This window comes from Mytilus edulis, chromosome 14, assembly GCF_963676685.1.
Source record: "Mytilus edulis chromosome 14, xbMytEdul2.2, whole genome shotgun sequence".
Classification (NCBI taxonomy): domain Eukaryota; kingdom Metazoa; phylum Mollusca; class Bivalvia; order Mytilida; family Mytilidae; genus Mytilus; species Mytilus edulis.
Genome location: NC_092357.1, coordinates 32,750,582 through 32,822,670, shown reverse-complemented (window position 1 = coordinate 32,822,670; position 72,089 = coordinate 32,750,582). Strand labels below are relative to the sequence as shown.

The 72,089-nt window shown below is 32.7% G+C and overlaps 3 protein-coding genes and 1 long non-coding RNA gene across 5 annotated transcripts; 2 read left to right on the top strand and 2 right to left on the bottom strand.

Moving 5' to 3' along the window:
• Window positions 1-30,362: 30,362 nt before the first annotated feature.
• On the bottom strand, window positions 30,363-36,680 carry LOC139502632 (CCN family member 3-like). Its single transcript, XM_071292160.1, has 7 exons — window positions 36,577-36,680; window positions 35,960-36,076; window positions 35,057-35,164; window positions 34,140-34,254; window positions 32,319-32,443; window positions 31,380-31,491; window positions 30,363-30,565 (listed from the first exon to the last, which is right to left on the bottom strand). The coding sequence occupies exons 1-7, from the start codon at window positions 36,632-36,634 to the stop codon at window positions 30,484-30,486; spliced, it is 717 nt and encodes a 238-aa protein (XP_071148261.1). The 5' UTR covers window positions 36,635-36,680; the 3' UTR covers window positions 30,363-30,483.
• A 5,901-nt stretch (window positions 36,681-42,581) lies between these two features.
• Window positions 42,582-44,536, top strand: LOC139503089 (heterogeneous nuclear ribonucleoprotein A3 homolog 2-like). The gene is made up of 3 exons (XM_071292767.1): window positions 42,582-42,684; window positions 43,254-43,735; window positions 44,427-44,536. The coding sequence occupies exons 2-3, from the start codon at window positions 43,255-43,257 to the stop codon at window positions 44,483-44,485; spliced, it is 540 nt and encodes a 179-aa protein (XP_071148868.1). The 5' UTR covers window positions 42,582-42,684; window position 43,254; the 3' UTR covers window positions 44,486-44,536.
• Window positions 44,537-48,123: 3,587 nt separating this feature from the next.
• Window positions 48,124-49,343, top strand: LOC139502557 (uncharacterized). The gene is made up of 2 exons (XR_011658882.1): window positions 48,124-48,324; window positions 48,752-49,343. It is a non-coding gene; the product is annotated as an uncharacterized lncRNA (long non-coding RNA).
• A 5,135-nt stretch (window positions 49,344-54,478) lies between these two features.
• On the bottom strand, window positions 54,479-71,040 carry LOC139503816 (tubulin polyglutamylase complex subunit 1-like). Of its 2 annotated transcripts, XM_071293748.1 has the most exons (10): window positions 70,926-71,040; window positions 64,372-64,462; window positions 63,985-64,115; window positions 61,014-61,077; window positions 60,211-60,326; window positions 58,869-59,004; window positions 58,251-58,308; window positions 57,336-57,419; window positions 56,709-56,744; window positions 54,479-54,623 (listed from the first exon to the last, which is right to left on the bottom strand). In XM_071293748.1, exons 1-10 carry the CDS (start codon window positions 70,990-70,992, stop codon window positions 54,606-54,608), a joined length of 801 nt encoding a protein of 266 aa, XP_071149849.1. In that variant the 5' UTR covers window positions 70,993-71,040; the 3' UTR covers window positions 54,479-54,605. The 2 variants fall into 2 exon arrangements, with proteins under 2 accessions (XP_071149849.1, XP_071149850.1); XM_071293749.1 differs by lacking the exon at window positions 56,709-56,744.
• Between the last annotated feature and the right edge of the window lie 1,049 nt (window positions 71,041-72,089).

Below are 72,089 nucleotides of genomic sequence, written 5' to 3'. Positions count from 1 at the left end.
AGGCGAGTGGATGGGCACAGAATTGTCAATGGTCACACAATCCATACAGACAAAGCACTCTTGGAACCGTCGGCGAAAACATTGCAGTAACTAAACGTAAATACCTCAGAGATAATACTGATATACATTTCTTTTGCTAATACATATATCCACTCTCCAATCAATCATCTACAAATCAACCAAATTAAATCAAAAGTAGTAAATTTACCACGTGTATTACCATTTGTTAGCAGCATGTTGTGTAAGTTATCATATCGGTCAAATATTCTTTTTTAAATTACACAAAAAGAAACGTAAAATATAGTTTCATCTGAAATTCTCGTAAATGGTTTAAATGAACGTGTTGTACTGTTCCCTAGTTCCTTAACTACTATCAAAGAACAAATCATTGCGTTTTATAATCAAACATAATCATTGACTATAATAATGAATATATGAAAACCTACGAATTAAATTATACATTTCGACAATAAGTGAACCGCCAGGTTGTAGGTATCCCTATTGGTACAGATTGTGCCTATTACATAAAAGAATTGTTATGCACTGTTGTGAAACACTCGTTATGGTTAAAACTCTATTAAGAACCATCAGAATTCCATTTAATTGGTAAATTCAACAACATTTACACCGTTTTATGTTGTGTTAAATTATCATGAATTCACTAAAATTACTCCTAACATTTATCCAAAAGAGTTATTGCACCAAATTATAGTACGTCACATCCTGTTACAAACGAAAAGTGTCGGAAAAAAATTGACAGTTCTCACACTATACTATTAAACTGATTTTGACAATACTTGACAGTATCAATGGAAATAACCAGTATTAGAAAGGAAACAATAATATTCAGTTAATTCAAACAAATCAATGTACGTCACATCCGATTGCATACAAGGAAGGATCGAAAAAAATATTCCCTTGAATTTGACAGTTGTAGGAAATTTATCATACATTCATTGCAGTTAAAAACAAATCTGAGTAGTAAACATACATCATGGGTGTTACAAAACACCATATTTTTTGTTATGTTTTTCTATAGAATATTTTGAAAAAACTTGAGCTTACATGGTTAGTAAAGCTTGTACACAGAAAGAAAAAGAGTAAACATATTGCTAATTGCAATGAACAATTCTATTATTTTTTTTATAAATACTTGACAGGATAACTCTTTACTCATGTCAAATATTTTTATATTTGGAAAAAGATGAATTCTGCACAATTATTTTGAAAAGTGCAAACTTAATAAAAACTAATAATCACTGTGTATCATCGCCACCGGAAATTGGGTACTAACGAAGCGGAAAGAAATAGAAAAAAAAGTAAACAAGTGAAGAATTCATTCAATTTAAAGCTTTTCCACTCATTTGATGAGGGTGCCGCTTAAGAATTGATTTTCTGATATACAATTCTTTAGATTATTAGGCCGATAAGTACAAAATTAATACAAAATTTTGTGTACTCCAAAACTTGCCACTTAGTACCGGAAAATTTTGAGGTCGATCGTCCTCTGTCGCCCCATTCTCACGATATTGAACTGTTTTTCATTATTTTTCCAGACACGTTTTTAGATTATTTTAGTGTGGCATCATATTTACTGAAATTTGTTGTCAAAAAGATGTTTTTTAAAGAATACGGACAAAAACATTGTTTGTTTATTGTACGGCGAATTGCAGGCCGTTGTACGGCGAATTGCAAAATAACAACTTTTGTCTGAACGGCGTCTTGCAATCTATTATAATTTTAAGAGGAAATTAATCACTGTTTAGATAATATCGAGTGACGATCTTTTGTTGATATCAAAGCTTTACAGGCTTACAAATATACAAAATGACTTACTTATCAAACATTATTAAATATATGCCGTAAATTCTGTTCATAAGTCATCGTTGCGTCCCGCTATTTGACTTTGTACAAAAAGGTTTTTTTCAACCATATTATCCTAAATACATTCATCTATCGTTATACTACTAACGACTGTTGTCTTATTTGTTGTTAGGGTGAAATTTTGTAAATTCAATAAAATAAACCGCCCATTCATCTTTTGTTGGTGCTATTTTTTTTTTTTTAAATAAAACCAGGCAGCGGAGATGTGGTATGATAGAAAATAAGATAACTATCCATCAGGATCAAATAAAGTGTATGTAAGCAATTGTATGCTATCGTACGGCCTTCAACAACGAAAACTCGTACCTTATAGTCGGCTTTAAAAAGCACCGACCGAAAAATGTGGAAGGATTCAACAAGAAAACTAACGGCCTAACGTATAACAAAACAATTTATGAAAAACAACAAATATGATTAAGATGAACCAACGCCAACATGCATCGAACCACAGGATCGAGAATTTGGACAGACACATAAAGTATGTGCTGGGTTAAATACACTGTTTGATTATTTAGTTTCTGAAATGATTCATTTGTAAAAGTAAGGAGAAATAAATCGTGAATTGCATTTCGAATTAATTTTCTTGTCAGTTTCTTTTTGAAAATATATACATGTAATGTGTATACATCTTAAATACTGTCAAGCGAATGATATTTCTATCTAATGCATTTTCTCTAATGCATAATTATACGGGGGCGGGGGGCGCAATAAGGGGTCCGTTAACATGTTAACAACACCTCGATTTTGGCAAAAACAGTTAACAACAAATTTTAAATACTGATAACAGTTAACAGCAACTTTAATTTACCCTTTTTTCCAAACGAACCCAAAAGCAATGAAAAGGGAAAGTCATTAGTGCATATCTTCAATGTATTCAAAAGTTTGAAAACCACTGTACAAAGTCGCAGAAATGCCAAGATTTTTTTTTTATATAATTGATTTTTTTCTTCATGAATTTACAAGTATCAACATATATTTATCTTGTGGCACAATAAGCAATCAAGTGAAATAAATAAGCATAATAAGCATTCTATGAACTAACACTTAGAAATCTATGGATTAAGTATAGTAATAACATTTTCATTAATATAGTAATAGTAGTGCAAGAAATATATGAGCATACATATGGTATGGTATATCAGTAAACAAATAATTTCAAATGCTCATATACATACATGTTTATATTTAATTAATGACCTTAGCCCAGGGGTTCCAGTACAAGTTGTGTTCTTCCACACTTAAGTATTTTGAAGAAATATGTTTCTCTAAAATTAAGTTTTCTTTTATGTAATTTTGAAGACCTTTTATATTAGGTTTTATATCTTGCATCTTATATAATTTCGGATATTGCAAGTCACAGACTTTTCAAGCCAGTTCGCATTGGAAAAGATGAAAAAGAGAAAAGATCTTTTCTAAATCTTTCCTTTGCCAATAAAGGTCTCGATGGCGTCAACCTAGGCAATATCCTTCATCATAAATTAGTTCAATCGAAAATACCTCCTTATTTCAAAGACCAGTCTGTACCAATAATTTCTTATACCTATATCAAACCTATTGCAACTAAAATTTTCAATTACAAACGCGTTTTGCAGAATCTCGATATTGACGACTTCAAGTCTAAACCTCCTGATTGCACTTGTGCTAGTTCCCAATTCATATATAATCCTGCTGGCCACGTTATTACCGGTGACCTTAACATTGTTTATAACACTTCTCTACGAAATGTGTTATCGAAAGGTCCGAAATATCGTGAGCCTAAATCCATCAATTGGAAATACAACTTTAAAATTTTGATGGACTCAGTCGAGGATTATGCCAGGCAATGGGCTAAACGTGAAAAGGAAGACGTAGACACTCTATCCGAATGGATTAAGGCAGTGAGGTCGTTAATACAAATCAGAATCAAGAAACTGAATGGGTCCATCAATGCCCATGCCACGTCAATCTTTAAAGACCCAAATGTTGCTAAACACTTATCCGACCTCCATGATAAATATGTTGTTGTCCCCGCAGACAAAGCCCCAAATAACATCGTTTTTGTCTGTAAAAGTCACTACATTAATTGCTTGATAAACGAATTAGGTATAGACAATTCACTTGGAAACTCAACATATACCCTCACGACACTTACCAAAGAGGAAATCCTGGATAATCATAGGTCTGTTCTTTGTTCCTTTGGTATTTCAACCAAAGATGAAGAACTGGATCTTCCATCACTGTATTGGATACCTAAACTACATAAGTGTCCTTACAAACAACGGTATATTGCTAGGTCTTCCAAGTGCTCCACGAAACCTCTTTCTAAATTATTAACATCTATTTTATCAGCAATCAAAGACGGGCTTCAAAGTTATTGTGAAACTGCCTATTCTAGAGGTGGCGTGAATCAGATGTGGATACTTAAAAATTCCAAAGATCTTTTAGAGTACATACAATCTAACTCTCTTTCATCTTGTAACAGTATTAAAACATTTGACTTTTCTACTCTTTATACAAGTATTCCACATTCCAAACTAAAAGACAAATTGAAAGAGTTGGTATTACTTTGCTTCATAAAAAAGAATGGCCAACGTAGATACAAGTATCTTGTCTTAGGAAGGGATAAATCATACTTTGTAAAGAATCACTCTGATTCAAACAAAATATTCTCTGAAACCGATATTATCAAGATGCTTGATTTCTTGATTGACAACATATTTGTAACGTTCGGAGGACGTGTTTTTCAACAGACTGTCGGCATCCCAATGGGAACAAACTGTGCCCCTCTACTTGCCGACTTGTTTCTTTATTATTATGAGGCTGACTTCATGCAGGAACTTCTTAGGAAGAAAGATAAGAAGTTAGCAATATCCTTTAACTCCACTTTCCGCTATATAGATGACGTTCTTTCACTAAACAATTCAAAATTTGGTGACTATGTGGAACGCATCTATCCCATCGAATTGGAGATAAAGGATACTAAAGATACAGTTAAGTCGGCTTCATATCTTGACTTACATCTAGAAATTGACAATGAGGGTCGATTGAAAACTAAACTTTACGACAAAAGAGATGATTTCAGCTTTCCAATTGTGAACTTTCCATTTCTAAGTAGCAACATTCCAGCAGCACCTGCATACGGGGTATATATCTCCCAATTGATACGATATTCCCGTGCTTGCATTTCCTATCATGATTTTCTTGATAGAGGGTTACTGATCACAAGGAAGCTATTAAACCAAGAGTTCCAAATGGTGAAGTTGAAATCATCCCTTCGTAAATTTTACGGACGCCATCACGAGTTGGTTGACCGTTATGAAATAACCGTTTCACAAATGATATCGGATATGTTCCTTACGTCGTAACTACAATCCCCTTCCCTTTCATGAATGTGACCTACCGAATTAGACTATTTACCGGATTTGTAATCACATAAACAACACGACGGGTGCCACATGTGGAGCAGGATCTGCTTACCCTTCCGGAGCACCTGAGATCATCCCTAGTTTTTGGTGGGGTTCGTGTTGTTTATTCTTTAGTTTTCTATGTTGTGTCATGTATACTATTGTTTTTCTGTTTGTCTTTTTCATTTTTAGCCATGGCGTTGTCAGTTTGTTTTAGATTTATGAGTTTGACTGTCCCTTTGGTATCTTTCGTCCCTCTTTTATTACCACTGGGTTGATGTCTCTGCTGGTGGACATTTTGTCCCCGAGGACATCATCCGCCCAGTAGCAAAACTACAATTGCATGAACTTACGAAGATCAAACAGGAAACTGGCTCGGACGTCGCCCAGTATAAAAAGGTCCGAAACAGACGTCACCATGGACACGGTGTCGTCTGATATGGCAGGTGTCCCCTCATCACCAGACATGACAAATATCTCAAACACGACTCATTCAGATCATCGTCCTAGTGACAATAGCAATATTACACATATACAGCCATGTTCAGTTCTCCTTAAAGACATTTTGGTTTTTGATGACACAGTACAACACTGTCGCATTTCAAAATGTGAGACCAAAGGCTGCAAAACATGTGCTATTTTAATTACAGATGCTGAATTCACTAGCAATTTGACCAAGAAGTCATACTTTACCAGAAGCTACGATGATCTGAATTGTAAATCGATAAATGTCGTCTACGGATTAGAGTGCAACCTTTGCGGCTTGGTATACGTCGGTGAAACGAAAGGAAGGCTAAACAAACGTATGTGCGGTCATAGATCAGACATTAACCTCAATGCTAACGACATTCTATACCAGCATTTCAATCAGCCCGATCATTCCATCGTTTCTATGACAGTTCGCATTATCGAAAAGATATACCATAGCTCTAACAATCCTAATCTTTCAACGACTCTCCGTAGACAAAAAGAAGACTACTGGATTAGACAATTGGGAACTGCAACACCGTATGGTTGCAATGACAAAATTGATGGTATAGGTATTCTATCTAGTCCTTCGTGTAACTCGGTGAATGTGATGAATATTTTCAACTCGACTCCTCGACGTAGACGCAGTCATGGTCATCGTCATTATACATCACCTTCTCTGCATGATGTCTCTATTAATGACTTGCTGTCATTCATATAAAAGCCGTTAGGTATTCATCACATTCGCACGAAACTTTATTCATTACCCCTTTCAAAACTTAATTCTCTGTTCAATTTATGTTTGGAATCCACTGTTACAAACCCTCATTCAAACCAATACAAACTTCAAGCTATAATTTCGGATATTGCAAGTCACAGACTTTTCAAGCCAGTTCGTATTGGAAAAGATGAAAAAGAGAAAAGATCTTTTCTAAATCTTTCCTTTGCCAATAAAGGTCTCGATGGCGTCAACCTAGGCAATATCCTTCATCATAAATTAGTTCAATCGAAAATACCTCCTTATTTCAAAGACCAGTCTGTACCAATAATTTCTTATACCTATATCAAACCTATTGCAACTAAAATTTTCAATTACAAACGCGTTTTGCAGAATCTCGATATTGACGACTTCAAGTCTAAACCTCCTGATTGCACTTGTGCTAGTTCCCAATTCATATATAATCCTGCTGGCCACGTTATTACCGGTGACCTTAACATTGTTTATAACACTTCTCTACGAAATGTGTTATCGAAAGGTCCGAAATATCGTGAGCCTAAATCCATCAATTGGAAATACAACTTTAAAATTTTGATGGACTCAGTCGAGGATTATGCCAGGCAATGGGCTAAACGTGAAAAGGAAGACGTAGACACTCTATCCGAATGGATTAAGGCAGTGAGGTCGTTAATACAAATCAGAATCAAGAAACTGAATGGGTCCATCAATGCCCATGCCACGTCAATCTTTAAAGACCCAAATGTTGCTAAACACTTATCCGACCTCCATGATAAATATGTTGTTGTCCCCGCAGACAAAGCCCCAAATAACATCGTTTTTGTCTGTAAAAGTCACTACATTAATTGCTTGATAAACGAATTAGGTATAGACAATTCACTTGGAAACTCAACATATACCCTCACGACACTTACCAAAGAGGAAATCCTGGATAATCATAGGTCTGTTCTTTGTTCCTTTGGTATTTCAACCAAAGATGAAGAACTGGATCTTCCATCACTGTATTGGATACCTAAACTACATAAGTGTCCTTACAAACAACGGTATATTGCTGGGTCTTCCAAGTGCTCCACGAAACCTCTTTCTAAATTATTAACATCTATTTTATCAGCAATCAAAGACGGGCTTCAAAGTTATTGTGAAACTGCCTATTCTAGAGGTGGCGTGAATCAGATGTGGATACTTAAAAATTCCAAAGATCTTTTAGAGTACATACAATCTAACTCTCTTTCATCTTGTAACAGTATTAAAACATTTGACTTTTCTACTCTTTATACAAGTATTCCACATTCCAAACTAAAAGACAAATTGAAAGAGTTGGTATTACTTTGCTTCATAAAAAAGAATGGCCAACGTAGATACAAGTATCTTGTCTTAGGGAGGGATAAATCATACTTTGTAAAGAATCACTCTGATTCAAACAAAAAATTCTCTGAAACCGATATTATCAAGATGCTTGATTTCTTGATTGACAACATATTTGTAACGTTCGGAGGACGTGTTTTTCAACAGACTGTCGGCATCCCAATGGGAACAAACTGTGCCCCTCTACTTGCCGACTTGTTTCTTTATTATTATGAGGCTGACTTCATGCAGGAACTTCTTAGGAAGAAAGATAAGAAGTTAGCAATATCCTTTAACTCCACTTTCCGCTATATAGATGACGTTCTTTCACTAAACAATTCAAAATTTGGTGACTATGTGGAACGCATCTATCCCATCGAATTGGAGATAAAGGATACTACAGATACAGTTAAGTCGGCTTCATATCTTGACTTACATCTAGAAATTGACAATGAGGGTCGATTGAAAACTAAACTTTACGACAAAAGAGATGATTTCAGCTTTCCAATTGTGAACTTTCCATTTCTAAGTAGCAACATTCCAGCAGCACCTGCATACGGGGTATATATCTCCCAATTGATACGATATTCCCGTGCTTGCATTTCCTATCATGATTTTCTTGATAGAGGGTTACTGATCACAAGGAAGCTATTAAACCAAGAGTTCCAAATGGTGAAGTTGAAATCATCCCTTCGTAAATTTTACGGACGCCATCACGAGTTGGTTGACCGTTATGAAATAACCGTTTCACAAATGATATCGGATATGTTCCTTACGTCGTAACTACAATCCCCTTCCCTTTCATGAATGTGACCTACCGAATTAGACTATTTACCGGATTTGTAATCACATAAACAACACGACGGGTGCCACATGTGGAGCAGGATCTGCTTACCCTTCCGGAGCACCTGAGATCATCCCTAGTTTTTGGTGGGGTTCGTGTTGTTTATTCTTTAGTTTTCTATGTTGTGTCATGTATACTATTGTTTTTCTGTTTGTCTTTTTCATTTTTAGCCATGGCGTTGTCAGTTTGTTTTAGATTTATGAGTTTGACTGTCCCTTTGGTATCTTTCGTCCCTCTTTTATGTCTGTAAATAAAGTACTTCGTCAGTAAGATAACTTTATTTTTAATAAAATTCAGTTTATAATTTTCATAAAGGCCAAAAATGACAATTTTCAAATTAAGTGGAATTTCGATAAGAACCTTATCGAAAATCCATGAATTTAGATTGTGCCAAATGTCGGCTACAATATGACAACCCCAAAGTAAATGTTCTATAGTTTCAGGCTCTTCTTGCAAAATGTACACAAATTACAATTAACAAGCTTCATTTTAAAAAGTAAAGCATTTGTCCCTAAAATATAATGAATAATTCTATATTGAAACCAACATAACCTAGTGTTTTTTGAGACCTTGGTAACACACAAGTGTATTTTTTTCCAATTTTCTACAACTTTGTTAAGAATACCTTTCCATTTTTTTCTGCTACAAAATCTGTAGGTAAAAATGCCAAGATTTATAAGGAAATTTTTATAAAGCTGACAAATTTTCAGAATACACACGCAAGTACCATATTTTTTTTATTGACACATGGACAGACAATTGAACGGATTGAAAAGCAGACGGAGTGATTGACTCCAAGAAAAATTACTTTATCATGAATAATCGAAAATGCTTCAAACAGCAAAAGGAAGGCTTCTACTGGTTATGTGTATTGTTGAGTAAATTTTTTATGTCAATCAGTCGTAACAAACTTGGGTTATCGTCATGACGTAGGAAAGTGTAACAAACAGATAGAATGAGTGAATACTATAGGGCGCGAACATTATTTATTTTTATGGCGGGGGCTCTCATAAATTACGGTAACATCTCAGGGTATTCATACGACTCTTTGCTTACATGATTTTATTAAAAGGAATTACGAACGTTTACTGATTTATATTTTAAATCATCAAAACCAGTGTATAAATCAGAAAGTAACATGTAAGGTGTCACAAGTTGAAGCACTCTTTCATCTCCAAGTCCCAATTATGAACTCTGAGGTGATATACAAAAATCCTTGGTCCATCTTTACATTTCCGAAGTCTTAGACTAGCAAATTTGACATCAATTTGAGAACCAAGTCCTCATTTTTCGGCCTCTTTTACCAGGCCACACTGTTCAGTTATTTTACGGATTGCAAATTGAAAAGGTACTTCATTTTTCACCATTCCATTCAGATACTCTGGGTCAATGCAACTTATCAAACATTCCATATACATCTGAATTATTTTCATCATAGGACTGACCAGGGTTTTAGCTGGGTAAGAATTGGCCCTTCCTTTTAAAGTTTTGGATACATTACAAATAGAAGCCAGAAATAACTACATTGGTTAGACGTATAGGGGGCCTTGAGATATCCCAAAACATGTTTAACACTGCCGCATTTGTTGCACCTGTCCCAACTTGAGTCCGTAACCTCTGCTATATAGTCTTGTTTTTATTTAATTTTTAAATTTTGGTTCATTTATATGTTTCAGGAAACAAACATTGAACTTCTACCCCCTTTTTGTAGTTAAATGATTGCTCACTTAGGAGACAGCTTCATGTATACCAATACACAGTTACAAGTTTAGTTTCGTATTATGGCCATGGTGAATTTTCTAAATATGAAAGTTTTTGTACAATTAAATTGATTTTTAGATAGTTGAAGTATAATATAGCCTTCCTAGTGGATTTATATGAACATTTAGTTTGTTTTTAGCATGTTTTATACGCCATTTTTCAGTTTGACTGTCCATATTTTCCTATCCGTACCGCCATAGATTTAGAAATTTTGTATTGTTTTTCAACAAAGATTTGACGCTGGATCTTTTTAATTTAATTTTATGGAAAAACCAGCAGAAATGTATATGCTTTTTTTTACCTCTTGATAGATATATATGTCTATGGTTTCAGGAAAGGTATCACTTTAATTGATTGAAATGTTTCTTTGGACCAAATTTTTGAGACCTTTGTGTGACATGTTCAACCCCCTATTTTGCAATACTTTTTTATTAAATAAATGCTGAGTGTTGCCATGGATACAAAAAAAAAGATATTATATTTCACCATTATAACTATTGGAAATCAAATCTATGGACGAATCTCTTTCCATAAATATACACATGCATAACTCAGATATTAAGCATTATGTGTTAGGAAGGAAGGGAAAGAGGGTGTTTATAAATTATGAGTGTCAATTTTAAATTGTTTTCCTATTTGTGTATTGCCACTCCACCCTAGTGCACATTTTCTCTCTCGGCGTTGGGTTGTTTTCTTCTATTTGGTCGGGCTTCTGATTCTTTAACATTTTCCTCATGACAGTTACATATATGCTGTTTATGTCATTCCTTTGCGGAAGCAACGTAAAGAAAGAGATGGACAGCAAATTTTAATGTGATTCTTGTAAATAACAGTTAAGATCAGTTTACAGAGAAAATGATGTCAAAAATAGTGAACACTTTAAGTATTAAGAAACAGCTAACAGGAATCCCAATTTCAAATAAACAGTTAACAACATTGCAAATTTTAACAGAACAGATTACAGACAGTGGGTCGAAAAAAACAGTTAACAGTTTAAATTTATCTCAAATAACAGTTTTAAACAAAACCTTGAAAAGGACAAAAACAGTTTAACATAAAAAGGTACACCCCCGCCCCCCCTCCCACACCTTAGATATTTGAACTTAATACCTTATTTTCTTTGAAAGGACGGTAAACGAATATTCTAAAATTAGCAATTTGCCATACAGTTGAAAACAAGTTGCCATACAGTAAATTTGTCAACACGAGCAAGTTGCCGTACCCTAGACTTTATTTTTTATGGTCTAAATTCTTTAAAATACATCTTTTTGACAACAAATTTCAGTAAATATGATGCCACACTATAAAAATCTAAAAACGTGTCTAGAAAAATAATGAAAAACAGTTCAATATCTTGAGAATGGGGCGATATAGGACGATCGACCTCGAAATTTTCCGGTACTAAGTGGCAAGTTTTGGAGTATAACACAAAATCTTGTATTAATTTTGTACTTATCGGTCTAATAATTTAAAGAATTATATATTCGAAAACCATTTCTTAAGCGGCACTCTCATCAAATGAGTGGAAATGCTTTAAATTGAATGAATTCTTGTTTACTTTTTTTTCTATTTCTCTCCGCTTCGTTAGTACCCAATTTCCGGTGGCGATGATACACAGTGATAATGCTTATAAGGGAAATTAATAGTGGTATTACACCTACACAAAAAAAATGGGACGATTTTTCTTTCCTTGGTGTAAATTTTATTTTTCTAGAAGGATATGTTTCTTTACGTTCTTATTATATCCCAACTCGTCTGTGTTCACGTTCAGAACGCTGATCATATGTTTGAACTAACACAATTTACCAGAATAAACATGGAACACTGAACACAAAGATTCACCATTAAGGTGATTCAATAGTTTATCTAATAAAAAAAAGTAACACCATGCATTTTTGTTTTCAATTCGACAGGCGGCATTGTCGAAGGCATTAATTATCTGGCATCGGCGAAAAAGCAGTCGAACTATGAAACCGAATGTGAAGTCAAGGACGGTTGTGGTCATTATACACAGGTAGTTTAGATGAAAAAAATTAATGAGATCATATCTTTCGTTTTCAAAAGAGAAAACTTTATTAAAAGCTTTTTTTGAATGAGTGTTACTTATTTGAAGAAAAAAACCCAGGAACTATTTGGAACGTTAATTTGGTGATAATGTTTTAAAGATTTTACGAAAATAAAGTGTTCAATCAGCTTTGTATTTCAACAAGTAATTGAAAATGAATTATAGTCATTTCGTACCTCCCATTTCGTACCTCATGGAAAATTTATATGTAGGCCAGTTCGTACCTCGTGAAGATTTTTATGTTTTTAATTTCTTGGTTAAACTGTATAATTGCTTATAGAAGACTTCTATGTATACTATTTCGTACTTCATGGAAGATTCATATAAATACCATTTTGTACCTCATGAAAGATTTGTATGTATACCATTGTGTACCTCATACAGGATTTGTATGTATACCATGCATATCGTACATCATGGAAGATTTATATGGGCGATAGATCACGAGAAATGCCTAAAATGAGCACCTATGGGATATTTTAAAGGAATAAAATCAGTATTTTTGTTTGATCTGTAAGATTGTGAAACCTTAGGCTAAAATAAACAAGGAACTACAAATAATTAAAAAATTGCGAAAATATGAAATCATCGAAGGCCACTTTTTGTAAAGTATCAATATCCTTCAATTCGCCGTTTCAGAATCTAAGGCATCTTGGGTAATATTTGCAAAAGTGTACACCAAAACGTCGTGATTGGTTATAAATGTCATAAACACTGGAAATTCAACCAATGACGTGACGTTATTTTCATTTTGGGTACGAATAATGAAATTACCCATTACTCCTTAGATTCTGAAAACGCGAATTTTTCGGAGTCAGCATAGTGGATGTGGAGAGTAATATGTCTTCATGTGGACTTTTATCTTGGCAACCAGCATGCTAACATTCCGACTCAATGTGTCACTTTTGTGCAGGGCAGGGTTAATATTCATATCACATAAACATGTTCACGTCCTGAATATGAATTTGATAAGCCGCTTGTTTTTCAGCAGTTATCCGTTATCATCATCAAGATATGAAATCTTGTATTTATATTTTGTATGTTTGCACAGATGATATGGGAAAACACAGAAAAAGTAGGATGTGGCCTTCAGAAGTGTGACAGTATTTCTGGCTTGGACTCTGATTTTAATGGGTATGAGTACCTTGTCTGTAACTATTACCCAGCGTAAGTTTCTAAGAATATACAATTAAATAGAGTTTATATATGAACTAATAGATTATAGAAGTAGAGAATTGGTCTAGTACTTTGCGTGATTCTGCAAATTTCAATACAAATTAGCAACTATGTGAAGGACCAAGGTTGTTCATTTTTGGAACAAACCAAAACATTGTTAGCAGGTTTTTTAATATATATTGTACTATTTCAAATTACTTGGTTGCTGTCTCATTGGCTTATATTTTCCATATTTACGAATATTTAAATCTCATCAATCCATTTTAAAGTTACAAATGAAGAAAAAAAGCATAACAGAGTACAAAAACAAAAATATTTGAACAATATCAACAGGCTATAGGATAATGAGTTCTCATAATTTCTCAAACAAGTATCTAAGTATGATGTTATGTTTAATTTTCAAAAACTAAATTAGTTTTAGGACACAAGTTCGTGTAATATGCCCAATCATAATTCTTATCTTTGTAAATAACATTGTTATTTTCGTCCTTGAATAAAATATCCTATTTATGTGGATTCAGAATAAAACGATGACTTTTTTTACTGTAGCTCAATGTCTGTACCACGTGATTTGTATCAGTTACTGTTGATTCTTAATTATTCGTTGGATACCAATTTTCATGGGTTCCATGGGTCCAGGTGAACCACGAATTCAAATATTCAACGAATACATTTATTCAATAGGCTTTGTATACAGATATTGGCGTAATCACTAAATTAAATATCCACGAATATGCAAATTTTCAGTAATCCACAAAAATTCATATCCTCGAAAATAAATGAATCCACAGTATTCGACATATTATGACCTTTACTAACACAGAAGGGCAATATCTGCTCCACGTGATTTTTATCAGTTTGTATAACCAGTACTCTTCAGTTTATGCCATTATTTTTACCTTTAGGGTAACACAAAAAATCAAGAAAACCAAACGGGAAGTCTGTTAGCCTGGAATCCAGCTATGTTTAAGTACCTTGTTCTATATAATGGGTTCTTGGTATGTACAATTACCTTAATATATGAAATATGAAACATACAAAACTATATCTTAACAGCACCAGCTTAGAATTTTGTGGACAAGTATAACTATTTTAATTGCACTTCATTGTTTGTCGGTATATCTGTGAAGCTTTCTGGACCAAGTGTTTGGTTTTTTTTTTGTTTTTTTTTTTTGTTAATTGTTAAGTTAAACAGCACCCCAGGGCACATCATCTATACAAATAAGAAACACATTAAAATCATTTTTATCTCACAACAGTACTCATTTATCAGAATTTTAGCCTTAAAGACATTATGACATATTGCACTATTAAGTTTTCGTTTACAGTACGCACATTTTATACAGAATTTGAAAACAAGACTTTGATTATCATACCATATTGTCATACCATATTTTCATGAAATGTCTAAAACCTGTTTGAAACTATTCTGACAAAAAACTGAAAGCATTTCAGATTACTATAAATGTCATCTTTAGCAGTTAATCATGCCAAAATTCAAGATTAAATAAAGTATCCAATCCTATCTCTGTCTCCAGTCCACATCTTACTGTATATCTATTTGTCTATGAAAAGTCACAATTTGTGTCTCAAATGGTCAGTTAAGACATCTTGTCACAACAGCTACTCTCTAACCATATATCTAACATAATTTAGCTAATATATGAACTAGAAGGGTTTAAACAAAGCTATATTTGATAAATTTGTATGTATGAAGATACTAGTTTGATATTGAATTCTTTCTGATGATTTTTTTTATGTATCTTTGTATTTCTAGCTTTTTTTTATGTCGCAGTAACACAAAAAGCACACTTAGGTGTTACGGCTGGACGAAAACACCCCACCAATAATATTTAGGAAGGAACTATGAGTTTCAATCAGCACTTGCTAACCAATTTAAATTACAAATATTCATATACATAAGTACATGTATTATGAATTTATTTAACTATTCCTACTGTAACTATGAATTTATACTGAGTTATGATGGTATGATACCAAACCCCTAACGGGAAGGATTGTGCCTGATGTTCATATGATGAACTCATAATCTTTCAGTCAGTTTAATTGAAGTCTAGAGCTGGCATGTCAGTTAACTGCTAGTAGTCTGTTGTTATTTATGTATTATTGTTATTTTGTTTATTTTCTTTGGTTACATCTTCTGACATCAGACTCGGACTTCTCTTGAAATGAATTTTAATGTGCGTATTGTTATGCGTTTACTTTTCTGCATTATCAAGAGGTATAGGGGGAGGGTTGAGATCTCATAAACATGTTTAACCCCGCCGTATTTTTTCCAAGTCAGGAGCCTCTGGCCTTTGTTAGTCTTGTATTATTTTAATTTTAGTTTCTTGTGTACAATTTGGAAATTAGCATGGCGTGTTAATTATCACTGAACTAGTATATATTTGTTTAGGGGCCAGCTGAATTTCTCGCTACATTGAAGACCTGTTGGTGACCTTCTGCTGTTGTTTTTTTCTATGGTCGGGTTGTTGTCTCTTTGGCACATTCCCCATTTCCATTCTCAATTTTATTATCCTAGTTAAGGCCCAGGATATTTCTTAATCTTCATGAAATATTCATTAAACTTCATATTTCAGTTATTTTCATTAAAATCTCTAAAATAAACAAGATTTGGTGAATTTTTGTATGTTCTCTTTTTTTTCCCCCATTATAGGTTGCATTTCAATATTAAAAATGAAATTTTCCATAGCAACTCCTTTTTCGGCTAAAACTGTATCACTTTTACTTTGAAGTTTTGAAAAAAAATATATATCTTAGAATGGAAAGTTCATATGCACTACTGACATAAAATTAAAATCACAAAAATACTGAACTCCGAGGAAAATTCAAAACGGAAAGTCCGTAATCAAATGGCACAATAAAAGCATAAAACACATCAAACGAATGGACAACAACTGTCATATTCCTTACTTGGTACAGGCATTTTCAAAGGTAGAAAATGGTGGATTGAACCTTGTTTTATAGCGCCAAACCTCTCACTTGTACAATAGTCGCATCAAATTGAATGATATCGATAATGATGCGTGAACAAAACAATTTAGATTTAGATTTGTCAGTTATGCATATGTATATTTTCTGGTAACATTCCCAGGTAATGTCTTGACGAGACGAAATTACAGATCATATCTGGGAACAAGCACGTGAATAAAATAATTTATCTATGAATTTTATATATCTCCCCAAAAGAGGCGTGGTTAGAGTAACAGCTGTATTTACAAAGTATAACCCAAATATATTTCCTGGCGATTTTCAATATAATTTTATAAGAAGAAAAACGAGGACAACACATTTGATAAGATTACAGGTTTTTGCTAAATACTCATCATATGACATGATTTGTGTTTTCTACTCGCTATCGTAAACCAGTTTGGTACGAGGATTCACAATTAACATTTGGTCACATGACAGTACTCCCACTCGTGTTTAAACCAGTTTGATAAGAAGATTCACATTTAACATATCAGAGGCGGATTTAGGGGGGGCAGGGGGCCCGGGCTCTCCCTTTTTGGGAAAAAATTTGGTTGCTTATATAGGGAATCACGGAAGCGTGACTGGAGCGGGTCTCCTCTTAGGTCAGTCAGTTGGCCCCCACTGATGAAAATTCCTGGATCCGCCACTGTATATGGTCACATAACAGTACTCCCACTCGTGTTTAAAACATTTTGATACGTGGATTCGCATTTAGCATTTGGTCACATGACAGTACTCCCACTCGTGATTAAAACCATTTGATACGAGGTTTCACATTTAACATTTGGTCACATGACAGTACTCCCACTCGTGTTTAAAACATTTTGATACGAGGATTCGCATTTCATATTTGGTCACATGACAGTCATGACAGTACTCCCACTCGTGTTGAAAACAGTTTGATAAGAGGATTCGCATTTAACATTTGGTCACATAACAGTCATGACAGTACTCCCACTCGTGTTTAAAACAGTTTGATACGAATATTCACATTTAACATCTGGTCACATGACAATACCCTAACTCGTGTTTAAAACATTTTGATACGAAGATTCACATTTTACATTTGGTCACATGACAATACTCCCACTCCCAATCGTTTACTCCTTTATAACAGTAAGGCCTCCCTTCACCTTTAGGATCTCTACAGTAATTATTCGGGTGATCGGCTGGATCTGATGGAAGGTCATATGTACTGACTGAATCCCAACGCCTACAAGTGGTCCCGAGAGCACTGCAGCTGACTTTACCTCTATAGGTAGAACTATTGTTGTAACAATCATCTACTACAAAAGAAAATCATGTTATACATAACAGTGTATATGTTGTGTACAAGATGTAAGATTGTACAAATTATAATTTGTACAGGGATTTTTTACAAGTTATAAGTTTCTTGACACATACCTTCTTGTACTAGGTGATAACGGTTTATCTTCTTAAATATCCCAGTTTAATGTTTTAAATTCCAAGTTATATACTTCAACCTAACACTTAGTGCTATTCTCATTATCCTCAAACTGGAAATGAGGATATCTAAATGGTTTGTTAGTCTTGTATTATTTTAATTTTAGTTTCTTGTGTACAATTTGGAAATTAGTATGGCGTTCATTATCACTGGACTAGTATATATTTGTTTAGGGGCCAGCTGAAGGACGCCTCCGTGTGCGGGAATTTCTCGCTACATTGAAGACCTGTTGGTGACCCTCTGCTGTTGTTTTTTATTTGGTCGGGTTGTTGTCTCTTTGACACATTCCCCATTTCCATTCTCAATTTTATGAATTATAATTTTATTTTTTCTCCTTATCCCGTATTGATATCCGAAAACAGTGAGAGAAAAATACAACATTTGCAACTTACCAAAGATTTCAAAGATATGAAAATGAATGCAAAAAAGCAAACATTTGAGATATGTTAACAAAATGAAACAAACCACCACATGAAATACTGAAATCTGACCAGGTTCCATCCGCTTGACAAATGCTGCTAGGGCAATGATCTGTCGACTCATCTGCAGTAAATGATTTACAGCTGTATAAAGCTCCCAAAAGTCCATATGACATGTTATATTTGACAGTCAATCCAACGGGTATGTTTTCAACCCGTTGACACGTGTCGCCTGAAAATCAGAAAAAAAGTATACGTAAATTCACAAAAATACTGGACCCCGAGGATAATCCAAACAAAAAGTCCTTAATCAAATGGCAAACTTAAAAGCTCAGACACTTCAAATGAATAAATATCAACTGACATATTCCGACTCGATACAGGTATTTTCTCATGTAGAAACTGGTGGATTAAACCTGGATTTATAGCTTGCTAAACCTCTCACTTGTAAGGCAGTCGCATCGAATTCTATTATATTGACAACGATGTGTGAACAAAACAAACAGACATAATAGGTAAAAAATGTCACAAGTAGGAGTACAGCAGTCGACATTGTGTTGTCATCTTAATCACAATAAATACAAGAATTGCTAGTCATGTTATACAAGTTTATTTTTATTGTTTTTCATTTATCTGTTGGAAGCGAAAATTCCTAGAAAATAATAGCAAAACGAAAACAACAAAGATAAACAACAATTTAAAAAAAACTATTCCCGAGCAAATACGTCTATCAACACCGGTGTCAACGTGATGATCGTAACTGCAATTACGATCATCCCAATATGGCGGACACAAATATAGGGATATTTCAGAAGGCTGATTTCTCCACTTTAACAGCTTATTTTCATATTTGTTTAATATCAAGAAAAATCTTTATAAGCATTGCCATTGAATGTGTTTTTCATAAATTATAGAAAAACAACCAGAAGAACGAAAATCGAGATTCAAAAAATCACGATGATGATCGTAACTTCGTCTGTAGATGATCGGAACTTTGACTTGTTTTTATAAAAAGATGATCGTAACTCAAAATTTATAAATGATTTTTTTCACTCAATGAACACCCTATTTAGCAGTCACGATAAACAAAATTTGATTTTAAAATTAAACATAGAATAAATGAAAACCGCTATTCTAAAAAGAAATGACATAAGAGGATTAGCAGACTTATATGTAAATGTCCACACTATTATTTTCTTATGAGTAATTTAGTTAATATTCAAAATGGATTTACGTTGATATAGATATCATTCTCAAGATACAGTTTTTAAGAATACAGGCAGGCCAAAACTTTCACTGAATAAAGTAAAGGCAGGCATGAAGTTACATCATTTTGATGACTTTCTAACGGTTTTAAATTGTTGCCTGGCCTTGTTTTTTTCACAATCAAAGTATGACTATTAGTCATTGGTAGACTACAGAGACGGACTTAGAGGGAGAGTCAAGGTGCTCGCATCGTCTTTTTGTTGGGGAAATTTGGTTGCTTGTATAGGGAATCAATGTAAAATGACTGTAGCGGGCCTACTCTTAGGCAGCCAGTCCCCCATCCCTTTATGAAAGCTCTGAATACGCCACTGGACCACTGTTGCCTATATTTACCATGGGTTGGCTATTTATTTAAAGAAGGACAAGTTAAAATAGATGGTATACATGTTCATATAAGATTTTTCAAGCTACAAATTCTTACATTTCTACGGTATATGACATGTGTTATTGAAGTTAGTCGAAGAAGTTGTGTTAAACCAAACATATCAATAAGGGATCTACCATTTGAATTTTATAAGGGGGGATGAAATTTGGCCGAAAAGGCACTACAGGAGATTTGAGTAAAAAAAAGCCGGATAAACATCTTGGCCAAACAAAAAAGCAAGATGACAATTTATGTTAAAATAATCAGGAAGGAAAAAGCAGGATCGAATAGAGTAAAAATAAAAACGCAGGATAGAGATTTCAACATAAAAAATGCAGGACAAAATTATTCATCCTAGCCCCTCCCCCAAATAAAAATCAAATAGTAGCTCCCTTTAATGACGGTTTCATTGGTTTTTTTTCATTCAACAGATATGATTACACTTCTTAATGCTTTATTTTTTCAACCTCTCCTTTAAAAATCCTAAATCTATTAATTTTAGAACCTATACAGTCTGAATTCCCCAAAAATACCAGATCCTCGAAAGGTACTATTGTCCCTATAAAGTGTAGGGGGGACAAATGAAAAAAAATCTCCAATTTTAACAAACTGGTCATTAATATGAACTGTCCAATACCTTATTTATATAAAACATATGAAATCAATATAATGTTGTTAACCCCAATGCATTTTAATATTGAACTAAATAAAAAATAAATACGAAATCGCGCGAAGTCATAACCATTTGGGCACTTGCCAATAGGACGTTACCCTTCCCTCAGTGATCGTTCCTCATTATTATCACAATATCAGCTGATAACGTACATCTATTCGCATATCCTAGACAGCTTTATTTGTCCTTATTTATCAGAAAATGCTTCGTTGGAATAGACAGTTCCGATCATCTTAAGTAAAAGTTACGATCATCGTTGATAAAAAATAAATAACAGTTACGATCATCATCGTGATTTTTTGTATCTCGATTTTCATTCTTGTTGTTGCTTTTCCATCCGGTCAGAAAAAATATTTCAATGGCAATGCTTATAAAGATGTTTCTTGACATAATACACATCTGAAAATAAGCTGTTAAAGTGGAGAAATCAGCCTTATAAAATTTCCCTATATTTGTGTCCGCCATATTGGGATGATCGTAACTGCAGTTACGATCATCACGTTGACACCGGTGATCAACACATCATTTAAATACATGTGTTCTGGAAGGGTTAAATAATCCTCTTCATCTCGGCGGAGAAGATTTTCAAATCGTAAAGAATATATCACGACAGTTAAACATTTCATTGCCCTTTTTTTAGTTGTAGGCAATGCTTGTAGTATTATACGATCAGTTACTGTATATCATATTATATTAAACAGCCAACGTGTTTTGACAGCTTTATAGAACGTTTGCAGTTTAGGTTAATGCTTAAATAGTTTATCGATGTCAAGTCTCATTAATAATAACCATATTATAATGAATAACGAATCAATTTAACAAAAAAAACCGGTGAAACTCGAATAAACTCAAACACACGCGAAATCGGATGCAGTGACAGCTTTAGCTTCTTCTGCTATTCATGTATCACATTCAATGTCATTCTAATTAAAATATCGCAGGAATAGGACACACTTGGTTATAAGACACACTCGGGGATAGAATTTAATACCGAATAGGATATATTCCGGAATAGGACACACTATGGAATAGAACACAATCGGGAATAAGACACAATCGGGAAAGGAACACAATCGGGAATAGGACAGAATCGGGAATATGACACTATCTGGATAAGGACACAATCGGGAATAAGACAATCGGGAATAGAACACATTCGGCAATAGAACACAATCGGCAATAGAACACAATCGGGAATATGACACAATCGGGAATAGGACACAATCGAGGAATAAGGTTCAATTAGTTAAATTACAGATAAGAAAACTGTACTGATACATAAAGATCTGAGACCAAGAAAACAAGACCCTGGTGAATTGAAACACCGACGTATCTTATCGGCCATGTTATAGTTTAAACACTTTTATCAGCACAGCATATTTTTGGAATGTTAAATCAATCACTTATCATATAAAACTTACATTTTGTGATTGGACAAAATTCCCAAGAGTAATGTTCATCAATTGTATAACACCATGGAGTTAACGTATGGGAAGGATCTCTACAATAATTCGAATGGAAGTCCGACATCTGTTCCGAAGTAAATGAGTGTGAGTGCGGGGATTGGAGATTCCACATTTGACAGGTTCGTCCACTGTGAGTATAGTTAACATGTCCATTATAGTTCCAGCTTTCGTCAAGATAGCAGTCCGCTATGCAAAATAATGGAAACGGTTAGTTCATATAAAATTGAGAATGGAAATGGGGAATGTGTCAAAGAGACAACAACCCGCCCAAATAAAAAACAACAGCAGAGGGTCACCAACAGGTCTTCAATGTAGCGAGAAATTCCCGCACATTTATCTTTCGAACCAGCAATACTTTTACATAAACAATATGTGAGCAGAAATATTTCTTATTATAAAATCAAACGATTTATTTCTTTAGTTGATTCTTCCTAGCTGATAAGATGTTTTTCAGAACTTAATTCAACAATGAACACTTTAATTTTATGTAGTGTAGGACGATCATTTTTCCGTAATAAGGAACTAACGCGATTCGTCAAAATAAGTCAAATTTTTATCGTCTAAAAGATAGTGTACATTTTTTTGTCATGCACCAAAAGTTACCGTTAACATCAATTGTTTAGATTGTAACCGTTATTCATCATGAAGATACCCTCATTACGACCTTAATACATTGACAATTTGGAATAAAACAAGTGCCAGCAATATCTTGATTGTTTTACACATATTTGTAAGAATGCAAAATATAAGGGTTTTTGCTACTTTCGCTTTTGACTTTTTGTACAGTTTCAGAATCCTCTAGTTTTATTCATGTAGCACAAGTAAGCAAATTGCCCGCTTTAAAGAGCTTGTTCTTAAATAAAGGATCGAACGTCCTTGAATATAGTCAATCATTATGGTAAAATTGCATCAGCTCCAGGAATCAGTCAACCCTATTAAATACAAATATAGATATAGATGTCATTTCTGGAAAATCTCTAACAGATTATTATTTATTTTACCTTCTATTGGTGTCTTTAACTCCTTGATGTCTGAAATGAAAATATCAATTTTTAATCATATTTCATGTAAGCCGATCTTTAAACTTGTTGAACAACCTATAAGATAATCAAAATGATATTTGTGTATATCAATAATAGATGGTGCAGTTGCCTTTCTATGTTTTCTGCGTTTGAAAGTATTATATTTATGCAATATGATCTAGATGAACAAAATAGCTTAGAAATGCAACACTAGATTATTCTTTCTAATTCCCATTTTTCAATATGCAATTTTTGTAAAACATATGTATGGCCGTTAATTTCATTCTAACTTCATAATTTATAAAAAGAAATTACAGTTTTAAAGTTGAATTGATTACGTCATTTTTAATGTCCCAATCATTTGTTATCCACTGAATCTCTGGGTTCCCCTTTCTCAATGGAATATTAGTCATTATCAATGATTGCCAGTAACCAACGCCTAAAAGATTGTCATGAAAGTCAACCAATAATGGTAAACATGTTTGTATTCTGTTTTATACTTTGTGATTTTGCCTTTCCCCCATCCATAACAGCATGTACAGTGTGTTTTTTTCAATTAAGCAGTTTAAACTTTCGGTTTTTGAATGTTTTTAAGCAGTTGATTCTTTTGCATTTTAGTTTATGGGGAAACATTTTTGGCATTAATGTGACTACCACTGCATTCAATGATTTAATTACAATTTGACCGTATCGGATGACGTGGCGTTGTGACTACGTATTGATCGATCTGGTCATTAATGGTCATCAACACATCTTGTCTGTCTATATCTTAACCTGAAAGGACAGTAGGACGAGTTTCTGGCATCGAACTGCCCTGTTACATTACGTTCACGTATTTCTGTTTTCAATATTCTTATAGGCTGACTTAGATAGTTGTCGCTCAGTATCGGCAATTTTGTGGTACAACATTTTAAAACAGATCCAAGTGTGGGTATAGATTTAAAAGAACCGATCCTTTATGGATTTCAAATTTTGCTTTAACACATGTGGTGTAAAACATTCGTGCAACCTCAAACTCCGGTGTATGCTTAACATCAGATAAGACGAATATTGAATTATTCTAACAGAAAGAAATATGGCAAGCATGGATACATGTAAAAGTTATTTGAGCATCAATCATGATTTGGTTGAAAACCTCAACAAAATGCGTATTGCGTTTCTAAAGTCCGTCAGTATATTCTAGCTTTTTTCATAATTTTATTAAATGATTGTTATTTATCCATAGCTATTTGAGGAAATTACCAAAGTTATATGAATAACAATAACATAAGAATAATTCTCAACAAAATTACACTGCCCTTTTTAAACACAAGGTCATGGACTATTTTCTGTGTGTTTAGATTTGTTTCATATATACTATAAATTGATAACAGTCTTTAAAATTTGTAGTGAACATCCTTAAGGTTAACATATTACGCTATTATTGATTAATTATGTTTAACAAAAATGCAGAATTACATGGTAAGTTCAAAAAGGTGAAAAACCAAATAAACTTACACAATCAAACGTTAGACTTTAACCAAACAACTGACGAACGGAAAAACAAGTAACATATTCCTACCGTACATGCATTTTTGACAGAAAAAATAGTCTTATATCTATCTTAACTTCCCGCTTGTGTGGAATTGTTAACAGACCATCTGTTATACTGACAAAAACCAAGTGAGCAGAGCAACCTAAACAGACATGATAGATGCGACAAAAATTGGGAACAAGTAGTCAAAACTGTGCAAACATAAATTAAAAAAAATACAGCTGATTAATAAAACCAAATAAACATACATTTATATATAACAAAGAAGCCTCCAAACAAGTAGTTGCAGTTGATGATAAATTTCACATAGCACGCTAAACAAATAATAAACGCATTTTGTCGTTACGATTAAAGTAGAAACTACATATCAACACAACAAATGATCATCCCTAGCATTTAGAAAAGATACTTACTATTTTTGCCGACTTTTCGTAATACATTCCATCCTGATGTTGTTTCTAGAGCATAAGAAAAAAACTCAGGTGTATTTAAACAAAGTTGACAAGTTAAAACGGATTTGTCATAGCTTGCTGCATGACACTTTTCTTCATTTACGCATTCCACTGCGCACTCTAAAGCGCTGTAGTTATAAAAGATCTTACTAGTACTTGAATTGTTATTCGTTATGATCCTTTTGTCTTTTTCAACAGAAAATGTGTTTTGTTTCAATTCAAAAGCCGCAGAAAAAATCAGCATATTAAAAACTGCAATTACTGAACCAACAGTGGTCAATGTGGTATAAGGAATCGCCATTTTGTTCACTCTTTGTAATAACTCATCACATATTTTTTTCTGATTTCTTTCAGTTATATAATGAACTCTTGATATTACTATGATGAACCGACGACAGCAGCGATACTTATGTTTTAGCAAAATTATTGTTTTGCACACATCCTTATAAATACATGAATTATTAATGCAATACAATAGTTTTAGAATCAATATGGGTACTATTGAGATGTAATTTAGGTCGGCAATAAATGAAAATACAAGAACATCAAAGAAAATCAGATAGCTTATCTTTCCAATTTCATTTTGATATTAAAATCATACTATAAAAAAAAATTACCATCGCTGATTGTTGTGCAAGGAGGTATCGGTTCATCGTTTGTTTATTTCAAAGGATTAAACTGAAAAATGAGATAAAAAATTATAGAATATTAAAAACTTTACAATTATATAATATATACAATATTAGATCAATGTCAGTAAAAATACAAACTTTTTTGTATGAGGCTGAGAAACTGGGGAAGGGCGAGGTTTTTGTGCCGAATACAAAAATGTTTATATTTTTTTAGGACATTGACCTAGTATTGTGTTCATACTGTAACTTAAATAAATACATTGATAGCTATTTTAATTGTAACACATATATCAAACTTATTTGTATCCCTTAATGAACCCATGAACTGTGAAAAAAGAGTTCCAGGATGAATATGACATTGCACAAAATATAGCTGTGTTACTATATTGACGAAATAAACACAACTAGTTGCATTATAAATATACTTAGTAAATAAAATATACATAGAGGACTGTAGTGCATTTACACTTTAAAAGACGAAATGTCAATTTGGAGTCAAATATACCTTCTAAATGGGTAGTAAGGTAATACATGACATGTCGTGTATCAAATCTTTGATAGAAAGATTAGTCTGGAATCAAATATACCTTAACTTTATAAGTGGGTTATGCGGTTATACATGACAGGTCTTACATATACACTTTGATAGACGAATGATGAGTCTGGAGTCAAACGTATCTTCTAAGTGGGTTGGTAGGTTTATACGTCAGCTTATTTTCCATTTACACGTCGATAGACGAAAGATGAGTATGGAGTCAAGCATATACTCTAAGTGGATTTGTCAGTCATATACGATAATTCCTTTATCTTCACGTTGATAGAAACAAAATTATTCATGAGTCAAACATATAATCTTAGTGGGTTGGTAGGTGTATACGACAGTTCTTTTATTTACACTTTGATCGACGAAAGATTAGTCTGGAGTCAGACACACCGTCTAAAAGGGTTATTAGGGTGTAAACGACAGATCTTATATTCACATAGTGTCAGATGACCAAAAAAGGTAAAATCACAAGAATACTGATCACTGAGGAAAATTCAAAATGAAAAGTCTTTATAGAGATCTTCATTCAAGTATGGACGTATTTTTCCAATTCTCTCCCATCTTTCTTATGCACCTGGATGAGTCAGGTATACCAAAGTAATGTGCAGTATCTTCTGATACGACACAGCTACAATGTTCTTTAAATAATAGATTGCACTTATGACGACGTCCGTGTCAACAAAACGTTATCCGCAAAAACAAAATGTTGACTAAAAGGAATAAAATGTGCAAAGGGGAATCAAGCAAAAACAAAATACACATTAATTAAGGGGGTAGACCTTTATTGGGGAAGCTATCTCTTAAAATCAGCTGAGCATTTGTTAAAGTCAAATTTTATTAGTGTATTTAAGCATTTACTTGAAACAGTTTGGAAACAATCCATGTAAAAGAGGGACAAAAGATACCAAAGGGACAGTCAAGTTCATAAATCGAAAATAAACTGACAACTGACAACGCCATGGCTAAAAATGTTTGTCTGTTACCGACGAGCAGCCCGGTGGTTTTCTTCGAGTACTTCGGCTTCCTCCGCCATATAATAACAGACTCTGCAAAGTGTCCTATTACTCCCTCGTAATGGGGTGGGGATTGTCCTTGTAAATATCAAAACATTGCAAATACGTTAGTGACACATCTATATTAATCCCGATAGGGAGTGTACACGTGTATAATCACCAAAATAGAATATAAAATAACTATTTTGAGAAAATAACGCAAACTATAAATCATTTCCAATGTTCCGACCACGAGTTGTTGTAATAACATGGTACCTTGTCCTTGTTTACATTTCTAAAAATAACCTTGTTTGGGAAATTCCCAAATACGGGTCATTCCATTCTGTGCATAATAAAAATGAACATATATTGTTATAAATATTTGGCATCTTCTTCTCATAAAAAAAATTTTCAAAAATGGATTTTTTTCAATTACCTAAAATCTTCAAATTTCATATACCGCAAAAATTATTAATGTAGATTCGTAGAAACTCATGTAACAATCTCAAACCCATATCATATAATGGACCGGCTTATATTACTGCCGGTCCATAATAAGATAGTAACTTAGGGAACATAACAATAAATAAAAGAGAAAAGACAAATTTACAAAACCCTCCTAAGAAACAAAAGATTGAAAAAAATCGGAAACGAGGTCAGCTCAGGTGTTCTGCATTGGCAAAGAAAACTGTTCCTAAGAATTAAGAATGACTAATTTATATAAACTGTTAAGATTACTGATTAATGACTTATTTAGTTAATGATAAGACTAAGATAACACTGGCTCTGATACACTTTCTAATTCTTAATTTCTTTTTTGGGGCTTCAAACTCTTCAATAGGTGCTCTTAACTTTTGATAGGGATTCGAATTTCATTGATAGGACTCTTAGCTCTGATGATTAGGGTCCGGGCTCTTAATACGCAGACTCCGGGCTCCAAATCAATTGTGGAGCTCGTGTTATTACCATTACTAAACAATATATTTGAACCATATTGCCTCTGATTGTCATGCCTAAGACTTTTAAATTTTAATTATGAAGAACAGGAAGAACAGAACAGAAAATAAACTTCTGCTTAGGTTATCGTTACATTATCGATAAGTAAATAAAAACATTTTTGACCCAAATTGAGGCTTACGTTACCCTTAGTTCAATCCATTTTTTTATCAGCTGTTTTTCTTTTTTATCTAAACATTATATAGAAATAAGAAGATGTGGTGTTTTGCTAATTATACAACTTTCAGCTAACGACCCAAAAACATGGCGTAGAAGTTAGCAACTGTGAATAAGTACTCCTAATGCCTTCTCTAAAGAGCAAAACCCAAACCGCATAGCAAGCTGTAAAAGGCCCAGATAAGAGAAATCTAAAGTAATTAGAACGAGAAAACTGATGGCCTGATTTATGTACAAAACAATAACCGAAAGACAAATAGTGTAAACAAAAACATACAATAACTACTGCGTTGAAGGCTCCTGTATTGGGACAGACACAAATTAAATATGTTGGGGTTAAACATGTGAGTGGGAGTCAAATCTTCTTCCAACATGAGGACAGAAGTGTAACAGAACAACCTAAGAACGCATTGTACAAAATGATTGTATTACATTTGTTATGTCTCATCAACCGATTACCGAAATTATAAATTAGTATAAACTCGGCATAGAAACCTGAATTAATAATGGTACGCAAGACATACGTTTCGCTCGAATAAAAAAAGCCAAAAAAAAATTGGAAATTGACGGGCATTGGAGACCCTTAAAAGACCCACAATTCCCAAAAGGTTTTGATAAACTGCTGTTGCCTCTATCTGCATCCCGTCGCTTTTTTTTTTTGTATTCGATTGTTCGATGTCAGGACCCTCGTCGATGCTTATCTGTTGTCGTATATTGATGATAAATTGTTTTGATAATTGAAAACATTGAGTTTGGTGGCGTATCTTTGGTATTCACTGTATAATTAAGTCACAAATTGTGCAAATACTTGACGATTTAAAGGTGGATATAATGGACATACGTGTAAACCTGTTTGTTTAAAAAAAAATGGTTTTGCTCATTGTTGAATATCTTTAAGCTTAGAATAGTATGTCCCTTCACGCTGATTAAAATGAAAGATCTAGAATATAACAGCTTAGTTACACTGAAGAATACATTATAATGAAAAAATATCACATACATTTAGGTTAACCTAGGCATGGATAATGAATGCTATCTGAAGTGTTAACAAACAATTCATTGGTCAAGTCAACTAATAAGACAATATGACTCAACGCACTGATCTAAGAGTAATTGCAGTTACTGGAATCCATTTCAAAGCCATTTTAAAACAACTATCAAAACAATCATGCATTTTAGAGTAATATATCAATCAGTACGCATCCAACTTCCGGATTTAGTGTAAAGACATCATTAACAGTCTGAGTAAACATGACCTCGTGTGATATAGGTATCGAAAGATTGTAGTACTATGCATATGCATATGCGTTTAATATTTAATACAATTAAGTATGGTTTTGATTACCGATAACAAAATCTAAATTTATACAAATAAAACATAAGTAAAAGATATAAATACAGTGTGGAATTGCCAACATCTTACAATAGTTTTTTTTTTTAATCAATTGAACAGTTTAGCCGAATCGCATCCAAATTTCCTGTCTATGTAAAGAACTCCAAAATACAAATTAGAAGGTGCTATTTCATTGGAAAATATTGTTTAACAGGTGAATGACAAAAAAGACCGTCAGACGGTGCAAAAGAAACATATCCGTCTAAAATAGAAGTTTGACAATTGTCAGACGACAATTTTTGCTATCACGCTAGCACTTTTCGCCAGGTATGGAAAATATACTTTAACTTTGTAAATTATAATAAGATGGTCAATGGTTGTAGTTTTAATTCAAAACATGTATTATGTCAACATATAATCTGTGTCTAATGAAATCATTACACAAAACATGTACGGTCTTGTTGTTGCATGTTTTAATGTACACGTCTATATCCTAGCAGTTCGGCTTATAGCAACATCCGTCTGCTGATTGTACCAAAGGACAATTCTGGGGTACTTGTGTGTATGTTGGACACCTACAAAAACAAACAGTACAAATATAGTGTCTAGGAAGAAGAAATAACATAATGTGGATTCAAATTTTTCGTTGGTACCAATTTTCGTTGATTCAGGAAGACTTTGCTTTTTCGTTGATATTTGATCCAGTGGTTTTGTCAACATATAGATTGTTATTCCTTGAAAATTTAAATTCGTGTTTGACTTGTACCCATGAAATCAACGAAAATTTATCATTGTTGATATCCGTCGAATAAAGTAATCAACAGTATTTACATTAAACAATTGTACTGCTGGACAATTTATTCGAATTCATATGTTCAATTGTTATATATAACAGCATTAACTGTTTAACGATTGTCCTATTAGATTTAGCGTTTAACAGTTTTCTATCATATGACTGCGCATTAAACCCCATTGTTTTACCCTAGATTTCATTTTATAATATCTGCAATCATCCATCTTCAATTCTCTAGTAAGAAGTCGAGCAACAGTATCACTAGCCTGTCATCAAAGATGTTTTGAGTTCGCATCCCGCATGTGGCAGGTGCGCTCGACTGCAATCTTAATTGACTACGCCAGACAGTTTTCCTACCGAAGTTCTGTTGTTCTCTTCGAACACTCCGGCTTCCTTCACCAAAATAAACTGACCAGCATAAAACAGCAAATAGAGCCAAAATGTGGGTTTAAAAACCAACAATCGATCAGTCAATCCCTACGACAGGAATAACACAAAGGACACTATATAGTGTAGACATATCAAATGATGAAACTATTTTACAAACATAGATACCATGCACTAGTAATATAGAACTACAAGTTAGAACATCTTACTTGTCTCGACATCTGTAGTGTCCAGTTGGTCCATCTACGCATTCACAATCGTAGACACATCCATCCGACCATTTCTGACCTTGTGAATAAAGTTGCCCCTTGTATAAGCAACCTTTGAAAAGAAAAACGGGAATATAGAACAGAGCAATAAAGAGTTTTTGAACTTATTTTTTCTGATTACTTCTCAGTTGTAGCTCACCTCCGGGTACGGGATTTTCTCGTTGTGTTGAAGAGCCATTGGTGGACTCCGACTGTTATTGCTCTCTGGTCGAGTTATTGTCTTTTTGGCATATTCCCAATTCCAATTCTCAATTTTAGAATATTGTTCGACCTTTCGAGTACACTCAACTTTTTACGAAATATAAAATGCATCAATATTGTTATAATTATCATTTTTATGGGTGTCAACTTTGAAATTGCCAAGATCATGTGATTGACATTTTCAAGACTTTGTGTACAAAACTTGGAATAGTTCATGCCTACTTTCTATCTTTTTATATGAAGAATATATCGTTTATATAAATAATTTGTTTGATAAAAGAGAAACATACATAAAATGAAGCTATCAAACAATAATCCATATATGGTATGATTATGATCATATCAATAAAAAAACAACACCAATTTGTTATTAACAAAATCATTTTTTATTAAATTTAGAGAAGAGGAAAGCTAATATAGGATTGTCACAGTATACGTATAATTATGAGCCTCCTTATGTGTTTTTTGATTATGTGATTACTTTACCGTTTTTATAGTGATTATTTGATTACCAGATCAAATATTTCATGATAACATGGTTATTTACTAATCTAGGATTGTGTGCTGGACTATTTGAGTATCTTGTTTATAAAAATAATTCATTATTGTGTGATTATATTGTCAAACAATTGTGATTATGTGATTACTTGAAACCCCCTTGAGGGGCCTCCTTTTTACCTGTTTTTTGTACTGTGGTATTCTGATGTACAACTTGGACGTCACATTTTGGTACCTTACAACATTGGTCATCTGGGTCTTGTACAAGTCTACACGTTGTAGGGACATTCTGGTAATGTACACACCTGTTATATTTTAAAAACACAAACTTACGTTTAACTGCAACGGTTTTGGACGGATTCGGTAAGGTGTAGAAATTATGAAATTACTAATTTTCAACATAAAAAAAAGTCTCAGAACAAAAGATACAAAGGAAACATAACCATAAGTCAAAGAAAAACAGACAATAGCATGACATAAACAAAACAAAAAGGCGGAAAGACAAACAATAGTCTACAGAACACAGGGACAGAACACTACTAGGAAATCAAAAGACTGCGCAACACGAACCCCGCCGAAATTAGGTGATCTTATGTGTTCAAGAAAGGCAAAGAACAATTCTTAAAAATTATGAAGAATGAATTAAACGTGTAAACGTTGTTAGATAAAGGCAGTTTCCCTATCATCAACTACATTATTGAATAACACTTGCTCTGATACCCATCCCAAGTCATGTTTGGGGCTCCAGTTGTTTCTGGTTCAATTGATAGTGTCCATACATGTAGATACCATGAGTCAATATGTCAACAAAAGACTCATCAGTGACGCTCGATAAAAATGTAAAAAGTCCAAATTAAGTTCGAAATAGAAGAGCACTGAAGAAAGAAGCAATTTTTACCTCTATCTTTATCCCCGCGTTTTTGTGCGCGTGTTTAATATCAGGAACCTCGTCAATGTTTATCTTTTGTCGAATATTACGGGAACAATCAAAAGAGGGGGGAGTATTTATTTTACTTAAAATATATCCTGATCCCCAATTTGATGGAAAAATATATTGTGGTCATGCAAGTAGATGACAAAAAATATTCTGAATCCACATTTTCCTGACACCTTTAAGTGTTCAACTTTGAAGGAAAATATATTATATTATTGATAGCGTCGAAAATTTAAAAAAAAATGCTTGCTCTTTTTGCGAAATTTTATTTCTGTTTAAGACAAAAAAAAACATAACACCACTTTTAAAACAGTTAAACGGTTGCTCCCTAATGGGCTTGTTTGTTACTTGGAGAATTTTGTGTGGTGGCAGATCTTTGATTATGTCTGTATAATTTATTCACATGCACCTTGTGTATCCTCTGGACGAACTAGACTTTGTTACATATTTGTTTTTCGTTCATTTTTTTACATAAATAAGGCCGTTAGTTTTCTCGTTTGAATTGTTTTACATTGTCTTATCTGGGCCTTTTATAGCTGACTATGCGGTATGGGCTTTGCTCATTGTTGAAGGCCGTACGGTGACCTATAGTTGCTAATGTCTGTGTCATTTTGGTCTTTTGTGGATAGTTGTCTCATTGGCAATCATACCACATCTTCTTTTTTATATTTGATATAATGTAATGCATGAACACCTGTCTATTTTGGAAGAATAAAAATAAACTCATCATAGACACCAGAATTAAGATTTGCACACCAGAAGCGCGTTTCGTCTTCAAAAGACTCATCGGTGACGCTCGATTCAAACAGATAAAAAAAGTAAGATGGAAAGCATTGCAGACCTACAATTCCGAATGTTTTGTCAAATACTAGTACAAGACGGTATTCCTAAGGTATTCTAACCTTTATAGATGTATTTTTGATTTATTTAAGTCGTTAAATTGATGCCTATTGGTGTTAGGTTTATTTAACCTTGTTATTTGTTATTTACACATTTTGTGAAACCAACCTTTCGGTACAACGGTAAAGTTCAGCGTTCAAACACGTACACTTATAATCACAACCAACCTTTCAGTACAACGGTAAAGTCCCTGTTCAGCGTTCAAACATGTACACTTATAATCACATCCATCTTCCCAGCGTTCACTTTGCTGATAGTGTTTACTCTTGTACATGCATCCCACTGAAAAGGAAACGCTGACGCTTATTAACAAATAAACAACTATTCAAATCAAATAAATCAAAGCAACTTGAGAACTTCTTAAAAAGATCTTGTCATTGTACGACAGATGAATCTGTATTAGTTCCTATCGAAATAAAAAAGCATCAAAGATCTGATTTAATAAACGCTTACAATTCTGTACGCCAAACTATTTGATTTCATTATTTTTTAATAGTGCCAATATTTTGAGAACATTATGCATGCATACATTTGTTATTACAATTTTATTACAAAATTCAATCTAAAGCGGGAACAAAATTAAAAATGTTAGGGACAAGACTAGTTTTACAATTGTGCAGATTGATTTTGAATAGTGCAATTTTGGATTAACATGTATTAAGTCTATATGTAGTTTTGGTAAATATACCACAAATCTTGAAAAAAATTGTAATTAACTTATATTGATCATATTTTTTAATCTTTAAAAAAAAATCGCATACAGTCCACTTAGTCTAGCTCTTTAGCCCAAAGTATTCTCGTAAACATTTAACATATTTAATGATATGCTGTATGCGGCTTATCATTCAAAAAAACACACGTTTGAAGTACTTATTTATAAATCTAAGTGTTGTATTGTAACATGCCAGTATATAAATGGTTCGTCTTTGTAACACTACTACTGCAAACAATTTTGTAAATGAATATATGTAAGAAATCTTTGCATAGTCGTTACTTGATAGTTCTTTTTCATTTTCAGGGCCTTTTGATTTTAACTTATTTTATATAAAACTTTGGTATATTATATGTATGTATGTATACTCACAAACTCCTTCTCCACAAGATGAACAGGTCACAGGACAAAACTTCTTCAATGAAGGAAACGAACAAACATTCTTACTGCAGGCGAAGACAGCCTGGTCCTTGCATGGTTCTAAAACGATATAAAAATATATCTGAGGGTCTGGATGGGTGTTCTACATGTCTTTATTCTTTAATTTTGTATACGGTTTACATGTATCTCTTTAATATTTCTCTGTATCTATTTTCCCCTTTATTCTCTTTACTTTATATGTTATCCCCTCCCCCTTAATGGCCATAGTTTTCTCTTAATCTTTTTGATCATATATCTCTTTCTCTCTCTCTCTCTCTCTCTCTGTTTTAAATTTTCTTTATTCTATTTCGTAGTCCACTTGTTCAAATTTTTCAAAAAGGAAAAAAGCTAAAACCAACACGGTAATAATTGTATGCGTCCAGAGCGCTTTTTTATATACCTTCAGCAGGCGTGCTAGACAAATATTTGAAAGCCGAGAATGAATAAGAAACGAAACAGTTTAGAAGCTTTATGAACAAAAGGACTTAAAAAAAAATAGCCAAATCAATCTAAGGGATAATTTGCCTGAGGGAGTTGAAACTTTGTTTCTTTACATTTTCAAACTTCATAAACAAACAATTTTAGAAAAGTTTGTTATGAATCATGACAGTACCGAAATACACTAGACTATTGCGCTGATGATAGTATTGCCCTCGCGGACTGATAATCTACTAGCAGAAGTATTGACCCAGTGCTGTAAAAAAATGAATACATCCTCTTATGCATCCTCAATTTCAGCAACTGGCAATGTAAGTTGCAACAAAGTCAACAAACTGTCAATGTAAGCAACTCAAATACAACGGATATTGAACTTACTGACCTATTTATTTTGATTGCCCAGTCGTAAATACTTACTACATAGTCCACAGGTTAAAGGGCAATATGTCTTCAAGTTGTCATCATGACAGACATGGCTATCATTGCAATTTATAAACGTGGCATCAACACAGTTTGTAGAATTTGTCGCCGACACTGAAAACAATACAGATAGCTTTTACACTTATTTTACAACACATATATATAATAAAAAATAAGTGTGTTTACATTCTTAACGAGATTCAAAAATTGAATCGCCGCGATCACAGGCACTTGTTTATATCCATACGAACATAGAAGCTTCTATTTATATGGATAGTCGACCTTCTTATGGATAGAAACAAGTGTCTGTGGCCGCGATATAGTGTTTTTGCGCTCATGTAGCGTAAACCAAACATTGAACAATCAATCAATCAAAAATAGAAAAGAGCGTACTAGACTTTCCGGTTCATATTTTTACTATAAGTGTAATATCAACTATTCTTATTTTATGGCATGCTTGGACATTCTCAGAATAGAATGTATGTTTCATCATGAAAATTACAGTTACAGTATACAAATGTATTAACTTTTATTTTTGGTATAAAAAAATATATAATAATTTAAAATATCATTTTTGAACCATACAAACGGACATGATATTTTGTAAAACTTACCAGCCACTATGTACACATTTAAAACAAACAAGAAACCAACTATGCCTGTGTAAGTCATGATCTAGCGATACAGAACTGTACGGTATCACAGAGATTAAGTACAGATATATATATACCTTATCTATATAAGCTTAAAATTATTACATGACCTTCAAAATTTGATAATATATATAAGCTATTCAAATTTCGGTGTGAGGTACATGTATCAAACATACACATGATATAGTCAGAAATGAAGGCACACATATATCTTTCTTCAAATTCATAAGAGATATTTTTCTAAACAGCAATAAAAAGTCCGGGTGTATATGGTTGATGGGTTGCAGTTTTTCGTCCAGTGGACTGGATTTTGAACATTTTTCTTTTTAATAAATTAACAAACAATCCACAAAGAGATATGTCACTATACACTGACACGTAGTCATGACTCCAATGTTTCTAGCCTTTAATTCTTCTTACTGCTTATTGCAGTTTGCACAGCGGAGAAGCAGCAAATATTTGACACAGGGGAAAAGAACCGCACACGAGACAAGTACGCTACAACGAGTCCACAAAGGCGTTTTACAATTAAGACATATATATGTGCAGAATGAATTAATTGGAGAAGTGTATTGAATAGAGCGATACCATAGGCTTTATCTTTTTATATAGATATAGAAATGTGTGGTATGCAGGATGAATTAATTGGAGAAGTGTATTGAATAGAGCGATACCATAGGCTTTATCTTTTTATATAGATATAGAAATCTTTGGTATGAGTGCAAATGAAACAACTCTCCATCCAAGTAGCATTTTATAAAAGTAAACCATTATAGGTCAATGTACGGCCTTCAACACGGAGACTTGGCTCACACCGAACAGCAAGCTATAAAGGGCTCCAAAAATTACTAGTGTAAAACCATTCAAACGGGAAAACCGACGGTCTAATACCTATTTATATATTCCGGCACGTGTGGCTGAAGAATAATTCTCGATGCTACACCACCTACACTGTGTCTAGCGCTCTAGACCACTCGGCCACCTAGACTTAGGAAAAGTTGAAGAGACGATTCATAACATCTTTCTCAAGTTGGAAGTTACTTACCGTACTACGGAAGCCGATAAGGGCCATTCAAAAAAAAAATTTATGTCGTAATTACGACATAGCATGTCGTTATTTCGACATAACATGTCGTTATTACGACATCGCTATGTGGTAATTTCGACATAACATGTCGTTAGAACGACATCGCTATGTCGTTTTAACGACATAGCTATGTCGTAATAACGACATCACTATATATATAAAAGCATATGTATTATGATTGGCAAGAGACTAAATAACACAGAAATTAACAACTATAGGTCATTATTATGCCCCCAATAATTAGAAAAGCCCCCGCATAGTCACCTATAAAAGAGGGAGGAAAGATACATTGTACCAGAGGGAGAGTCCCGAAATGCTGTGTGGCAGACAGTGTTATTATTTAATTATTAACTCCCTTGGTAAAACTCCAAATTTCATATTTAATGTATTTTATTGTTAAATAATTTACATGAAGGTTATGAAGTATATATTTGTTAAATGCATAGCTTTTGCTATTTGAATTCATTGGTTAAAGACTTCTATTTATATTGTAAAGTTTAATATTTGCATCGTCGCAAAATCCTAGGTTACCTTCTTTGAATACCTTCAGTGAGAAACTTATATATTTTATAGATTCCATTCCTAATCAATAAGAATATGAATTAGAAAAACAAATTAACTAGACCAAAAATTTAAACATCAGGATTGATACTAAAAGTACTCTACAGTCAGATAAGGGTGTATTGAACTTATTATGGGGACTGATTTTGCAAGTCAAGCATCCCATCTCCTTTTAAATAAGCGCAAACTACATGGCATCTTGTAATAAGGGTGAATTGAAGTATTGATTGCTCTATTTCTACTTTCAAACGTTGGGCACGATTTTCCTACAACACGTTACACTTAAAGTGCGGTGTCGAAGAGGGATTTTGACTTCGATTATTTTTTGCAAGTTTATTCGGTTTTTTATATTGTTGGTTGATTCTGGTTCTGTTCGTTTTGTGATGTCATTTTATCAAAAATTACCTCGAGTTTAATAATGTTTACCCTTTAAGTTATTTCAACTAAAAATGCCGTAGTGTCGCAAGTAATGTAGGAAGGAATAATGGTACATGTATACGGTTTTCAATAATTTTTTTTTATCATAGGATGTTTAACTTTCAAGGTGCATATCATCCACTGTGATATCATCTGTCATTGTAAATTTTCTACATCTTAATTCAACCCCAATACAAATAAATCTGACACTCTGCAAGTGAATTGAACATTTCTACCCTTGGTTAAATTTGAATAAAATTGTATTTTCCCTGGCACATATGCTGTCGAAATACACCCTTCAATTACTGGAACCTTAGCTTGAGAATTATTTCCCAAGTCAGCTTTAGATATATACATTTTAAAATATAGTAATCTACTTCTGGATCGTCCGCGAAAACGGCAAATATAATCCCGGGTTCTATTAATTCGATGAAACGGTTTTCGTCGCTGTTAGGGATTCGTCTTTCAATTACCTCCATTTCATGCACAAGTTTATATTGACGAAAAGTTCCGGCTTCGCTAGTACAGGAAATACTTTCATTACGACATTTATAACATGAATAGCAGGACAAATCGCGAAGTAAAACATTCCGTGAACTGGTATTAAGACTTTTAATATTGGTGATTGCACCTTAATTAGCTGACGACTTTAAATGATCTATTTCGGAGTAGTTCCGTAACATAAATTTCAATTCGCATTTTACATTTAGAGGACTGTCTTGGTGTCTCCAATTTGTCTTTGCAAGAGTTGGACGAAGTTCATGTAATGGAATTTTTTCCCCATTTCCAAATTCTTTTAAATAACTCGTTAAAAGCTATATACGATTAATAAAAATTGCAAAATTTAACCTGTGTCGAACCTATGTTCCCAGGCGGAATCTTTAGCAACATGCACTATTCTTTTTTTTCGGCAGCAATCATTAACCTCTTTTTCCAAATTTCATAACACGATTTGTTTTAATTATCATGAACATTTGATTGAAACTTTAGCACATGTAACGTCGGAAATTAACGTCTTTAGGATTTTGGACGTTTTCAGACATTTGAACAAATTGGCTACCGTTTTGTAATGAATGGAAGCATTTTATTCCTTTAAGGCCCAAATATGTAGTAAATAAGAAAAGAATCTTGGCATTTTTTACTCTTCGTGAATCTAACTTTTGTTTTGATCAATTATAAAAAATACGCGTTAACTGCTTTGAAAAATGAAATATCAACTTGGACAAAATGACTACCGTTTGAAAAACGACTGTGTAGAGATTTTATTGAATCAGCAATATTTGAACTCACATGAGGCAAATATTTGTACTTTTGTTAGATATTATAATAATCGTCTTACTCTTTTAATTCAATTTCTGCTATATCTACTTTCAGTCGTTGAGTTAACGAAAAACGTATGACATTTTTCTTATTCCAGCTTAATATGCAGTCACCGAGTCAAATGAAATTTGGTAAAATAACGGCTTTAACGCCAAAATGTATTGACACATGTCGTTGTTCCTGCCAATAATCAAGAAGATCAGAGAATAAGAAATAGGATCACTATACATAAGAGTTAAAACAGTTTTTCATAAATGTAACGTTGGACATCTGTTTTTTTTTTCACATAGCTTTCTTATTTCAATCCTCAACTATAGTAGATATTACTTAGTATATGATCAGGAGCTGTAAAAACATAATTCAAAACATATATTGAATTTGTTTTAATATTGGTTCGTGTTTTCTAACATTTTTATTTTGTTTTGCGGACGAAATTGCGAAGATTCTGTTTTGAATCCTAGGGGTTGTAGGAACATCGTGCTCAACGTTTGAAAGTAGAAAAAGACCAAACAATACTTCAATTTACCCTTATTAAAAGATGCCATGTAGTATGCGCTTATTAATACGGAGATAGAAAGAATGGCTTGCTTTGGTCGTAATAATTCAGTTCTCTATTAATTTCACATCTCATTCTTTCTACATGTCAAAATGTATATCATTAATGTATTGCTAAATATCTTATATAAGATTAGAATTAACCGATCACGGAGGAAATCTATAAAATATATAAATTTCTTACTGAAGGTATCCAAAGATTTTGCGACGATGCAAACATCAAACTTTACAATATAAATAAAAATCTTTAACCAATGAATTCAAATAGCAAAAGCTATGCAATTAACAAATATTTACTCCATAAGCTTCATGTAAATTATTTAACAATAAAATACATTAAATATGAAATTTGGAGTTTTTCCAAGGGAGCTTATAATTAAATAATAACACTGTCTTCCACACAGAATTTCGGGGACTCTCCCTCTGGTATCTTTCCTCCCTCTTTTATAGGTGACTATGCAGGGGCTTTTCTAATTATTGGGGGCATTATGATGACCCATAGTTGTTAATTTCTGTGTCATTTAGTCTCTTGCCAATCATAATACATATTCGTTTATATATAGCGATGTCGTTATTACGACATAGCTATGTCGTTATTACGACATAGCTATGTCGTTAAAACGACATAGTGATGTCGTTAAAACGACATAGTGATGTCGTTATTACGACATGATATGTCGAAATAACGACATAGCGATGTCGTTTTAACGACATGTTATGTCGAAATTACGACATAGCGATGTCGTAATAACGACATGTTATGTCGAAATTACGACAAACCATGTCGTAATTACGACATAAAATATTTTTTTTGAATGGCCCTTATCGGCTTCCGTTACTGAGATCGAATGCAAAACAATTCACAAATTTATCACTAGAGCAACTTCTGTAGATGTAAAATGTAAAATTAAAGTGTATTCATATATATCAATTTCCATATAGGGCTACATCTCTCCTTTTGAATTTTCAATGCTATATGTTTTTGCTTTTTTTCATATAGTTTTCATTTTTTCGAAATGAGGGTGGGGTTGCATTTAATTAGTTTTTTTTAAATGCATATGTATCGATTTCTGTAATTGTTAATAGTGATAGTAAAATTTCGGTGTGTTAAGAGTGAAATTGAGAAAAAATGTAGTGTTTTCAAATTATTTTTTAAGCCGCCGGCAAAAATGTCAATTACTTCAAATTAAATTTAAAATGACATACATGTGTGTTTGATTTCAATATGGTCAATAAAGACATTAAAATCAAGAAAACGGGAAATACTACAAAGGAATGTCTACTAAATCAGCACGAGAAAGTTTCATGGGGGAAAAATGTTGCCAAAATTATGATTATATATATACAATAATAGTCATGTATTTTATTTTTCAAGGACGGACTATTTGTTTTCCTTGAAAAATACAATGTTTTTTATGATGAATAGTAACAATAATCAAATAAATGATCAAATACATTTCTCTCGTGCACATTCTGATAAAAAAATGTAAAAAAAAAATCAAAAGGGGCAAAACAAACCTAACTAAATATTAACTTCGTTGTAATATTCTCTAACTATATTCATGAGATTGGAGAGACGAAATTGTTTTTATATCAATTGCTTTGTACCATTAAATTTGAAAAAAAAGTCAGATTTTAACAACGAAAATTTAGATGCATTCAAAATGCCATTACATGTTTAACCTAATCCTATTTATGAACCTAAGACCACAAGGTTTTGATAGTGCGTACAAATACATTTTCCATCATAAAATTTGGTAAAGTACAAACATAACTATCTGTATCTCTAACGACTTGATACTATTCTCTAAAAAATAAAAAATAATTAAAATGGTGGAATAAGTAAGAGATGCATGGTGTTTCTTTCACATTTCAACATTATAAAAAGGTTTTCCTAAATATTGCAAAATTAGGAAAAAAAAATAATGCGTAATTATTATTAGATAATATTACTTCCATTCATAACATGTGTCTCAAACCACCTTTCCCGTGCCGACATGTATTTTAGAATTACATATAAATTGTAATGATATACATAATCCGAACTAACAGGAAGCGTTCGTTTAGGTATAAAAGTTGGAACATTCAATAGTAGAATCACTCCTGTTTTAACACAAGCACGAAGTCAGGTAAAGTATTAACTCTTTCTTAAGTTTTATTGGCCAAAAAAAAAGTTCTACTGATAAATGTTGATCTATTAGAAAAACATATCCTAGTCAATAGTTTATTATTGTATTTTTTCTGTTGAGATTTTTTTTAATAACTTTTTGTGGATTAAGATTCGCGTTGGGTTTTCTTTTTCATTTTCCGAATACTTTTTTTTAAATTTTAGTCTTCTTCTTTAATGTTTTATTATTACAAGTATAGTTCTGTTAGATTACAAAATTCATAGTCAAAAGTTTATTACTGATTTTTTTTCAGTTACGATTTTTAAATAACTTTTTGTGGAATAAGAAGTGTGCTTGTTTCTTTTTATATACATTTCTTTTTTTTATATATATATATTTCTTCCTTGAAATAACGCGCGCGTAAAACAATTCAATTTAAAAAAAATGTATGATCCTGAATAATCCCAAGTATATTCGTAGATATATTCAGATACAATATAAAATGATACATTATAGTAATTTGGCGATAAATTCTAAATTCAAAATTTGAATATGAATTTTGACTTAATTGATAATTTTCTTTGTTTTAGAATGAAACTTGCCATCACAACTGTTGCTATCTTGGTCTGCCTTTGTGGCATGACAATTGCTGATGATTATTACGGTGGCTCCGGATATTCCGGAAGCTATGGTGGTGGAGTCGGTGGATACTCCGGAAGTTACGGTGGCATCGGAGGATATGGTGGAAGCATGGGCGGATATGGCGGTTATTCAGGATACGGACAAAAGGGATACTCTGGTTACGGCTCCAAGGGATACTCCGGTTACGGCGGTGGACATTCTGGTTACGGCCAACAAGGACACTCCGGTTATGGTGGACATTCTGGTTACGGTAAAAAGGGATACTCCGGATACGGTAAAAAGGGAGGATATGTTGACGAAATTGTTCAATACGTTCCTCAACCAATCCCAGTCGCATCTCCATTTGCTGGTGGAGCCGGTATGGGCGGTATGGCCGGGCTCGGCGGTATGGATGGCGGTATTCTCGGCGGAAATGGAGGACTTGGACTTTGTAAGTACTAATAACTTTTTTTACTAAACTTCCATCTACGTCATTTGGTCCCTGGTGATCAGTTGTCTCATTAACAATCACACTGACTATGTGGTATGGGCTTTGCTTATTGTTGAAGGCCGTACTGTGACCTATTGATGTTAACTTAGTTTCTGTGTCATTTGGACTCTTGTGGAAAGTAGTCTCATAGGCAATCATGCCACATCTTCTTTTTTTTATTTATACCACATTATGAATAGTAATCTTCAATACTATTAAAAGATTTAAAATTGACTTCAAAAGAAATTTCAATATTTCACTTTTCGTAATATTATATCGAATCAAAATTTACTATTCATTAAATTGTGTCCGTACACCCTGATTTATGTTTTTGTAGAACTTAGTAAGACAGTCGAGTTTTGTTTTTTTATCTGTATTTACATAATGTCCCGAGATGTATAGCCGTTTCTTGAAAAGTGTCATTACGATTATCGGCAAAATTGCCCGAAATCTTAAGGTCAAGTATTTCTCAAATTGTGTACATCTCAATTTGGTTGTGTGGAACATTTAATGTTATACTTAGAAACAATGAGGGTGCTACTCGTCGCACATTGATTATAGAACGTTCAGTTAAACCTAACTGTATTTTGAATACGCAATGCACTGTTTAAGACTAACTGTATACAAGTAACTATATGTTTATCTTTTTCAGTTGGACTTCTGTTCCTCTTTTTGATTTTGTTCAACAACAACAACAACAACACTAATTAGAGATATAGATTGAATTTAGTAAATATTTGGTACGTATTACTTCATTTCCTCATCATCATTACATGAATATTTTTTTTAATTTGTATTGCCAAATCGGCAAAACTCGGGTCACTCTGCTTCTCCTAATCTATTCGTTAGATGGAGGTATGGAATCGGTTGAATTGTGACGATTATTGTATGGTCAAAACCTTGCTATTTTGAAAGCAGGACAAATATGTGTTTTGAATTATAAACAAATTGTGTGTTTAAAACCTGTTTATTACAGAGACTATTCAAGTGCTACTTAAAAGTTCACACGAACCAAACACTTAAATCGACGCTAGCCGTACATTTCTGAAAAATATTTCTTTTTGGTCATTGTAAACAGAGGTGGATTTAGGGGTGCCCGGGCCCCTCCTTTTTTGGAAAAAATTTGGTTGCTTATATAGGGAATCACTGAAGCGTGACTGGAGCGGCCCCCTCTTAGGCAGTCAGTGGGCCCCTCTTATGAAAATTTCTGGATCCGCCAGTGGTAAAGTTATATAATTTACATCTTATTATAGATGAAATAATTATTTATTCTGCAATGATATTTTTTGGGGCATAGCTTCAACTTTATCAACGTGTACAGTGAAACTTGGCTAAACCGAACCTTTTCGGGACTTAAAAAAGATTATGTTCGGTGTGGGCAGATTCACATGTACAAGACTTCTAAACTCATGCAATAAGTAAATACTCAACTTAAAAGTTATTGAAAACTAATTTATCTTTATTATTTTACAGGTATATATGTGGATGACCCTCAAGGAGTCTGTTTACAAATAAATAATTATATATACAAAAACGATTTTATTTTCTATTTGATATAACAAAAAGCCGGTCACACCTACACTGATTTTGAAAATACCATTGAAAGTAAATTAGGCCTATTTGATACATAATTAATATAATAGTATAGTATCAATAGTCCCTGATTCTAAACATTTGATTAAACAATGTGTGTGGTTTGTTGTACTATGTTCTTCGAAAAATACAGGTTACAAAAAAAAAAAAAAAAAGATATGGTATGACTGCCAACGAGATAACTCTCCACAAGAGACAAAAATGACACTGAAAATAACAACCATAGGTCACCGTACCGTCTTCAGCAATGAGCAAAGCCCATACCGCATAGTAAGCTATAAAATGCCCCGAAATGACAATGTAAGACAATTCAAACAAGAAAACTAACGGCCTTATTTATGTTAAAAAAATGAACGAAAAACAGATATGTAACATATAAGCAAACGACAACTACTGAATTACAGGTAACGTATCATAGTTTATATTATATATCTATAAAAGAGGACCGAAAGATACCAGAGGGACAGTCAAACTCAGAGATCGAACATAAACTAACAACGACATGGCTAACATTACGTTATTTTGACTCTGATCGATAGTTGTCAATTTTTCAAGCATACCATATCTCCTTAGTTTTATATTATAGTAGAATATATGCCAAAAACTCATTTGGAATTACATTCGGAACAATTGGCGAAACATACAAGTTACTGATCTGTAATCGGATACTAGATGATCAATGGTACTCTTAAACGCGTTGTACAAGATAAAAAGTACTTCGGTATCTAATGGATCCAGATGAAAAAAATAAGTTAGTCTCTCTTATAATACATCAATGTTTATAGGTCAATTTGGTTAGCGGTTGCTACAAAAGACACGTGTCTATACAGTTTGTCAAGCTTAAAATCAAACAGAGTCTAGGAAAGATGTGTATATTAAATTTAATAATCTGCAATAGTATTAAAGATATAACAAAACAAACACCAGACTTGGGAAATGTAAATGAACATGCAGGAAGCAGGACAAATCGCCCCACTGGCAAAACGCCCCACACCAAATCGCCCCACTTTTTCACCAACTCGCCCCTCTTTAAAAAAAAAATCGCCCCAATCTGGTTTACCAACTCGCCCCACTTTTTAAAAAATCGCCTCACTTGTGAAAAGGGTTAAATCTCGTTAACTTTTCCCCTGTCAACTCGCCCCACTTAACGTGCAGATATTGTTCACGAAAGAAAAATGTTAACCTCATCTGCAAAATGATGTATGAAAACATACTAAAGTTAGAGTATAACCGTAAAGCTTGTTTTCAAAGTTTATCCTTGGTAGATATAACTTAAACCAAACGTTATGATACCTGGGGTTGAAGTCATAAAACTTTGCTCAGTGCTCGGAGCACAAAAATCCTGCTCGAAACATGAAATCCAGCATTTTGATTGGTTGATTTTGGAGTTTGAGTACAAAAAACTGACTCGAAAGTTTTATGACTTCAAGGCCTGGCATGCACCGGAAAGTATAAACCAATGCGTTCACGTGTTTTTGTACGTGACGACTTCTTTTTGGTTGAGTGTTTGGTATTAACACCGTTAAAACCAGTTTCTGTTCTTAGATTGAGTACACAAGTATGCTCTAGTTGTTTTCAAAATTCTGCTCAATTAAAAAGCTTTTGTTGACAGCAGGCTCTGCTATGAAAATAAAGTGTCAGTAATTATCAGTGAATGTTTAATGTTAATTGTGTTGTTTTAATTAACTCTATGTTTAAAGATAACCTTGAGAGTTGTGTTGTTTTTTGTTTTTGTGTTTTGCCATGCACCATTGGTGTTAGATTAATTATCTGCCTACTAGCTTGTTTATGCTCAGTTTAAATTAACCAAGTAAAAATGATCTATATATTTATAGTGATCTAAGATGGATAAAGCTCATATGCAGGGAAATAAGTTAATTGTATTTGTAAATGAAAACAGATAAGAACAAGCATTTTTTTTCGCAAAAGTTTGACAGGAACAAATACTCATTATAGGAACATGTTAATTTCCTGGTTAAATACAGCTGGTAGTCGATGACTTCGTTTTGTTTGAGTTTGTTTCAGTATCATTTTGGCATTATAGTTCTACTCAGATGCCGTTGAAAACGGACAGTCACACTACAGAAAAGACTTAATGTTGCAAAATTAATATAGGAGGTAATGATAATAACAACTCTAAAACCAGATTTTGTTCTTAGAATGAGTAAACAAAAGTCGTTTGTTTTCTCGTTTGAATTGTATTACATCTGTCATTTCGGGGCTGACTATGCGGTTTGGGCTTTGCTCATTGTTGAAGGCCGTACGGTGACCTATAATTGTTAATTTCTGTGTCATTCGGTCTCTTATGGAGAGCTGTCTCATACCCGGGCACATCTTCTTTTTTTTTTTATATATATACCCTAGTTGTTCAGAGGCAGTTTCCATGATCGTCTTTAAAAGTGTAAAACTGCATAATTTGCATATTATCATATTAATATAACATGTATAAAACATTATGATTTAAGGTTTTGCGACTGCACGATTCCGAAAGTAATAAAAAATCGAAAGCCGAAGAAAACCTGACAAAACCTTAGAATTTTGCAAACAAACAAATAAAAGAAAACCTGCTTAAAACACAGTAAAAGATTTGCACACACTATTTGAGCTAAGTATAATTCGTATGAAAACTTATTTGTTATTGACACTGGCACACGCAAAAACAGATATATCTGACACATGCATCTGGCGTACATGTAAAAAACTTCAACCATGATGTCTATGACGAGTTTATATAACATCTTTTTGTGGTACAAATTATATTATGTTTTGAAACTTGTTCAAAGACACAAGGAAAATGTTGTTCTTCAAAGCATTTCTATTTTCATCTTTCCTGTTAGGAATATATTCCAAATCAATTCAAAATTCTACAAACGAGGAACAGGATTTTACTTTCCTCCGAAACGAAGTTAAATTCTTAAAAGAAAGATTAGACAATGTGACAGAGATAGTAGAAAAAGGTCAGTTGAACTTTAATAATTTTTTTATTTTTTTTTGGTTATATTTTAAAAAATAAGATACTCGCATAAAAACAATAGAATAGCTGTAAAATATTTTGTCCGTTTATATTAATAAAAATCACAAACCTTTATATATATAAAAAAACAACAGAAAATCATTTTTTTTTTCTAAATTATATTTTTGAACAGTTGATACCAGGCGTTCAGCGTAAAGTATACATATTTTTTTATGATTATTTTTTTCCCCGTTACTTATGAAAGGGTATCTGATGCACGTGCAAACTGTACATACCAAAGATAAAGATACTAGTTGCAATCATATACGATACCAGTATAGATAAACATTAATTTTGCATGTTAAAGCATCATCTTTATACTGTTAATTCTATTTTTCAAAGGTTCTAAATATAAAAAAAATCATTTGTAGGTACAAAAACTGGACAGAAAAGCGTCTTATATTTCGTTCGACTGTCATCCAAGACTACCTTGAATAAAAATTCAATCGTAAAATTTGACAACGTCATCACAGATGAAGGAGGAAACTTTAATCCTGGAGATGGAATATTTGTTTCCCCGGTAACAGGGATTTACCTTTTTTCCTGGACAGTTTTTACATATAGCAGTAAATCAGTAGACACCGAACTCAGAGTAGACAACGTTATCATAGACACCATGTATGGACACATTGGAACATCTAGCTCTGTCCCTGCAACTAAAGTTGTTCTCTGTCAAGTGAAAAAAGGGGATCATGTATGGATTCAAACATCGATGCATGGTACCGAACACGTTTTTTCAAATCCGAATACTAGTAAAAGTTCCTTCACGGGGATGTTAGTTCATCAAAATTAATTGGTTATATTTGGTGTTGATCGAAAAGTATTCAAACTGATTTGAAAGAGAACATGTTGAATGATATGCAGCTTGCCATCTAAATAGTGGGAATACATAATAGTTTGTGTATTGTTTCCGAATGAATGTATTTTTCTTAAGATTTCAATAAATAATCAACACTACTGCAATGGATTTATTTCTTTATCAGACATATATACTAGTACAAGATGTTTGATATTGTAACAGTTCTGTTGGAAGAATTTTTTCTCACAATGTTTAATAAAATGTTTCAAAATAATTTTGTACATTGTAACCCATTCAGTGTTTTTTTTAACTTAATTATTCGATATGAGAAGATGTGGTCTGAGTGCCAATGAGACAATTCTCCATCCAAGTCACATTTTATAAAAAGGAAACCATTATTAGTCAAAATACGGCCTTCGACACAAAAACTCGAATCACAACGAACAGCAAGCTATAAAGCCCCCACAATGACTAGTGTAAATCTATGCATAAGGCAGCAACCATTTGATTTTCTGGGGGGGGGGGAGGGGGGGGGGGTATGGATTTTTTTCCGGACAAGCTTTTTTTTCGCCTTCGGCAAAAAACAATCAATTTTTTTAGCGACAAGTCGAAAACAATTTTTTTCTTTCAATTTTAGCATTACATATAGTGACAGCTGAGGGTGAAACAAACACTTTTTTTTTAGGGTCAAAAACAAATTATTTTTTTCTCCAATCCCCCCCTCCCCCCCCCCCCCCGAAAATCAAATGGTTGCTGCCTAAGGGAAACCAATGGTCTTATCTGTATATTGATTGTAATTGGCTTCAAAGTAGCTTTCGGTAAGTGCAAGTACTCTCACATCAGTGCATTGTGTACTTTGTCTTTATTGATTGTTGATTTGTGTGCCTCGTACAAATTAGATGAGTCAATTTTTTTTCAGCTGAATTTTACTGTTTGTTCTAATGTTCATTGATTGTTGTGCTGTACTAGGATAAGGGGGTTGAGCTCTTACAATTATTTTATACCCTGTTACACGATTTAAGTAAAATTGAGAATGGAAATAGGGAATGTGCCAAAGAGACAACAAACTGACTATAGAGAAGACAACAGCAGAAGGTCACCAACAGGTCTTCAATGCAGTGAGAAATTCCCGCACCCGGAGGCGTCCTTCAGCTGGACCCTTAAAAGTGTCTATCACAAGTCAGGAGCCTGTAATTGAGTGGTTGTTGCTGCCTGTCTTATTTGTTTTTCATTTTCTGTTTTATATATTTGCCATTGGGTTTCTTGCTTAATTTTGTCAAGTAGGTGCCTTTTGTAACTGACTATAATTCATTGTGGTTTCAAATTTACATTAACTACATCCCTGAAATATGAGGGCCCTCATGGGGTTTTTGATTATGTGATTACTTGGCCGTTTTTTTAATGATTATTTGATTATTAAGCCAAATATTTCATGATTATTTGATTACCTAGGACTGTATTTTTAGTTTATGATTATTTGATTACTAAAGATAAACAAATATTTAATGATTATGTGATTATATTGGCAAAAAAATGGTGATTATGTGATTACTAGGACCCCCCCATGAGGGGCCTCAAATATGTTTACTTTGACTACTTTTACTGAGACAATGTTGACCTTATTGTCCTTACCTACCATTCATGAGAGTGTTGACCTTGACTACCACCCATGAGAGAATGTTTACATTGACAACCATCCATTAGAGAGTTTTTACCTTGACAACCTTCATGGAAACAGTGTTGACCTTGACTACCACCCATGAGAGAATGTTTACATTGACAACCATCCATTAGAGAGTTTTTACCTTGACAACCTTCACTGAGACAGTGTTGACATTGACTACGTTCACTGATACCATTGACCTTGACTACCATCCATTAGAGTGTTTACCTTGACAACCTTCCCTGAGACAGTGTTGACCTCGACTATCATCCATTAGAGAGTTTTTACCTTGACAACCTTCACTGAGACAGTGTTGACCTTGACTACCTTCACTGATAGTGTTGACCTTGACTACCCTCATTGATAGTGTTGACCTTGACTACCATCGATATCCATTAGAGAGTGTTTACCTTGATAACCTTCACTGAGAGTGTTGACCTTGACTACCTTCACTGATAGTGTTGACCTTGATTACCATCCATTAGAGAGTGTTTACCTTGACAACCTTCACTGTTGACCTTGACTATCATCCATGAGAGAGTGTTTACCTTGAAACCATCCCTGATACAGTGTTGACCTTGACTATCATCCATGAGACAGTGATCACCCTGACAACCACCTCTGATACACTGTTGACTTTGACTATCATCAACTAGAGTGTTCAACTTGACAACCTTCACTGAGATAGTGTTGACCTTGACTACCATCCATGAGAGTGTTTATCTTGACAACCTTCACTGATGATGGAAGTATTTAATGACCTTGACTGGATATTCATCCCTTGCACGGTTGGGCCTTCACTGATGCAGTGTTGACCTTGACTAATTAGGGTTCATACACCTTTTTGTTCCATTTTTAAAGGACTATTCCATGACTTTTCATGGATGTTTTATGAAATTTCCATACCCAGAAAAACAGGAAACCAAAGGGTAAAATAGAGATTCTTTGAAAGAGGATGACCTACACATCAGTATAAAAGTATCTATTCAAGTTTTGAAATATTCTAATTATTTGAATTATGTAGTAAAAGTATAGTTCTTTGTGTTTAATTAGCGAGTTCTTTGTAATTTGCTTGTAGAAGGTTGTCAATTTCTTTAACTGTTTCTCCTTTTCTTTAGCTGCTCTTCTCAAAGCATTTGACTTTGCTATAAGTGTCAATTTTTCCTGTTTTTCTGCTTTGTCTTCAAATTCAACAGCAGAACTTTCCAAAGAAATTATATCTTTTTCAAATCTTTTCTTCTTTGCACGTATTTCTTGAATTTCCTCCAATACACTCTTCCTCTTATTGAATTTCTCCTCTCTTTCTTTATCTTTTTTCCTCTCATCTAAGTAAGCATAATATCTCTGTCTGACACTTGAGACTGCTATTAACATTGGCTTATCCATCTGGATGTTTTGAATCCCACCTACATGCTTTATATTGTCAACAATAATTCTCTGGGATTTAAGACAATGTTCAGACATGCTATCAACCATTATTTCTTTATTATGAGAAAATCCTCTTTCAACTGAAACTTGTCCATGTGACAAAAGCAGCAAAATCTTAAAAAATGTTCAGCGAGATCTTTAAGAAGATCCATTTAAATAGTTATACCAGAATGTATCTAATCTATTTAAGTTATCAGAAACTGTGAAAGAGGAAAAATCTGAGCTTGCTTCACTATTAAGTATTGTTCCCCTAAACTGTTTAAACTGGTTGATGATTTCATCACATTCTGTCTCAGCAATGTGATTAGCATCAGTCAGAATGACCAGGACTATATTTAATTGACTCCAGCATTTTTCCCTGTTTTCTGATGAAAACATTTGGTATCATCCAATCAAACATCTAACAACTTTATAAGTAATTGGAGATAATTATCCAAGAGGAGAATGTTTACCTTAACAACCTTCACTGATGATGGAAGTGTTTAACGACCTTGACTAGATATTCATCCCTCATACAGTTGGGCCTTCACTGATGCAGTGTTGACGTTGACTATCATCACTGATACAGTGTCAATTCAAATAAGTTTCAAATATTACATGTAATAAATTTTGAAATCATTTGACATATTTTTTAATTCAATGAAGATCTATCTATAAAATTTTGTAAGGGGTCTGCGGAATCAAGTGTCTCGCCTACTTTTGATGTTAATCACAGGCTCAACAGAAATGAGGGGAAAAAAATCATTAAAAATATTCTTCTCGATACTATCTTTTGATTGTAAGAAGCTACTGTCTAAGTTTGGTAAAAATCCAGGATAGTTTATGAATCTTATAAATGTTTTAAAAACTTTAACTGCAGACTGTATGTACATGTAATATTAACTGGAAGAAAAACTAAGGTCATTTATAAGTAAAATAAAGATAAACAGGTATAAAATTTTAACAAAAAACTAGATACTAGCTTTTAATCATACACAAGTTTCTTTCAAAGTTTGGTGCAAATCCAGGATAGTATAAAAAAAGTTCCATTTATAAGTAAAATACAAATCCAAGATAGTATAAAAAAGTTATTAAAATTCTAAAAACTTTAAGCACAGAGTGAATGTAATGTTTCCCAGCAGAAAACTAAGTCCATTTATAAGTAAAATACGAAAAAAACCAGGATACTTTCTTATGATCATAAACAAGATTCTGTACCAAGTTTGGTAGAAATCCAGAATAGTTTAAGAAAGTTATTAAAAATTCCAAAACTTTAACCACAGAGTGAATATTTGTGGAATCTATACCACACAATTAAGGATCGCAATGTCTTGTTTTTTCGACATAAGTCAAAGGCTCGACAAAAATCTTATGAATAAAAGGAGATGTAAAGCATACATCTATAAAACAGCAACTCAACCAAACTAAAACTAAAATACATACAGAGGTCAACCATAGACTTATAAATAACTACAGCCAAGTTAATAAACAATGTCACCCTTGATAGAATGTAGAGCGTGTCATGCATATCATTGTTTAGTAGTTATCATTTGTCCATGCCCATTATATTTTCTTTGTAAGTTGTTATTTCATAAATTAGGCCCCTAGTTTTCTTAATTGAAATGTTTCACATTTTTCATGTCACAGACTCTAAAAGCGGTTTGTACGGTATGGGTTTTTCTCATTGTTGAAGGCTGTACAGTTTCCTATTATTGCTTACATCCACTTCATTTTGACTTTGGTGTATAGTTGTCCCTTTCAGAGGCGGATTTAGAGGAGCCCCCCCCCCCCTTTTCTTGGTTGTAAATATAGGGAATCACTGTAGCATGACCAGAGTGGGCCCCCTCTGAGGGGGTCTCATTGGGGGGTTCCGATCCCGGATGCCGCTTACTGTTTTGTTAGATTCCTGTATCCCGCTTACACTATAAATAACCAATTCTCATTTTTTTGTCATTTCCCTGGTCCCGCAAGACCTCATTTCCCGTTTTCCCACCACAATAATTTGACTTTCACGTGTCACGCTTACAAAAAATCGACAATCCAGCGTCACGCTTAGACCCCAATGAGACCCACCTCTTAGGCAGTCAATGGGCCCCCACTTATGAAAATTTCTGGATCTGCCAGTGCCTTTGGCAATCATTACACATCTCCTTATTTCCACAATGAAGAGGAAACACCATTTAACAAATACAATTCATATTGGGATGGACAAAAAATCATATATATATATAAATCACATGTTGTTTTTTTTTTTATGAAAATGCAAATCACAATACACAATAGCAAATAAATATGAATATTCAAATGTTTAGAGACTTCTTGGTTCATTATATGGTTGTTTTATTGTCTTGCAATGTCATCTTAGTTTCTTTACCTGCAAAATAAATAAAACTAAATAATTACATTATATATAAGTAAAAATAGAATTAAAAATAAATAAATTAGTTTGGAAATAAAATTTCTGCTATAATTTTTACAGCAAGTGTAAAAGATGCTGCATACCGTAAAATTAATAGAAGTAAAATCCTACAATTGCATATATAATTTTTTTCGTAACTGTTGACCCGATTTCTGGATAAAATAGAAATACATTAAAAGTAATAAATTCTCCAAAGAAACAATAGAAGCTCCTTTAAGCTGTCATAGAAATACAATAACTAGGTAATCTGAGGTTATTACATTTATGTCTCAAGTACTACACTTAAATAGCAGACAAAACAAAAAAGGCACAATTTAAGTGTCAAAGACGCTCTATGCAAGAGACACCAGGTACCAGAAGAAAGGAAAATACAGACCTATTTTTTTTCATAGAAAAGTTCCAGAGTTGAACATTACATTTAATATGTAGTAGATAAGCTAGTTCTATATTTACAAATAATGCTTAAATGTTTTCTCCCACGTTATACTTAGAAATATACAAATGCAAAATCTACGGAGAATAAAGTAAAATATTCCACTAAATAGTAACAAAATTCTAAATTTTGGCCATTTTGGTATTATTGAACTAAATAAACTACTCTATAAAAAAAAATTTTAAGGGAGGCACAGGGAATTTGCAAATATTTACAGAGGCAGGTAAAATAGAAGTATCAAAATCTCTCTTTGTAAAAAAAAGCACTGTATGATTAGGCATAGTACTACAACCGTTTAGGTATATACATTACATGATATAATTCATCCTCTCTAGCCTAGGGTTGATTAAGATTTTCTCCTTACTCCATCACCAATGAATTGGATAAGTATGAAAATAACACTTTCCAGTTGTTCCTTACCTAGATGTAGTGTGATACTAGGAAAACCTTGTATCATCCAAATTTATACTAATTATCAAAATTAATGTCGTTTTAATAAGAAAAAAAAATCTTTTGTAAAAACATATAAGAAGAAGAGCACCAATTAAGTGCAATAAATGTTTTGTAAAGGTAGAACATTTTTTTGAAAAATATGTGTTGATTTGAGGCAATAAAATTACTAATGTTGCACATTAAGAGCCAGAATACAATTATTCAAATTAACCATGAAGATGCTCTTTTTTTCAACGCAAGTCCAAATTTCTAGATCTTCATCTTCAACCAATTTCAGAACATTAGATATATTGCTTATTTCTTCCTGTACTATATACATGGTATATGCATGAAATATTTGACACTATAGGTGTTAAACACTTTACCAAAAATCAATTAATTATATGAATCCAATTTACCAAGGATGATGGAGTAAGGTATATGTATGTTAAGAAATTTACCTTCAGTAACAAGGAGAATAAATATACTATATGTTTATATACTAAAAAACCTTATTAATTTAATGTCTTTTCTTCACTTGTAAAATTTATCATGTGTTTACAATTAAAAGGAATTAAAGTATTTAAAAGACTTTAATGATTTTTTATGTATTTCCTCAAAAAACCTAATAATGTTTTAAATTATTTTGGATTTGTTTAATTTTATTTTTATAAATTCAAGTTTTCAAAACAATATAAATATATAAAATACCTTCCAAAAGTCTAACCATTACAGAAATTTTCTATTTAAAATGATTTAAAATATTTTATATACATAATAAGTAGCCTTAACTTAATAAAACACATATACATTTCCGTCAACAAAAAGTATAATAAAATTTAATAAGTACGTTTTCTGTACCAAATTTTTCATTTTTTTTGAATAATTCATATTTGTACATGAATAAACTTTAATCATAGTAATGGGTTAAATTCTGTAATAATGAGTCTGCTAAAACAAATTCTAAATAATAAAACAATTTATAAAAATTTTCAAATCAGAACTTCAATTTTTGTACTTACATAGCTTTTTGCATGTTCTATTTGACATGCAAAATTACATGTACATGTTAAAAACACCATTAATGCCCTCAAGTGAAGTAAAGAACTGTTAAATACCTGTTTTGACCATTTTAGTTATATACTACAGATTTAATATCCCTTTCATCCTGTTACCTTTATTGCTGATCTTTGATCCCTGGCATCTTTCACCTTTATAATGAATTTATACATAGCAATGGTGAACTAGATGCAAAATAGAAACAAATTTCAAGTATCCTGATTTATTGGGATATCCCCATTCAGAGCTGCTGACCTTAATTTTGAAATTCTTTACTTAATTAAGACTGAACACCTCAAAATAGGCAGTCAAATAAGTTATAAGGGTATGTAAGCACATTCATACTCATTCAATCAATGAAGAAGTTGATTAAAAAACATTTATGACTATGATGACAATTAACTAAAATAAGGTCATCTTTAAAGCTTAAAATCCCTCATGGTGATTTTGAAAATTATGCAGGTATGGGACTGGTCAAAATTAAAACCCATGAGGGGAATGGAGAACACATTTTTAAGACCCTGACCACCAAATAAACAAAAATCTTTATTTTATTTATAATTCTTACAAATTCTATGAAAGATAAAACAACCTATAATTTATTAAATACAATGACTCTTATCCCTGATAAATTTACAAACCCTAATATTTTTTTCTAAAATAACAAAAATTTGTATCACCAAAATTGGTTGAATCCCCACTATCCTGTGTATTTATAATTGAATACATAATATGTTATTTACCTTGGCAATAAATGCTTCACAACATTCTGCAGTAAACATTTCCAATGTGAAAGCTGTAGATATATGTGTGTCCCTTTTCATCGCCTATAAAAATTAAAAAAAAATATTATTAATATTCCGATACATAAATTTGTAAAATTCCTAATATTGAATTCAATGACATCAGGTGTAATCTCTTGATCCGGTAGAAACCATTTTCTCTAATTCTTACCCGATTCATTCTTTTTCTGATCTGTTATATATATAGATTTTACCCCTGGATTAAGTTAGATACAATATTTATCCTGTGTGACAAACACTACTTTTGATCACTGAGAACCTTAATATTTCCACAACTGTTATAACAGAATAAGATTAAAAAGTTCAGCTGGTGTTTGCAGAGTTATCTCCCTGTAGTGTTATGTACAAATGTACAACCTTAAGGACCTAAATGTTAAATGCATGCATGAAGTAGCGCTTGTTCTCAATAAATTGATATTTTCTGATTTAGGGCAGTTTCATAAAAATATATATCATAATATGAAACCCAGGAAATGCAATTCCAAATCTCAAATAGGGCTGAGCATCAAACACTTATTACAAACACATTTTATAAAATGAAAATGCAAGAAATATTCAAATTTTTTTCCTAAACATATAGGCAGTGAGAATCACATCCATCATGTCCATAACACAATCTATAAGAAAATCAATTCAGATAGCATCACATTCAATAAATATAGCATCACATTACTGTGATGCTATAAGGCCATGAGGAGAACACTGATTTCTAGGTTTTAACCTCATTTTCAAGAATGTCATTATGGAACAGCCCTACTGATTCACCAAAACAATTGATCAAAAAGTCAGTTTATCATGTTTTTATTAAATTGTATATTCATCACTTTATAATACACATTTTTGGTATAAATGTACCTTATCTAAGACATGAAATAATCCGTCTGGTCCTAAGTTATACCCTGACTCAACAATTCTGAAAAAAATAAAACAATAAATATATTTAAGTGAATAAGATGAAAGTTAATCAGTATTAGATGACCTCTAAACAAAAATCTCATTTTTGTGTATCTATGGGATACTGTCTTATTGACATATAATATTTGTATAACAGTACCTAAAATATATTCCATTAATCTACTTTGACTATGGAATTCATACTATGGTATGGGAATTGCTCATTCTTGAAGGCTGTACTGTGACCAATAGTTATATATCATTTGGTCTCTTGTAAAAAATTGTCTCAGTGACAAGCATACCACATCATCTTTTTTATATTTACTTTCTTGCAACAGTTTTATTTCTAGCTATGTTTCTTTAATTGTACTCTTACCTCAACCTTTAACCTAACAGTATTCATATTCACCTAATTGCATCTGTTCTAGTACTAGCTATCAATGTCTCTATTGTTCTATCACATAGACCTTAAAGTACTCATACAAATTATCACTTTCTGACACAAGTTTTACTATCAGATAATCATGTGTTCATTATTCTGATAACCCTGACCTTTCACCTTACAGTATGCATACTTACTTTCTAGCATCTGTTTTATTACTAGCTAATGATGTCTTTAACTGTTCCAACACAGCATCACACACAGCTTTATCACATTTCCCCGTCTTGGTAAAGTCCAGTGAATTAAATAAATATTCTACAAGTCTTAGGTAATCTGTTTAAAGTAAACAATAAGTTATTAGAATAAGATTTTTAATTTGGATTCATCAATATTAATTTGATATCAATTCTCATGGATTTCATTGGTTCATTTGAACCATGAAATTAAGTGTTCCATAGATTACAAATTCTAATGCAACAACGTTTGTAACGTTCATTTTGATTGGATAACATCACTTATTTCAAGGCATCAATTGACAATTGATGCTATGGGATGTACGCGCAAGCGCAGACGGCATATGACAGATTTTAAATACATGTTTTATTTAACGTTGTTATCTGTCAGTTTCATTACAATGAAGATAACAATATTGTATTTTAAGCTCCGACGGCATCAATTGGGGATTTGATGGTCGCAAATATCCGTTTACTGTCTCTGCTAACGCGTCGCCAGTAAACTTAATTTGCGACCATCAAATCCCCAATTGATGCCGTCAGAGCTTAAAATACAATACAGTTATCTCCTAATTATCCATAAGGTTATATGCATTGAACAACACTTATTATCCTTTTAGTTGTTTTGACTAGCCATAAAAGAAAAATTCAACTCACAATACACAGTGTGAGAACAAATTATATTAGCTTCTTACAAACAGCCAGTCAATAAATAATATTTCCTTTATAACACAATATCATTAGATTTATGTTTCATTATAATACGTTTTTCTGATTGGCTAACTGCATATCATGTGTTATTCCTAAATCAATTGCATTACTCCATAAAACTTTTCATTCATGATGACACAAGGTCCCACAATAAAGTGCACAGGTAAATTAAATAAAAACTTGATAAAAATGGTGTTTTCATGATCCTAGCTAAAAAATGTAATTATAAGTATTGAATGCATCTTTTTGTAACTTCATAGGGTTGTAAAAGCGTTAACCGTGCGCAAATTTTTAGTATGAAGCGCTGCTGCTTATACAAAATGTACTTCGGTCAAAGCTTTAACACCCCAATAAAGTTACAGAAAGAAGCATTCAATTCTTAATTGCATGCTATGTGAACACAGACTTATCATATGATATATGATATTACTTTCTAACACACAGCATGTGAACACACCAGATTTAAACACATCATAGGATATTAACTTCTAACACACAACATGTGAACACACCAGATTTAAACACATCATTGGATATTACCTTCTAACACACAACATGTGAACACACCAGATTTAAACACATCATAGGATATTACCTTCTAACACACAACATGTGAACACACCAGATTTAAACACATCATAAGTTACTGCCTCAAAATCTAAACATTCTATCTTTCTTAATAGTCTGTTAATCACTAAAGTTGGAAAATCTCTGTAAAATATATATATTATATAATGATAAAACAATAATGTGTCCTCAGTACTTGAATGCCCAACTCGCACTATCATTTTCTAAGTTCTGTGGCCTGTGAAATTAGGGTAGAAACTCTAATTTGGAATTAAAAATAGAAAGATCATATCATAGGGAACATGTGTACCAAGTTTGAAGTCGATTGGACTTCAACTTCATCAAAAACTACTTTGACCAAAAACTTGAACTTGAAGTGGGACAGATGGACGAACAAACAAACGTATGGACAAACGGACCAGAAAACATAATGCCCCTCTACTATAGTAGGTGGAGCATAAAAATCCCTGTGTACTTGAGATGCACAAGAATCTTTAATTTTACCACTTGGGTTTGTGTTCAATCTAAAGTTTTCTTTGTAGTTATTTTTGTACTGTCGTCTTTTCACATTGTACATGATTTAAATTATTCTTTATGAGTAGTCAGTAGTTGATGTGATTTACATGTCAAATTCAAGGGAATACTTTTGTTCAACACTTTTTTGTATGCAACTGGATGCGACATACTATGATTTAGTGGTACATGTATGTATAGCACCTGTATATATACTACTGAAACAATGAGCAACTAAAACATGTCATAATTTTACCAGAACATTGATATGTTTCTAATGGACACTCATCTTATCAATACATAAAAAGAGGACCATACCTACATAAGGCTCTGATGAGTTCATTGTACACTGTACCATTTACCCCATGGAGCTTCTTACTACCTACAAAATAATAGAGAAAAATATAAATAGTATGTATATATACCAAACTAATTTAAAACTGGATCTCATGCTTAATATGAAGAAAAAATTGACAATTAATGAACTTTTTTCTCTGCCATGTCATAACCAGACACTTAACCTATTATAAAATAAAATATAAGTTTGAATGAAATTTAAATTTATTGCTTAACATGTTCAAATATATATACCAAATGCAAACTAAGGGAAAACCTGATTAAATGCTCAATATGACGAAAATATTGACAATGAAAGAACTCTTTTTTCTGCTGTGGCATAACCATAACCTGAAACTTACCCTAGAATAAAAAAATAAAAGTTTCAATGAAATTTAATACTTTTAAAACATGTTTAACTTGCTTTTAACATGATTAAATGTGCAGTTGACAATAAATGAATTTATAACTTTTTGTAGTGGAATCAACAGGCCAAGACCAGAAACTTTTCCTATGAATAAAAAAGATATAAAAGTTAGAATAAAAATTTAATGCTTAACACATGTTACATGTTTAACATGCTTTTAAATATGCAGTTGAGACATACAAATTTTAAAGTCTTTGGTTTGACTCGTCTGGGGTTTGAACCCACGACCTCTCGCACTCAAGGGGAACATGCTACCACAACACCATAATGCTCAGGCAGTCTAACTGTTACTTTATCATATAAGACCTTCTTTTCTAATTATTCCCAAGTTTTTGATCAGTTAGCTTTTTTGTTATAAATAGACAAGCTAGCTATTGGAAATGACAATACAGAGAAAAAAAATTTACACACATTTGTGTAATATTGTAACTTTCATTCATTCATAAATATCTATACAGTTCAGAGTTCACGCACGTGTTGTGTTGATGGACATAGCAGATAAGGTCGCGTCTTATTGCTTTATGTATTTGTGTTGATTAGTTAGCTCTAGCATTATATTAAAGTATGTTATTCAGTACACATGGCTTGTCTCTCACTTAATATATATAGGCTACCAACGTTACATTGGCGACGAGGATAAAAACAAAAGTTGGAAATGTTAAAAATGTATTTTAATGGATTTATTAATTAGTGACACTGATAACTAAACCATGGCTGCATCTTTACCAAATTTTCCGAGTTTTCCGGTACATGAAAACAATGCTGAAATAAGGTGGCGTAAATGGATAAGTAGACTTGAAAATTTATTCATTGGATTAAACATAAAGGACAGCAAACGACAAAGAGCAATCTTGCTGCATTACGCTGGAGAAGATGTCAACGAAGTCTTTGATACCCTTGATAATACAGGAGAAGACTTTGATTCCGCTAAACAAAAGTCATACCGCTATTAGACAAAACTTTCTCAATTTTTGGAATACCGAAAGAACTGAAAACAGACAGCGCACCGCCGTTTAATTCAGGAGAGTTCCAAAATTTTGCAGATAACATGGGTTTTAAGCACCGCAAAATAACTCCGTTATGGCCTCGCGCTAACGCGGAAAGTGAAAGATTCATGAGAACTATAGGGAAAGCAATTCGTGCAGCTCAAACGGAACATCGCAGTTAGAAGCAAGAAATACACACATTTCTTCGCAATTATAGAGCAACACCACACTCAACAATTAACGTGTCCCCGGCAGAACTTTTATTCGGAAGGAAGATTAATACCAAAATGCCGAACATTTCAATAAACAACCAAGCCGACAGTGAGGTTCGAAAAGAAGACCACAAGAACAAAATTAAAATGAAATCATACTTCGAGAAAAAACATTCAGTAAAAGTACCCGATTTTACAGTAGGAGATACCGTACTAGTTAAACAGGAAAAGAAAGATAAACTATCTACCCCGTACAATCCTCAACCATTAACAATCAAGAATAAAAAGGGTAGTATGATTACGGCAACGAACGAACAACAAAAAGATATCACTCGAAATTCGTCACACTTCAAAAAGGTTGGGAAATCTAAAATAATGACTGGTGAGGAAATAGAAGAAATCATTGATGATGACATTATACCAAACACACCATTGAGAAGATTATCACGAGAAAAACAAACACAGAAACATCTCGATGATTATGTGCGTTAAAGAGCTGTGTTACAGGCATAATAATCCTGTGCTCTTTCTGATGTATCAGTTAGGTTTGATGTTGATTTATATGTATGTGAATTTATGATACAAATCAATTTTGTGGAATTTACTATTCACACTCGTAATGATAGCCTTATCAGACGATCCTCTAATTATATTGACATTACAGTACGCGTACCGAATAATTTACATTTATCACAGACTATAAAGTTCTAATTTTCTATTGATACAATTTTATGCATCTTATCACTTAATTTGTTTACACAGACAGTTAAAGATTTTATGACTACACAGACAGTAATATAATTAATTAAAGCAGAGTTTTAATCTGAGAAAAGAAGAGATGTAATATTGTAACTTTCATTCATTCATAAATATCTATACAGTTCAGAGTTCACGCACGTGTTGTGTTGATGGACATAGCAGATAAGGTAGCGTCTTATTGCTTTATGTATTTGTGTTGATTAGTTAGCTCTAGCATTATATTAAAGTATTTTAATCAGTACACATGGCTTGTCTCTCACTTAATATATATAGGCTACCAACGTTACAATTTGCAGTGTTATAATCTGGTCTGGATGGGGTCCTTCAATATTTTTTTTTATTCTTAAATGTTTTAAGACATTTTTTCTCAATTCTTTATTTACTTTGCTTATCATTCTCTATTTTCTATGTTTTAAGCACCCATTATTCTCTATTCTTTTTTTTGGGGCCTATTTTTCTATATTCTTTATTTAATTATTATCATGATTATCAGGGCCTTGATTCTGCACTTTTGACCTATTATTCTCTATTCTTTAACCCTGTCCAGAGACTCACATATTTGTACTTACATTTAGACTTTTGTAATGTCTCATATGCCATTCTGACATTAATATCAAAGACTGGTCGACTATGGTGCGTCATTATTATTAACTGTCGTGCTCTAGCCACTAAACTAGTCTGTTCTTCTAATGAGTCAAAGCTATAACAAATAGGAAAAATTAAACATTGAATTTAATTGATAAATATAAAGTGAGTTTGCACAAAGATAGTCCTGATTTATTTTAAATCAAAAATTAGATAGTACTGAAAATTGAGGTGCTAAAATTGCCTTATCTTTGCCTATAAGTATTTACTTGTTACATTTAATTTTCTAATATTCTCATACACACATGCATGTATTATCAGATGTTTTCTCTCTTTGGTCTGAACGAATCTTTAATTGTAAAACATCTTACTAGTCCGCCATGAAGGCTATTGGGTCCTCTGGTCTGTTAGCAATGATCTTCCCCAAGACATCTTTCATGCATGTTCCTACATTACTTCTTTCTAAAATAACAAAGAAGTGATCTCATGATTAACTGACAATGGTAAAGTCGGTAACTTACAATTAAGGCCTTATTCATCATGAAATCATTTCTCCAACATATAAATTTTCATATTACAATGTCTTATGAAATTAAAAAATATATTTTTAATCATTAACAATACTGTTAATTTAACCAGACATGTGCCAGAAAGTACTCATCAACCAGTTAATGTTATACAGAATATAAAGAAGGAAATACATGTATTGCATAGCAATATATTATCATCATACATGTAGTGGACCATTGCAGTATAACATGTAACAATGTAGTCATGGTTAGTCTGATCGAGAAATTTGTTACAATCTTCATCTTTCAATTCCAACATTTTACCTCAAATTAATTTAATGGCCTTTCCGCCATACTTTTTTGACTGGCTGATTGCTTGCCGGTGTGTAACATGAGTTGAGTATATTTTATTTTATTTTATTGAATTTTATCATGTTTGAGGAAGGTTAAATTCCTGGTAATAAGACCTGTCACTCTGTGCCTGGCTAGAGAATTGGATAGGGAAATGCTCATACTAATCCGTACATTATACAGGCTTCAAATGTCCTTCTTTATATATATGCCATCACTCATGGGGATGCTCCTTATTAAATGAGGCTCATACGGAGGCAAGAAAAAGTTAAGATGGGCAAGGGTAAAGTATGGGCTTATTTCATCCTTGGCCGTAACAGCTGCTTGTGCAGCCACATATAGGCACCTATCGGCCTAGCCAAGATCAGATGTGCATTTCATAGTGGGTCTATGTTATAGGCTTGTAAAGACAAGAAGATAATGTTTACATAAGTAATACATGTTTGAACTGAAGGAGAGAATGTAGGGCTTCACAATGAATATCAAATATAATGTATAGGTGTTACCGTTTTTAAATAAAACACTAAAATACACCCTGAAAATGGGCAAAATTTCACGTTATGTTGTTTCATTTAAAATTTTGCTGTTTTTAACAATTGATAGTTAATAAGTGAAATTAATTTGACCTACATTATTGGTTCACTGTTATAGACAATTTATTCATCTTTCTTTTACTGGTTGTTGCAACAAAAAATCTCCAGTGGTTACAAAGTTATGATCAAAAGTTGAATACTATGGGTTTGTTATGAAATTTTGTACTTTTGTTTTTAGCTTGCTCAGTGTAGTGATATAAGAGAAAAATGAATCAAATTTATGCTATTATGTGTTTTATTTTCTCTTTTAGTATATACTTTATCAAAAACTACCTCATTTATCAAAATCGCAGTACCCTAGCTGGAGATATATGCCATCAAAGTTGGATATACAAATAAAGTGAAAAATTGTCTTGTCCGTAGACATGCATTCCCTAGTAAACTGGAAGTATAATAACATTAATGTTGCATTGCTAAGTTCCTGTTCTTTTGTAGATATGAAAACACTACTAACATTTTTTTCTACCATCTATTAATAGATGAAAAATTTCAAAAATATGTCAGAATGTCTTGTCCGTAGACATGTCTTTTTATCAATATTGCTGGGCTGTATGGGTCTAAATTAGTCCTATGTGTTTTTTAAATTTAAACATATCTTACTTTTAATAAATAAATGGTAATTTAAGTGTTCTCAATTTTTGTAAAATTACTTTACAGGAGTGGATTTTAAAAAGTGGCAGATCATCAGTCATAAAAAGCATACCTTATTTTACTTCAATATTGTTTATTCCAGTTGCTGCATACCTTAAAAGGTTAACTAAATCAAATTAAGAAAAAGTATTTTTCTCTCTCTTACTTTATCTTTTGTATTTCAGTATTAACAGCAGATGAGGAAGTGTCTACGGACAAGACACTTGTACATAACAAGTATTAAATTCAATTATTTGTCTGCTATGGAACTTAAATCTTATTTTTAGGTGAAGAAAGTTATCTTTTCAAATTAAGACTCAGTATTTTCAACATGAATATAGTCACAATTCATTCTAACAGATTTTTTTTTTTAACTGAAATTGTCTTGTCCGTAGACATTACCACAATATATTTTAGCCAATTTCCTCGAGTTCAGCCTAATTTGATAGGTAACATGTATGTTATTTTTTCAAGAGAACACATTGAACTATGTCAAAATTGAGTTATAATAAAAGTTTGATTGTTGTAAAGTTTAACACAGTCAGATATATGTGGATTTCAGTTAAAAAAATGTGTCTTCATTTTGGCTCAATCAATAAATTTTTGAATTGTGTAAAGATTTTTGGGTACATTTTTATATTTTCCAAAATTTAAAAAAACCAATTTAAAATTTAATTGGTAACTTTTAATCTTAACTTTAACAATCATCTATGAAAGCATTTAATTGAATATCAATAAAATGTCTTGTCCGTAGACATTATCAAAATGTATTTGTTTCCATTTTCCTCCCAGTTAAGCTAAGTTTGATAGATAAACCTGATAAAATGTATGGTTTTTTTTTTCAAGAGAACACTTTTAGCTATATCAGAATTAGGTTTTAATAATGCATTTCATTAAATATAAATGCAATGTCTTGTCCGTAGACAAAATAAATAAATTGTATTACTATGTTTGATTGTTTATTGTAAGAATATGCATCAAGTTATTTTAATGTTCTATACACCAAAAGAAAGGTTTTTTTTGGAAGTTTTGTTTTTTTATAGATAAGTTTAGATACAGTTTTATCAGATAAGATAAATAATCAAAGAAAGCTACTGTTGCTTGAAATAACTGTGAGTTAAACATGTTCTTGTCATTTTTTTTTCAATTAAAATGTTTGATATTCAATAATTCTAAACATATTTTGTTGTCTTTGTCATTAACCAAAAATCTGACACTGGTGACCATGTCTTGAAGGCAACCATTAAAGAGAATTATACAGTTTTTAAACACCATTTATTTCATAAAAATATAAAATATTTCTAACAAAAACTGCATGTATTATATAAATGCTTCCAGTGTTAGCCTAACGATGGCAATTTTTCATAATTTTAACCATTTTTGAACCAGAATACCAAAAGAGTTTTGTCCTGAGGTGATACTCATTTTTGACTTCATGTGAAACAAAAAATGCACATCTGATCTTGGCTAGGCCGTATGTGCACCAGCAGCTGATTTCAAAGCAAGTGAAGCGACTGTGTCTAAACTGGAAGCACCAGTCATTTAACTCAGGTTAAGCTGATGTGACAAATGAAGTACTACCAATGGCGGTAGGTCTGTTCACCACAGCACACCCCCAAACACCCCAAAAATTACGTTGTCTTTCATCATTATAAATGTGACTTAAATATGTTATTTAAGTTATTAATTCAACAATTCAGAAGATTAAGAGTCCAATTTCATCTACAGAAAACAGAAACCACACTTTTTGAATGCTGCAGACCCTCATGGATACAGCCTCAAATATTTTTTTTTCCATTTTTTTTCCCTTCTAAATCTCTTCTATAAAATAGTTGTACAAATAATAAGAAAAGAGACAAATATCAAAATATATATGAATTAATTTGAATTTTATTATTTAAATAACACACACGGAAAGTGATGAATCTGGAGATCCTTATGTCATTTGTTTATGTTAATTATCGACTTTAACATGAAAATGATGCCCATGCATGGCATAAATATAAAAAAAAATGATTAAATTATATGTAATCTAATTTCTTTTACTTTTTTTTTTTTGTATGATATTACAGTTTTTCTTAGTGGTTGGTGTTTTTTCGGGTGTTAGGCGGTGGTGTTCGGTGGTGAAAAGACTCACCCCTACCAATGGCAATGGTTCAAGATAACTATAATTCATTGTGACCAATACACCTTATTGATATTTGTCTACCTTAACTGAATATCACACAGGTTCCCAAAAAAAAATGTTGACATCATAAAATAAAATATCTGATGCCACAATGGAAAAGTGATTGTTGTATGATATTAAAAGTTCAAGTGACACAAATTTTCCCATGATGCATCTATGTCATTCAGACTCTCTCTTGACTTTACTTACGAAAATGAAACAAGCTCAGATAACTCTGAGTATCATTAGGCATAGATTACCTTAACCATATTTGGCATCACTTTTGGGAATTTTGGATCCTCAATGCTCTTCAACTTTGTTCTTGTTTGGCTTTATAAATATTTTGATATGAGTGTCACTGATGAGTCTTATGTAGACGAAACGCGCGTCTGGCGTACTAAATTTTAATCCTGGTACCTTTGATAACTATTAGACTTTCTCATATAATTGAACAATAGAAAACCGAGATATATAAGGAGACGTGACACATTTATTGCCAATTCATCCGTGGTTTGCAAAATTATTACAATTGACATACTTGGGTAGGATTGCTACGGATGATTCCGAGGAACAAATGTAGGCATATTATACAACATTGTAAAGATAAATCAATTTAGATTTACGATACATTACAAGTATTAGTGGGGTTGATAGCCTAGAAAGAGGCATATAACGGAATTTCGTCAACGCCTGAAATTTTTCTAAAATGTAAGTTATTAGTACTTTGTGTTATATTAAGGTATATAGGCATATGGGGGGAAATTCTGAGACAAGTGCCTGTGTTATGCCGGTATGGTTCACGGAATATACGAATCCGGGTCTGTTAGCGTCCATTCACATTCGCACCCACTCATGTTAGCCCCCTTTCACATTCACACCCTAAATGTTCGCACCCAAAATCCGTTCGCACCCTTCATGTTCGCACCCAATTTTAATTGGTTTTGTGTTGAATAACTTTATAATAAAGTTTTGGCAAGTGTATTTTTATAAGTATAATTGTTGTCATTGTCTCAAAATAAAGTGAGACAACATTATTTTTTGTGTTGAATAAATCTTAATTATATTTTGGATAGTGTATTGTTAAACAGTCAGGGGACTTACTTAAACAAGTGATTTTCTAAATCACTGATTCAAGTAACATTATTTCCATAAAGGTTGGAAGTTAGAGTTGTCTTTCTTTAATAATCACCTATTTAAGTAGTACAAATTAATCACTAGAAGAAGTGATTTAATCTTATTATAGCTTTAAATATAGAATACTAATGATCCAGGGACTAATTATGTTTCTAAACTTATCAGAACCAACATCTGTGTTGTCTAGGATGACCAGGTCATTTCAGGTGATGACCTTGTACTGAATCTAGGATAATGACATAAAAATCACTTGTTTTTAAGTATCAGACCTCAATTTCCTTCCCAAAAATCACTTCTTTAAGTATCATTCTTTTAATAACCCCCACTAATAGTAATTTCAACACCCCTTAACAGTGGAATTTTTATCGCAAACAGTAGAATTTTATTACATAATCTGAAAGATGAAACCTTGAACTTCACAGGAAAAATACTCCCACAGCTGTGAAAAATCTTTTAAGAAAGTATCAGTTCATTATGTAATGCCATTATTATAGCATTTTTACAACTAAAATAGAATTTTCAGGTAAATGATAGCATCAAAGGCATAAACCTTGCTACTTAAAAGAAGCAAAAAGTTCCTAATTTAAATTTTTAGTAATTAAAAGATGTTATTTAAACCTATGTGTTTAAAATTTTGAAAAAAACTACAAAATCCCAATTTGTGACAAAACCTTGAATTTGCTACTCAAATAAGTGATTTAAAAATCACTTATTTCAGTATAAAGTCCCCTGACTGTTAAAAAAAATAATAATCCTTTCTAAATGAAGTGGAATTCTGTCAATGTTTTATTTTGTGTTGAAAAACTCTTAATCATGTTTTGGTTAACTGTATTGCTATAACTTTGTTTCACTGACGTGTTTCAAAATGAAGTGAGGTTCTGACTACGTTATTTTTTGTGTGTTGAATAAATTTTATCATGTTTTCGTCATAATAGTGTATTGCTATATTTCATTGTTTCATTGTTTCAGATCAAAGGGACAAAGCTGTTAAAACAATTATCTTTTGTGTTTTTCATTTAAAATCTGCAATGTTTCACTCATACCAATCTATAAATACATTCAGTATATTTACACCAAAGTAGTCCAAATAATTATGACGTCTTGAAAGGCTATTATAATTCTTTTCTTTGATGCCTTTGTAAGGCGTCAAAGAAAAAAATTATAATAGCCTTTCAAGACGTCGTAAGGCATCAAAGAAAAGAATTATAATAGCCTTTCAAGACGTCATAATTATTTGGACTAACACCAAAGCAATTTTATAAAACAACAATCATGATTTTCAATTCAACTGGGATTTGAATTAAAATTGGGCGCGAACGTGTAGAGTGCGAACGGACCTTGGGTGCGAATGTGCGAGGTGCGAACGTGTAGGTAGTCCAAATAATTACGACGTCTTGAAAGTAACGTGTAGGGTGCGAAAGTGTACTGTGCCCGAACGGACCTGATACCGGAATATACCAACCTTACACACTTTTTACATTTTATTCTACATTAACGCCTGTCTCGTATAGATGATAAAACCAATAAAATATAGTAATAACCTAGAAATTGTCTATCTGATTCTTGTGGTCTATCATCTGCAGAATTTGGTTTCCTCTTGTCAGCCATTTGTAAACAATGCTAATATCGTACGTTCTCGCAATATTGTTACCTGGCTGAACCATATAAAGTTTATCTAAATCATATTTATGACTTATAACAACAACGCAGTACAACGTAAAAATTGCTCGACTGTATCTAAGCTTAAACGGGTTGTTTATTTTACATTTATCAGAGATTTGAGCAATTTCGAAAGCTGAGGTTATTCAATAATGCCAATCTTAATGTCCTACTACAGGGTTGTTCAGTTGAAATATTGATGAAAACACAGCTATTTAGATATGTCCAACAATATATTCATCGGAACAAGGATTTGTATAGTGTACTATTCAAATCCTTGATCGGAAACAGGAAGATTTAAAAATATTTGATGTGATAATATAACTGTTTAACATCAGTCACCACAGTGCAGTTTTGGGAAGTGTACAGAAAACCCCCAAAATGTTATAGGTAAAAATGAAGAAAAACTAGAGCTTTAAAAACATATCTTTTTAAAGAACAGCTGGTGCATTAAAATCAACCACTTTTTATTCAAAAATATAACCCCTTTTTTTAAATAAAGGTATAAAAAACAAATAACAGCATAATTATATGTGGAAATGTCATAATAAAATAAGGATGTCTCTGAAATATTCAACATTTTTTTTTGTTAATGTTGCTAAAACATTGTAGACAGTAGCATACAAATTGACAAAAACCATCCAAAAGTAAATACATTGAAAAGAACAGAATTAGTACAGAAGAACTACTTTTTTCAACAGTAACAGATGGGTTAGTCAATAAACAAATTAAATGTAAAATAGGCTACAGGGTATGATTGCATTTCTTCTTAAATGATAAATTTAAGCTACCACAACCAGCTATTGCAAGCACAATAATATTGGTAATTAACAAATCTTTTGAAAATTTAGTGTTTTCAGAAAAACTAAATCTGCCCAAGTGGCCCCAATTTTCAAAACGAACAAGACCTTTAAAAAAAGGTCATTCCCGTCCTGTAAGTGTACTACCAGCTATTTCTAAATTTCTTGAGCCACCAATTCACGATCAATTGATGGAATTTGTAAAGAATCGTTTTAATACCCTTTTGTCAGCTTTTTGTTCTGGTT

Bases quoted from the DNA above. Each gene is read 5' to 3' on its own strand.
- LOC139502632 (XM_071292160.1), bottom strand. From the start codon at position 36,634: ATGACTTACACAGGCATAGTTGGTTTCTTGTTTGTTTTAAATGTGTAC. The intron at 36,077-36,576 runs GTAAGTTTTACA...TATTGTTTTCAG, and splicing joins AAATGTGTACATAGTGGCTG to TGTCGGCGACAAATTCTACA. The intron at 31,492-32,318 runs GTAAAAAGGAGG...TTCTTTTCAAAG, and splicing joins TACCACAGTACAAAAAACAG to GTTGCTTATACAAGGGGCAA.
- LOC139503089 (XM_071292767.1), top strand. From the start codon at position 43,255: ATGAAACTTGCCATCACAACTGTTGCTATCTTGGTCTGCCTTTGTGGC. The intron at 43,736-44,426 runs GTAAGTACTAAT...TATCTTTTTCAG, and splicing joins AAATGGAGGACTTGGACTTT to TTGGACTTCTGTTCCTCTTT.
- LOC139503816 (XM_071293748.1), bottom strand. From the start codon at position 70,992: ATGGCTGACAAGAGGAAACCAAATTCTGCAGATGATAGACCACAAGAA. The intron at 61,078-63,984 runs GTAAGTACAAAT...ATTATTTTGTAG, and splicing joins GACATTACAAAAGTCTAAAT to GTAGTAAGAAGCTCCATGGG. The intron at 56,745-57,335 runs GTAAATAACATA...TTCATTATAAAG, and splicing joins GTGAAGCATTTATTGCCAAG to GTGAAAGATGCCAGGGATCA.